General features: G+C 44.6%; 1 protein-coding gene across 1 annotated transcript; it reads left to right on the forward strand.

The window, feature by feature from the left end:
• Positions 1–19,081: 19,081 nt before the first annotated feature.
• Positions 19,082–44,060, forward strand: LOC146166665 (uncharacterized). The gene is made up of 6 exons (XM_083383320.1): positions 19,082–19,745; positions 32,097–32,367; positions 35,719–35,865; positions 40,740–40,816; positions 40,956–41,053; positions 41,597–44,060. The coding sequence occupies exons 1-6, from the start codon at positions 19,366–19,368 to the stop codon at positions 42,832–42,834; spliced, it is 2,211 nt and encodes a 736-aa protein (XP_083239446.1). The 5' UTR covers positions 19,082–19,365; the 3' UTR covers positions 42,835–44,060.
• The last annotated feature ends 16,888 nt before the right edge of the window (positions 44,061–60,948 follow it).

Consider the following 60,948-nt stretch of genomic DNA (forward strand, 5'->3'; position numbering starts at 1 on the left):
GCCACCGTGTTGCTGTGACGCGCCGCTTTGATTGACACTGAACGATCCGACCTCGAGGTTTTTTGTTTTTCTTGTGCGAGATGTATAGGTCGGCGCCTGGTGTTCTTGTTTGAGTTGCTTTTGGGCGGAAGTTCGATCAGTCTCGCGAAGTTTGAAAAGTTTAAAGTCATCGCGGCTTAAAGTCACTTCCGAAGGGAACGTACAGCATACCTACACAAGGCAACAATATCTCAAGCACAAAAACTATAATACCATAGTATGAACATTAACAACGACAAAATAAAGTCAAATACGCAGTAATATCTACGACGGAATAAGAAACTAAATCGTCCGAATAGGACATAAATCTGTAGGAATATAGGTCCGAAATGGACGAAAATAATGCCTGGAAGTGTGAGCTGCATTGGCATCAGACTCCCCCCTGTTTGGGGTTATTGTGGGGGGACGTAATAATAGGGGTTAGAAATTAGGTTGGGGGTTAGAATTTGGGTTAAATTATGAAGGGAATTAGTGATGTATTTAGGAGTGGGGTTTTGGGTAATGTAAAAGATGTATAGACCTGATTATGACCATTACACACGGATATTGATGCACTTTTTACTGTATTTGATAATCTAGCATTTAGCGAAACACATGTGATAATAATAATCTACAAAGAAAATGAAACATTTCAAATCTAACAATGTGATCTGTCCCGAAAGCCCAGCAGTTATTTAATTGCAAGTGTTCGGCACTGGCCATGATAAACATCCACCCTTAGCTGGGATTCGAACTCGCGACCTCAGACCTTCCAAAACACGAGGCAGCAACGACCGATCCGCGACCTTCAAGTATCGCGACGACACACGACTTCGCTCGTAAGCATCGCGATTGCGACTTGTGTAAGCAAGTGTCTTCCAGAAAACTAGGGTTCGCTCACCTCGCTTAGCCCTTGTAGAACTGGGGCGAAACATTGGCGCACGCCAAGCCGCTTATCACTATGTTTGCAGGGACACCTCTTTGCACAACTAAAGCATGCTAGATGCTGCTTGGGGTCACACGCGAGGCCGCTCTGCAATGGAGTTTACCAGCTTGTTTACGCCAACGAGGTGACGAAGTAGGAAAGTTCATTGACCTCGCGTTTGTGTTGGTTTCGACCGGCTTTGGGCCAAAGGCGTTAAGGCTCGTGATTTTTACCACATTTTCCCGCGTGGTTCTAAAACGGGAATCCGAGCAAGTTGTTATTTGACACATTCGCCCAGCTTATGCACATACCCACTATTATTGATTGTATAATTGAGATAGGATTGTTCGCCCAACGTTCATATAGTTGTAAATATATTGCATCAATTTTAAGTTAGGATGGGGTTTGCGTTTGAATTCGGGTGGTGTCAGGCTTAATATTAATTAATAAAATTTTCCGTAAAATAACCATAAAATTCGCCATTCGCCGCTATTTTCATGATTATCCCCTAATATTTTTAACTTGCTTTGTTAGTATATACTGGGGTACACATATACCCATTTTTGAGGCAGAAAATGAAAAAAAAAACAGAAGGACCTTTTGTTAGTGAATTTATAACGTTTCGCGATAGACTTCTTTTGCAGCTGTTGAAATGCAGTCGACTCCAATTTTTCACCCATTTATGGCCACCACTCTGACTTTCCCAGCGGTAAACAAGCAGGCTATATAATCATGTAAACCCATGTATGTAAAAAAACGTAAAAATTGAAGCATGTATCGCCTTTAAAATATGAAAAAAACCTACACATAGTCTGCTTTGTAATTTCTAAAGCAACTAATATACCAACTACCCAATGCCACTTAAACTACCTATGTCTTTTATCTTTTTGCTCGTTTTTGTACAATTAACATTGCTTTTAAAGCGGCGGCGTAAACTCACAAGCGGTTTGGAGAAAAGCACAAATGCATGGCCTCAAAAGCGAGGCTGGCTCTGCTTAAAGCAATCACAGCCTCGCGAGTCACCGCAGTACGACCCCTAACTTACATGCTTATACACGTGTACGGTGTCTTGTAGCAGGAGGGTGAACGTCCTCTAGGTGTTTCCTATAGCTGGCAACCCGACGGCTTGCATGCTGTACACGATAGGGCTCGAGGCACGGCGAGGACTGTAACCTTTCCGGCCTATAAGCTAAATACGGTTGTCACTGTCTGGGGGCGTGCGCGACTTGTTAAATTTGTTGTCGACGATGTTCTACGGAAAGAGATAGTACACACATATATCGCCCTTCGGACGCCCGATGACTGGCTAGCTTTGATTCGGCCCCGGTTTGGGCCACAACCTTACTATATACACAAGCGGGCGGCGCGTTAAACGGTTTGGACTTCCGATGACCCTCTGACCTTTTAACGAAACTTTCGACCAGTCACAATTCACAAGTAAAACATGTGGAAATTGCCTACCCAATTTACAGTCCGTAATATAATTGTTATGATCTTTTTTCTGAAAGCTGGATGCGGAGTTGTGGCTCAGGTTATCTTGTGGTTTGAGTGTGTTTATAGTTTTCAAACTTACTTTCTCTCTCACTTAACTTTGTCGGCTCTTTATTTCGGCACCTAACCTTGCACCTTTTATAAGGCGTCTTATCACATTTTCAGTTAACACCTTATTATTAGTTTCGACACTGGCATTATTTTCCCCTCGTTTTGGTTGTGGGTAGCAAAAATTTCGAAAAAAATAACAGTCAGGGTTTGGGATGCTGAGCAAACACTTCAAACTATTGAAACCTTGCGTTCTTATCCAATTTTAGACTTTGTACCTTTATTTTACGCCTTTCGTCGTTTTATTTCCGTAAACGCCTTAGACGCATCACAATTGTAGGATACTTTTCGCAAAGCTTGGCGTCAGACACGCCGTTAAGTATAGGGATCAGGTATTTTGGTGCAACAATAGCACAAACACGATCACTTTGTCGAACATCACCTTGTGGAAAATATATTTCAAAAATCAATTTACCATTAATAGTCTCAAAAGGAAATCATACATCTAAATAATACCTGTATTTTGTTTTATCTTGGGTAGAATAAATCCCGCTAAGGGCCGTCAGTTATTTCAGTTCACAACAAGAGGGACGTTATCCTCAAGTGATTTTGTTATTACAAAACCGCCCATAAAATTACAATGATACTAATTAATACAAACGCGATGAAATAAAAATTAACTTTACAACGCGACTAAGGGTTAACGAGCAATCACAGGTTTGAGGGCAAAAACTGCATTGGTCCGAGTAAATGACTCCATTAGTGTTCGCGTTCCTAAATTACGTCAAGTTTTGTTCGTCGTGACGCGATCGACAATGTAATGACCCAAACGCGAAACGCGTTTATGACGTAATAAATCAAAGGGTTAAACTGAGCCAATCGTAAATCGATATCGCGCTGGTCAGTGTCGCGCGGCGCTATCGGGATCAAAGCGGCGCGCGACAAGCGACGAGCGACAAACATGTCTAACAATGCATTGGTGTCGCGTGACTGTTTGTCGCACGACGTTATCAAACGGTCGCTTTGCGCCCAAAAATTGAAATTACTGGAGCGAAAATTGAGGGTTGTAAATCAAGCAACGAAATGCGGCGCTTAATGAGCGGGACTTGCTGGCGTGCTGTGGTCGATTTCGGTAAAAAACAAACATCAGGTGTCCTTCGCGCGATCGTTTTTAGTTCAAGGCAGTGTTTATTAATATTTTTTGCCTCACGGCGTTCCTGAAGACCTCCAATACACTTCATTTTATCGGTACATAATTGCTGTATCTTGAAATAACCATGGGACGAATAAGCTGAGCAGATAAAAAAGATAATTTTTTACATTTTAGACCATTTTTTTTAATTGCCTAGCAAATCATTTCTGGTAAACCAAAAATTAACGTAATAAATGTTGATTTGTAAGTGGTTGCATTTCGTCTACAGTCTATATGAAGATATATTTATATTTTAGTTTATTTTTTCACTTTCCATGGCGCATCGGTTAAGAAGCACTGGTTTGAAGAATTTACAAAATTGTTTTGTTTGTGCAAATATGCAAAACGCGTACCAGTTTGCAAAAAAATACATATTCGATTGTAAAAAGCAAAGACCCAACACTGAAATGGATTTTGACTTTAAACTTGCAAATCACTCACGCCTTGTAATGGAAGAGATAACCAATTTGACTCTGTCCTATAGAAACGATGTATTGGTTTTTGGTCATTTTGGTTAACATAATGTTATCAACGTAAATTAACCTAATGCAATATATAGGGTCCAATTTAACTAGGTTATTATAGTTGAGTGAGTCATATCGAATCACCTAGATTTTTTAATTTTAAAGGGGGAAATTTACGTTTATACGAAAACAATAGGCCTCTACTAGTAAAACGCCGAAAGGTCATTTTCACTTGCACGGTAAAAATGTGGTTAAACACAGGGCCGGAATAAGGGTACGGTAGGCCTAAGGTTGTTTACTAGAGAAGGGCCTAACTTTGCAAACCAAGCTACAAAAAGTAATAAAAATACTACATGAAAAACTAAAATTATTTAGCCTACTGCAGGGCCGAATGTTTCCAGGGCGTAAGGCTACGGCGTCTTCCCAGACTCGGATTTTTTGGGAATGCAGCCCAAAGCGGGTGGTAAACTCCATCTAAGGCTAAATACGGCCACGAGACCGATAGCGAACAAGTACCGTGAGGAAAAGTTGAAAAGCACTTTGAAGAGAGCTCGATAGAAAAGCACGTTAAAAACGTGTAAATATAGCCTATATATGTGCCTTAGTCGCCTAACGGTTAATCCGGCACTGATTAAATTTCGCGAATGACTTTTCCATGTTCGAGGATTGGTAAAAGCTATATGGACACGCGGGCCGCGGCCTGTAGGTCATAAAGTTGAACTGGCCACCCAATGTTGGCTGAGGACTCGTAAAGCGCCGAGCATTGTGCTATAAATAGCACCGCCAAGTCATAAACCGCAAAAGCGACGATGCGTTCCTATTCGCTCATACGCCTTATTGATTTAATCGCTGCGCGCTTTTTGTTTCATTTACCAAGGGCTTTTATTGCCCGGATTGAAGGTATTCGATGCGCGCGCAATACGCTTTTCACGATGGGCCGCGGCAACCTTTTCAGTAAATTGTTTTTATTGCAATCAATTAGTTTTTCACCGGACGGGTCTGAAACTTTGGGATGCTTCCAAATTTTTCACCTGGTAGTTTGAAACAGCAATGTGCATATTACGAGTTTTAACTACTGACTACATTTTTAATAAACACCACTATACCAAAAATACCAAAAATGTATTATAAATAAACTGTTAAGTTATACATTTTATACACTGTTGTTGTTCAACTTTGCATAAGCAATTGTTTCGTTTATTCATTATTATTAGGCAGAAGGTCACCTTTACAACACACGTTAACAAATGAGAGAGATTTCCACTGCCATAATATAAAGATGTATACCTTTACCTCAGTGATACAGTTGTGGATGTAAGAACAACCTCTTATAATTAAAAAATAGTAAAAAGCCAGAAAAAAGAATAGTGCTTCATATAACAATTTTTATGACTTTGTGATTTTGCATATAGCACCCCAAAACTGGCTAAAATAGACACAAAAGCGTACTTCCACAGACTACCTGCTAATGAAGTGTAAATCCGAGAAAAATTAGTAATTATGTTAATGAGAAAACACAATCAAAACAAGCAATACCGAAACCGCACATGTGTATGCTACGCTGGTTATCGTTACACGAGGCTTACATATAGTTAGCGACCTCTATGTTAGGAGAAATACATCGCGACATTAGTTAGTACCCCGTTTGCCGAGCGCATAGGTTTATTGGAATCGTATATTACATGTCGTCGGCACCGCTGCTCTGATCTCCGGGCTATAAGTTAAACAGGAGTGTTAAAAGGAACAAGTGGTTGGACACCGGTAAGATACGCCCACAGAAACAACAGAAAGTCGTGTACGGCGTAAAACACTTCCCGAAACAGCCGCTAATGCCGAATGGTAACCAACGCAGTCATTTGCTGAAGGCTGGTGTTTTATAGTTTGTTGTACAACGGGGTCGGTCAAGTTCTTGGGTGCGATGGCACTTTTATGGTAACCAAATATTAAAAGCCGCAAAGTTAATTACGAAAGTATTGCAACGTGTGAAGCGATGTAGTTTCATCGCACCTTGTCATGTTAAATTTGCTCATCTGTTTGTGGAGGTATTTTGATTTTAATTCTCGGATTGTGATTAAAGTCACGTTTCTAGCTATAGCGCGAAAATAAGCCAACACTAGTTTTTTCTTTCAATTTATTCTTTTCAATTTACTGTTTGTTTTTAACTATCGAAGCCTGAAATGCGTTGCCGCACAACTTCGTCTAGTTCAGCAAACATGTCGGAAAGGAAGTAAGTTTTTATATAAGGTTTGCTGCTTTTAAGGCCTAAATATATAGTGTCATTTGACAAAGGCATTTCTTGTAAAACTTAACAACGTAGAGAAGTAATACACTTTCCAACCACTCTTTTTGTTGCTGCGAAGTTATTCATTTTACACCTTAACTGATAAAACAAATAGTGAGAAATGCCAAACTTTTTAAACTTATATAACATTTGATTCTACGCTTGTAAAATTTAAGTGATCTAAATGTGAGGTAGGATTTTTGGTTTGCAAATTCACAGCGGACGCAGTTATCATAAAACGAAAAACGTTAATAATTTTTATTAAGTTGAAAACCAGCCTTATCTTGACTTAAGTCAATAACAAACATTTAATCAACATAAATCACCTACAGTGACTAAAGTACTTTTGAGACAGAGAATGAATGAGGTTATTGGATAAATAACTTGTCTTAAACTTCGAAATGACTTAACTTTTAAAATCAACCGAAGCTCTGTTAAATTATTAAGTTGACACGTATTTTCTATGCTGATAAGAGCAGTTATCTGTTTAGGTGTTTTGCATTGGCAAAATAATTTTAAACTTTAAGGCATACAACTTTTAAAATTTAAATAAATTTACTGTCAAGCGTTTGACATCTCTTTAATAAGATTATTTGTGGCAAATTTTGAACGACCTTAAAATAGGGCGCCGCGCTATTCTTTAGGATATTTTCCGCAAAGGAGCTAAATGGATAAAAACGTGTAAATCGAACACAAAATATGAGAACACAAAAAAGTAACCTACCAATCAGTTCAACCCGCTTTTGTTGATGACCCTAACATGATTTGTGGACACGAGTGAAATATTTGGCTGGTGTTACGACGCGGCCCGTGCAAACACGATTTCTGCTTGCGGCCAACGGCTATTTTATCACATCGAATGGCTTTAATGTCGCCAGAAAGAATTCGCGCGCTCGTAAATCCCCAGAAAGAGGGTGAAAGGGAGATGCGCGTCGTTACAGGCCGGGCCAACAACACACAAACTGAAAACGCGGCCTGTAGCTGCTAAATAAAACCCGCGGCGCTTGGAAATGGCAAGTTTCACTGCCGCGGTTGCTATTTGCGAAACGCGATCGAAGCCCGTTAAAATAACAGAAAAGAAGGGGAAACGAAGTGAAAATCTTTTGGTCCACTGTCGACCACGGTCATAAACGCCCGGCCAGCTGCCACATCAAACACAAAAACCGGGAGTAAAAAGACTACAGCATGTTGCCTCTCTCTTTCTATATAGCAGGACATTGTTGCAGTGCCCAGTTAAGAAAACGTGATATGTCCGGTCTTAAAACCAAGCATTCCGTCTTTCGTTGGGTAACGGCAATATGAGCTTGGACATTTTTTACAAGCCCAAACAGCAAGTGCACTGTAGCAACGTTAACTCCAAGTAAAAAAACAATAGAAAATTAAAATTGAAACAGTTATTTTCACCTATGATATTTATAAATAATAATCTAGACGTCAAAAATGTGCTTCTTAAATGTCAAATCCAACATTTTTTCGTTTAGATCACAAACGGATTAAACAATGAGCAACTTGCTGTCAAAATAAGCCTTTTTGACACTGTATTACATAAGATTGGCGAAAGCATGGCATACCATTTTTTTTCGCGTGTCTTTAAGTCCGATATGAGGCTACTGTATAACTTCATTCATGATGCATATTCCGGAATAAATTGTTCGTGTTTTGCAATAATGCAGAAATTAAGGAGTCACTCATTTAGTTTGAAACAATTCAATATTTAAGTTTAAAATTTCATCTAAATTTTTGCCACACATGAAAGTGCGTATAGTGGATAAACATACATTAAAGGCACCAAAAAAAAGTCATACATTAAAGGCACCAAAATCATTAAGTTGCATTTCCCGTGGCTTTACGTCGCACCTCACTAAAGCATTGAGTTAAGGATAAACAATATTAGGATTATTTTACAATGTTAAACATAATACAAAATTGAAAAAAAAACAATGAATCAAATCCCGAATTTATGTAAGATGATGACTTAACTCTCAATTTCTAATCCAACATTAACCAAACAGTGGTACAACAGGGTTAAGTTCCTGGAATATTTGACCAAAAAACAGCGCTACTGTTGTTTGTTCAGGGTGCGACATGATCGGAAACAAACACAGTCGTGCCACCTCGCCTGAATGAAAAACAAATTACAAAAAACGAGGGTGGCGGGCACGGTCAAAAATGACGTGCTAGAACCGCGACAGACCGCAGCAATGGTCGTAAAACTCTTGGGAGGCTTTACGAGCGCGGCGTTACGTTAAACACATCGGGAAAAGCGCAAGGTTCATGGGTGCTGGTTGTGGGGTTAACGCGGGTTCCAATTTACACGCATGACACATAGGTAAGACCGCAGTGCGAACGGCCTCTTTACGAACGCACCGCAAACAAGACGCTTATATCGTGCGGGCGTGAAAGTGAGTTTCGACAATGGTCGCGTCATTTTATGTCCCCCGTCCCTCCAAACGGTTTAATGTTTAATCCTACCGAGCGTTGCGTTAACGGCCTTGATTCCACCACTGAGACGCATGTTTGCGTTCGGGCCCGGTTGCAAATTGCCAACTGGTTTACAGACAACATTAGAGAAAATATAGGAGATTTTTCTTAGACATTTTAAAACCAAGTGTTACATACAGAATATTTTATTTGTTTTGTATATGTGTTGTTTCCACCATTGCGTAACGTTAGAGCTCTCTTTGTGTCGATGGCCGCATATCATTTTACGTCATTATGAATTTATATGCATGCTAACTGTGTTTATTACAAATAGTAGATTTGTATTGAAAATCCGCCGGGCCGTTAAGTATAGGGATCCTGCAGTTTGGAATAACAAAGTGTTTTTTAGTTACAGCATAAATATCTTAAAGCTGAGCTCACAATCTTTATAAATAAGGATACAATTTTACAAAAATAGGACAATACCCATATTAAATAACATAACTTCTTGGTTCTGTGCTTTCTAATGTCTTTATGCACTTTGTCCGGTTTATTGATTTTTGGATTAATAAATAAATTGTGCGAGAAATTTAACTGCGAAAATAGTCATTTGATGTACATTTAAATATAGTTATGCTTCTTTCGTGAAACAATGTATACGCACCAATGCTTTATTTAATAACTGAGTTTTTTGGCCTGAAAAATTAACAACAGCACACAAGTTTATCGTTTGCGGCTGTAGTGTCGTTTTCGCGCAGGGCTTCGACCTTGACGTTCACAAGGGAAAAGGTGTTTTGAAACCACGCGTTTTTCGTCACCGGATAACCGTTCGCAACCGCAATGACTCAGCTCTTGTCGGGAGTAAGTTTTTACTCCTTAACATCCGCAGTATCCCGTGTTTTATACGTCCGTCCAAACTATCTGTTGTGTGCACTTCCACCTTCCCTATAGCTGTTGGAAAATGCTGCGCCGACTTCCGATCGCAACTATAGGCCTACGTTATGCATGTAATTTTTTCGAGCCTGTGCATTTCTCTTTTGTCACTGCCAATCAGAACAGATTCAGATTCAATTTATTTTTTTGCATGTTTGCAAACATCAAAAAACAAAATAACATACAGTATAACACAAGGACAGCGAAAGGACCATTCGGTCATCGAGTCGAGCTGCCCATCGAAAATAAATAAATTTGGTGGCAATATTGAAAGTTACAATAACTGGAAACAAAAAGTGCGTAGATAAAAAATATGTAGATTTCAACGGTTTTAAATAAATTTTAGAAAAAAGAAAGAAGAACACTTTTAGTAATTAAAGTATGCGTTACCACTCGCATTTTTCTTCATTGCTTAAACTCATAGGTTGTCTTGGTTTTTTGACCTAAAAGTGTCGCAAAGGAAAATGATCTAAAAAACGGAATTTTATTTGCTGCGGAATGTTATTTTAAGTCTAAAATCCTGAGCCTTTTTTATTCGCCATTGTAGAGATCTATATTGTTGAAATCCACACTTTTGAGTCCGTTGTTAAACGCTGGCCGCCTATAATTTTACTCCTTCTATTGCTTTTGGTTTACATTGGCTCTTATATATTTTTAAGGGGTCGTTTTAATTATTGAGACATCTGACGTTTTATGAAACAGGAACCTTAATATTGGGCGTAATATGTGCACATCATATAATAATCCATGATTTAATGGAAAACTCTAACGTTTAACGTTTGGACACCTCATGAATTTCATTATAGCTGTTTTTGTTAATTGAGTACACATGTACGGATCTGTAATGTAGCTTTATAATGAAATGCAAAGGCGAAAAAGTCGAGTAGATCGACATCATCTTGATTAAGACGTTTCGATACGAACTTGCATCATCTTCAGTTAATGTGACTGATATGTAAATCAAATACAATTGAGTCCCTCCTTTTTTATAAGTGATGCTTTGATTTAATTCTCAGTCACATCAGCTGAATTTGGATTTATTACCATTTACAAAAAAAAATTGCTTTCAGTTCCCAACGTTTAGGACTGCTTTCAATAAATGAAACCGAAGGTGAAAGGCGGCACAGCAAACAAGGTTCGGCACCCGCGGGTGTCAATTCACTGCCGCCTTTATTACGCTGTGAAAGCTCGCTCAAGGCCGCAAAGGTTTGCCCAGGTTTGTTTGAGTAATCGCGGGTTGCAGAGACATAAATCTGGGGTCGCAGTGGAATTCGGGTTTGAATTACTGTGCCCTTTTGTATTGCTTAATACGCCTTGAGCTTGGCGTTGTGAGGTGCGATGCTAAATAAGTCAACAAACGTGTTACATAAGATTCTCGTTAAGGCTATATATACAGCAATTTCGTAAACCACTAGAAAACGCATCAACCTGTCAAAACAATGACACTTGGAAAATCAAATCCCCTAAACTATATTTGATACATATCGGACGATCAAGTTCAGCCATAAAATAACAAAGCGCCCAAAGAAAAAACCTCACATTTAAGAGATCCAAAGTAGGTATAAAGAGGACATTTAATAAAAATATAAGTTACAACTTTGAATCGCAGACTCAATTGATCTAACATTTCTAGGGAACTGAAACAAAACCTTCACCGCTAAATCAACCGAATTTCCAACGGTTTAAAAACGAAAGGCTACCCTTTTATTTTTTATAGCATAATGACGGGGGTTGCGGTTTGACGTAAAATGAACATTTAAAACCCGTACAGAAAACATTTCCAAACGTTCATAAGTTACCTATAGTTCTGAATGGGCTTTGAAATTCATTCTACGTCATTAGGAATTGTTCCATAAAAACCTGCGGGTCAAACGACAAATTTTTCCAATGGCCTGTGTACGAACCTTGGCGAGCGGGCGTATAAAACGGCGAAATTTATCGCTCTGCCATCGGCCGGCTCACAATGGAAGGGAGTGTGCGATCGCGGCAATAAAGGCAGAAGGCAGTAAAAGCTGGGCCGTGCGACGACATTCAATTTAGCGCCAAACGGCGACCTTACCCGATTCGATCGTCCTCGTTTAACGAGCCAAGCGACGCAAGTAAAACTCTTCGCGCAAAAAATCACGAACAAAAGCGCTCCCCCCAATTCCCAACGTTTCGGCTAATACCTGTTTTGCCTGATGAAGGTTTTCGGAATAGTCAGATAAAACGTTGAATAAACAAATATATACCACCAGAAGAACTTATATTTTCGCATGTATGGTCGTAATGATTGTCAACTGGGGTATTTTGTGATAGGACAAGACAAAAAGCGCGAAGATTAAAATTGCCGGTCAATTCTTCAAAGGAGATTATTAGTATTAAAAAAAATTAAATTCAATTTGCTGTGTGTGCTTTTTGTACGTGTTTTTTGCTTGTCGAGTTTTACTTGCGCCGCTTGGCTCGTTAAACAAGGACGATCGAATTGGTAACGCTCCCTCCAATTCCCAACCTCGCGCTATACGCTCTCTTAATTGAACGGCGGCTGATTTACGCCGCTTGTTCCGTCCGCCAACTTCGGCCAATAAAAGGCCTTTGAAGTGAGCTGGTCAGTCGCGGTCTTCCGCGGTTTAAGCTCGGCCCAGGCCCGACGCGAGTTTTTTTTACGAGCGCCGAGCCGCGAGAAGGCGAATTTACTTACTGGGCGTTGCAATCGCGAGCGGCGCCGGCCAACGCGGCCCCGGGGAGCCGTTTGCGCCCGGCGCCAATCGAACCTCGCACCAGTCGCTTGTACGTCAGCGATTTCGGCCTAAGAATGGACTCCAGCCGTATGATTGAAATAAGAACAACGTCAATGTCGGAATAAATCACAGTTCGCAATAAGACCAAAAAGACTAATACCTTATAGTCATTATACTTAAATCGGAATAAGTTTTTTTTTAATAATTTTGAAGATTGAATTCTAGAAAACTCGTAACTCATAAAGTTAAGTGGGTATTAAGCCCATCCTGTGGCATTTTTATGGCTGTTCTTTTTTAGTCCCCTCGGTCGTTTTCTATATTTTGTTATTTTCAGCGTAATAATATTTTTTTGGAAAATCCAGGATCTCTGCGTAGTGACTCTGACAAAAATAGATGTTGACTGCCCTCACATTGGTTCACAAAGTTTACTTTTTTTAATAATTTTCATGAACGATTTAATAGCTTCTAACAGATACAATATATGATTTAAATGTTGTAAAATAAAAAAAAAACATAAAGATTACACTAACAAAATGCAGAAATCAAATTTGATTACTTTGGATTTTTCGATTTCGCATACCAGGTTAGAAATATTATTTTGAACAGAATTAACGGCCCTACCATACGTGCGGCCTTTTCGAAAATATAGTTTTGTCGAAAACATAAACATTGACAATAGGTATGTAACAAGAAAAGGCCTTAGCTTTTTTGTAGCTGGATTCCCAACGCAGACACTAAAAAACTTGTAACTTTCGTCAAGCATTTCGAGCCTTGTTGGTAAATAGACAAAAAAAAATTCAAACAAATTTAAAAATTATTGCAACATATTTCATTTTTCGTATTACATGATTCTCAAATTCGCCAACAAAAAGTTCGATAGGCGGCAATCTAAGTCGAGTATGAGATTCTGCAGGTCATAACGTCGAATATAGATGCTCTAGTTCCCAGAGCCAACAGGGTTGGTATATTTGCATCCCGATCGAACGTCGTATATACTTACGTCCACGGAACAGCGGACCAACTGAAACCGACAGTAATGAAGGCTTGTATCGATTCGTCTTTTGGCGGCAAGATTGTAGCGGATGGCGCGTATGCGGTAATCTGCAAAGGGCCTAATTGCCAAAACGCCGATTGGCTTTTCGGCGGGCCGGCAGATGATTTGCGCGGCGGCAGATTGGCAGATTATCGTCCCTAATCGCTGCCCGTGGATGCCTGATGGACGTATTAGCCACGACGCGAGCGCTACGTCGTCTAAAAGCAATCACGGCAAACGTCTTAGGCATTGAATGCCAACATCTCTATCTTACCGATAAATTGAATGCGGCGTCGTTTGCAAATACAAACAAGGGGCGGGTTTTAATCTTGTAGGCGGAGCAGCATGAAGAGGCTTAATCCTTGGCATTACCGCCCCACCGATGAGGGCGTAATAGTGACTAGGATGCCACGTTTCCGGCCCTACCACGCGCCACCGACACGGATTAAACCCGAAAAGTGCCTAGGTGCACATTCGAGTGCCATTGGCGCAGGTTTTTTGTTCGGTCGTAAGAAGCTAATCCGGTGAAATTGCGTTGCGCGTTTGCCCACTTTATTACGATCTTTGAGCAGATTTGATTTCAATACGAACAATGGACTTACAGATCTTGGACGCAACCTTGATTTGGCTTATTTTTTATCCAGTCAAGTGGTGTGCTTAAGTCAATCTTTAATGATAAGTGGCATTTAAAATTTCTAAACAATGCGTTAAAAACTAGAAGCACAAACGGGCAAAATGCAGCTTGGATGCCAAAACAAACAAAAATGGCCGTATATTACATTATGTTACACATTATAAGGTAAATCAAAGAAATTGTATAGCGGTAATATTTAAATATCCTTTTCAGGTTTAAAAAATGCGACACTAAAAAATCTCAATTTTGCACAAGTTCACACATTCGTACTACAACACTCTTATTTAAACTAACATCTAGTTATCCAAGTAGTGATATAAACAGTGCCAAACGGTAAAGTAAAAACAATTCTGTTTCGTAGAAATCGCAAATACCCCACAAACTTTAGGTGGCAGCACAACAGGAAACAAGCCAAAAAGCTAAGATGCAAATTAATCCACGTGGCGTTTCTAACAGCGGGTTGCATGTTGCATTCTAACAAACTCGATATGACGTCGTGCACATTATCACGAACGTCATCACCCTAACCATCGGTGTCGTGTCGACAATCCATCCAAGCAGCGTCATACACATCCTGCTTTGGACAGGGATCGAAATGCATGGTGCTAATTACGTACAGCAAAACATAACAAGGTTTTTCTGCATGGGTGTTGGTTTTGAACAGTTAAAATGGTATTTAAAATATTTGTTTTACGATAGATCGATTTGGCAGTGAGCCTATTTAACATCAGGACACTTTTTGATATTTTTATGTGTGTATACACTGAGGTGTAAATAAAATATAGCAACACCCTATTTGGCAAAGCAAAGAAATGTATAACCCGAATAGGGCAACGAAAATCCCACATTCACTGTCATGTAACAACTATATATTAATATTTAATATTATTCCAGTTTCTCGGGACGAGTATACCAGGAATACTGTTCATTTGCCGCCTTACATTTAAAGTAGCGGAAGAATGGACGAAAATGCATAACATGGAAATAGAGTCAATTAATCCTATAATATTTTCCGGGATTGTTTCGAAAATTTATTTCTCAATATTCAAGTTAAAGTAGTGAAAGTAAAAATGTATAACATGATAGAGTCAGTTAACGCTAATATTTCCTGGTGTTGTTTCGGAAATCTGGTTTACTTTGTCAAATCTGCCAAGTCAAAATCACTTTCAGGCTGTTATAGTTGTGTTAGAATAAGCTCTTTTAGCCAAATCGCATTCAACATTCAGCCAAAATCCCCAGCGATGTGGACCTTGTAAAATAACCATCTTCATTGCGACAACTGCGCCGGCCAGAGTGTCGCAAGTCGTGTAAAGCGGGGATTGGGAAAGGGGATGCTTCCGGATCAGCAAGTGTGTATTTCCATGTCTCTGTCGTCCTTGTGTACGCGCTCGCTCGGCAATTAGGTCGGAAGGCTCACGCGCATTACAGGAGAGCCCATAGCACCGCCGGGACGTTCTAAAATCTAATCAAAGGGTGGATCGCACACGTCAGCACATAGACGCAAGTGGAAGGCACCATAGGTCGGCCTATACAGGGGCGACTATTAAGTGCTTCAACCTCCCCTTAGCCGAACCCTAATTAACCGATGGCTGGAGTACCAATGCTGTCATTTGCACAGTCGACGCGCACGCCAGCACACAATTCCAAGGCTGCTCGCGTGTCTTCCTGCTTTGCTTGCAATTTCAGAGTAGTGAGGTCTTTAGAAATCCCTTTGTCGCTTGAATTGGAGCTTCTCTTCTCGGCGATGACCAATCTGCATTCTGTGGCAGGTGCACACCACATATTTACACACAAAATTGTGTTGCACCATATTTTATTCTCTGCTTGACGGAATGATGAAATGTTTCCTTCAACTTTCATTTACATTTAACCTTATAAGCGCAAAAACGGAGCAAGATCTTTTAAAACAATCTAAAAACACTCACGAAGCGTTACAAGCGGTAAATGGAACAGATCAATTGAAAAGAGTCGGTTACTATCTTTTGCTAGGTAGGTGTAAAATATAACGACAACAAAAGTAACAATTAAAGCATAGCAATGAACATTAAGGCAAACATAGTAAATAAAATCAACCTGGCCCTTGTTACAAAGTGATCCTAACGGGTTCACTGCAGTTTCGGTAAACTCCATTGGACTTTATGCACTTTTCCACTAAAGGCGCTAGAGCGCTGGTAACTCGTGGCGAAAGGAAAGAACGACTTTTTACATTCCGAACAAACACATTGCGACTGGCTGTTGAAATGTTGTGCGACGCACGTCAATATTTTCCTATTTAAAACACCGAAATACCTAATATATCGGAGGTGAAATCAGGACGCTTTCGCCGCGAAATAGCCCGGCGACTTGGAGCATGATTAAAGCCTTATAGTAGCAATTTAAGGAACCAATAGATACAAACACGGCATACACGTATACAGATACAGATTAAAAGGCCAAACAACAAACAGAGAGGTAGAGCTGCAAGGCTGTACTATTTTGCCCGAGTCAGGATGAAAGAACGAAGCCGTAATGACGTATCTAGGCGTCGCCCAATCTAAACCACGCAAACCGCGATCGCCAAAAGATCGCCGACGCTGTTGCTGATGATGATGTTTGCGAAAGAATGTAACACCTCGGGGACGAGATGGCGTCGTCGACGGCTCGGCCTGTACGCCTAAAACGCCACAAGCGCAGGTCTGCCAAGGATCTCTGAGACACACAGGCTGCTGCTTTTGCTGCTGATATTGCAGGGCTAGCGAAAACAAGCGGCTCTGACAAGGCGACAAAAGGGAGGGACGGAGATCACTGCGGCGCCGATCAGACTAGATCAAACGCGCGCGGGCGGCTATTCGCCGATCGGCCAGATCCGACATAAATCGCTTTTCGTCGCCCCAGCGCCGAGCTTGACTTTAACGCGGCCCAACGAGCGACGCCCGAAGGCGGCAAAGGCCTAGCAGCCGCCCGCGCCGCAAAATAGGCCGTTTGCAAGGCTTTTCGTTTTGTATTTTTCTGCTGTTTTTTGCCGCCGATTGGAATGGAGCACTGACTTGTGTTTTTCGCCGAGTTTTTACACCATTGGAATGGAGTACTGGCTCTGGCCACCCTTGGCCTACAGTTGATATATTTTTCGCTCTGTTTCGTCTTTAGGATTCACATGGGGTGACTAAACTGTTATTGTACCGATTTCGGGCGTTATTGTTACGTTTAAATGACCAGACAGTGGTCAATTTGCGGTAAATTTCATCACGTTTTCTTTCAGTTTACAATCGAAATCCTGGCCTCCTGGCAGCTAGTGTAAGTGGAGTGCTATGACAATAATAAAGGTTTTACTGTGGCCGTATCGCTTACGTTACACAGTGGCCCGGTTAAATTAACGCCAAACGGTGCCTTCCCGTGAAATACCAATGGGAAATATATAAATAAAGATACGTTTTACTGTTAAAAAACACTTCCACATTACCACAGGCCACCTGATAAATGACATGGTTACCCTTGGACAAATCTAAGCCCAAATATGTTTGTAGTTGTTGAATAGAAGCAACCCTCCTATTGTGGGTTTAGAAACTTTAAATCCGGCCCACTAAAAAAATATATAGCGGCTATTTTCAAGTATTGTAAACAAATGAAAGCTAAGTTAGTGCAGCATTGCTGAACATGCTAAAATATTCCATGAAATATGGCGTCGCTTTAACATTAGAAAAAAACAAAGGAAATACTTAAATCAATCGATGCTTCTAAATCAAATCCGCCTTACCTTTAAGTCACCTTATTTATTAGGCTGTGTAGCAATAAAATCGTCTTCGAACATCAAAGTATTCAGCTCAATGTAACTGAAAAGAGTCGAATAAAATTAGATTGAACGAGGATTAAAGTGTACGCCAATGTGTGAGGGCTCTCAGCAACATAAACAACAAGCTAAAGCATTTGCAAGATAAACTTCTACCAACGCCACAACCACTGGCGGGAAAAAGGTCGCAGCGCACAATGGAAAAATGGCACCGGGCGTAGAGACCTCTGGCAAAGGCCGAAGTTCCCTTATCGGTGCGCGCGAGATTTGCTGATGTTTTTGTTGTTGTTTCTGTTGTCCTGTCGATTGTTTGAACTTGCGAAGGCGCCGCTCATAGCTGTGTGCGAGGCAGAGAGAGTGGCGAGCAAAAAGGCAGCGGCCGAACCTCTGGCCGGCGGGGTCCGTGCCTTCAGCGTGGAAACGAACGAAGAAGGGCGGCTGCAGAAAATGGCGCGTGCGCGGCCTGGGGGAAAAAAGAGAAAGTGGGATCAATCGGTCGTTTGTAGCTGTTTGCTGCTGCTGGTCGCTGTAAGTTGGGAAAAAAAGAATTTGAGAGCGAGAGCGCGCTTGAAGCGGGAGACGATGACCAGTGACCTATGGCAAGTGGCGGATTACGGTTTTAGACGATTCGTACCGGTGGTCGCAGCAGGCAGCACACGACCGGGAGCTTATAGTGTTTTCAGCTGTTGTTCTTGGTGACAAGTTATTTGTGTTTTGTCAGGGCCCATAGTCGAAAAAAGGAGCGCGAAAGAAAGCGGGTTGTTTCACTTTTGTTTTGGCCAGTGTTTGCACAAGTTTGTAGCCGAGGCAAAAACTATTTCGCCGCAAACAATTCGGTGAAAAAATGTGTCGAAAATTTGGGGGATAACATTCTTTGGGCACCTACCATCGGAAAATGAAGCAGTAGCAAGCGGCGCAGAAGTTCGGTTCAATATTAAACCGCAGTTCAATAGCGGCAAGATGGAAACGAAAGTGCGTTTTAAGTGGACGCGGCGCCTCGAAAAGGCCAGTCGCTCTCCAACTGCGCTAGAGTCCACACCTTTGCCACTTGCCCTACACGCAATGCTAGGGCGCCTTGTAATTACTCGAGTGTCGCGCTTAAAATAAATTGTTTGTTTTTCAGGTGCTTTTCATAGGCGTTAGAAAAGAGGAAAAAACTTTGATGCTTTTGAAATTTCGACCTTCTGCCACAAACTGCCGAAGAACAGCAAAAATACAGAGAAAAATCAACCAGAAAAGACAGTAAACGTGAATTAAGTAGTCAGTCGCTCAATAGCATTGGAACAAAAACAAAACCCCTTGCGCAGGTTGGAAATGAGATCAATTTGATCAGGATAATCAACGCTAACGAGAAGCAGTTTTGCTCCAAGGAGAGATTTTTATTCTGAAAGTGAGCTCTTTCGACCGCTAAAAAACTGGACGACAAGGAAAAGAGCGGAATGATCCAAGACTCGATGAAAGCAGGGCCCGTATCCCCACTTCAGGCAGTAATGTCCGTCTACAGTCACAACGCACTTCTGCACCCCCGAAACGGGGGAGACCTACCATTCTTTCCGCCCACCTTCCCACACAACGCGCTCTCAATGGCGCACTGCCCTTCGTCGCTCATGTTCGGCAAAGCCGCCTTATCGCCAGCCTGTCTGGGATCGGCCTTCGAACGCAGCCACTGCGGGAATCAGGCGAACGAATTGCCGCAGGGGAAGATGATGGACCCCGAAGACAACGAGCCCGATGACCCGCAGGTCGACCTCGACAACATGGAGCTTTGGTCGCAGTTCCACAAGCGCGGCACCGAAATGGTCATCACGAAAACCGGCAGGTCAGTAAATTGCATGTGTAAGCGTTTGGTATTCGAGATTTTTACTATGGACAAGGCCGCTATTAATTGCGACCTGCAGTAAAAGGAGGTAAATTAACTTTAGCGCTCTCCACTTTATTTTTCGTTTCGCGATCACCTGGCCAATATGAATTCATGATATCATCTTAACCGGGCGGCGACCAGCACCTAGGTACACTTTGCGGCTGCCGCTGGTCACGTTGGGCACACACACACCAGCGAGCGGCGGCGCATCCGCGCGATTCCGGGCGGAAACGTCTCAGGCCGGGCCTGGAGTGGTCTAAGGTGGGTCAACACGGCCGGGAATAGGCCGAGGTGGCAAAATCGTGCCTCGCGGCGTCCGCTTCGCACGAATGGGCCGCGCAACCGCCACCTGTAGTCTAATATTCGTCGTGATACAGCTTTAGAGCTCTGGTGTTTGTGCTTAGCGTGGATCCAGCTGGCGACCGTAGTTTTGATTGCTTACATTAGACTCCCCGCATAGCCGTACACTTGATTCGCGCCCGCGTATTTTTGGCCTCTCTCATGTTTGATCAGTTATTAGCGGCCCTGGATACGAAGCGAAATTACGCCAGGCTTACAGGGGCCGCGGTCACCACCGTAATGCAATTCTGACAGGGAGAACGGCCTTGAATTCTTAATGTATATCACTTGTATTCGTGTGTTCTCCGCCTTTGTATTCGTAACACTATTTCACTAATGAACTTGGCGATACCGAAAAAAAAGCGCCCGGGCTCCATTTTGTAAAATTCATCAGGACTGACTGAATGCGTCGGCCGCAAATCGAGGCCAGCGTCGGGGCGGAATCCATTAGTTGCCTATGATCAAAGAGTACTCGGATTAATTGCGCGACCATCATTTATGCCCAAGTAATGATTGTCCACGAATTAAGAGCGACAAAATTAGGTGTGTCAAGTTGGACTTCATTGCATTCACAAACCGCTGGGTACGATTTCGTTTTTTTTTTCGCTCCTACCCCAAACGCAAAGTCGTGACAATTAGCAACAGAAATGAGATACATTTGCCGGTTGAAAGTGACGTGTTTGCCCGACTAACTGCAGCGAAAATTGCCGAATACTGAGAATTCGTTCGATTATCACGGCGAAATTACACCCAACGAGGCTATTATTTTAACACCCAACAAACGATTTCAATTTCGAATGGAATTAACTCTCAGTGGCCCAGTCTAGTCGGCGCCTGTTTTAATCCTATTACCGATTAGCGAAGTTGCTCGTTTTGTTATGTAATTATTTTGTGGATTAAAAAACAAAAACACTGACTGGTTAAGCTTGTATAAAAACAAGGCGTTGTTATTCTAAGTATAAGTACGAGAAAAAAAAAATTAAAACAAGAAGATGAATTAAAAATAGTTAAAAATTAAAACAAGTTTTTAAAATGGTTGGTTATTGCTAAAACCGAAATTAAATTTCTTTTAATGTTTCGTCCAAAATTCACAAAATTAAAACTTCTGATATTTGCAAGTAGTCAAATTTTTGGAAAAAAAATCGGAAAGAAGTTAAAAAAATCGAAATATCGAGCGCTTTCAAATCGGACAGCGCCAAAACGTCACTCAAATTGTCGAGTCTGCCCAAAAACGGAGCGAAGCAACGCGTCCAAGATGATTGGGCGCTTTACGACATGGCGATGATATGGCGAGCTCTCAGGACAAACCAACTTTTAATCACACGCTTCCTAACAATTAGCAGGCCGCGACACCTACGTGGGTCGGAGAGCTAATGGCCGCCCGGCCTGCAGAAAAACCGCGGCGCCGAGATATTGCGACTTAACAATGGGCCATTACAAGCCTATAGCGATCGAAATTGCGCGCCGCTCTTCTGTCTGTTGGTCCTGAGGCCGCCGACCCAAACAAACGTCCACTTGCGCGAACGGCGCCGGCACTTAAAGTAAATATTCGCCCGCTGCCACTAATTACGGATGAGGCAACTTAGCCGGGGCGACGTCAGTGACGATCAGGTTCTCTGTGTTGGGTCGGGACTTGCGTGCTTCCGTGTGGCTTTTGTCTCGCGCGTAGAACTCCGCAAAGTTTTTAGCGCGCTGCTATACACGAGGCCACACATTATACGACAGCCTTAAACAAGTTAACTATTTTCCTCGCTTTTGGGACATCGTTTACCACACTATGCTAATCGATTTGCGCAACATAAAATACATTTTAAGCGCCTTTTTAAGTTTGCTGCCATTTGACAGGCGTATCTTTATATGCACCTTGTGCTCACATTTATATGGCGCTTTTCAACCGAGCAATAGAGTGGCTGTATAGTAGTTAACGTATATTGGCTGTAAGAAGTTTATTTGTTTGAAGTCTTATATTTTGTTAGTTCACGCGGCCGCATTAAAATCCTAATTTTCCGCTCTTTTGTTTTTGCGCCATTTTGAAACTCTTTCACGGCTTGCGCGACCGTTTCAAAATTACCAGGCCGTTTTTTGGTTCGCCCCAGCTTTGCTAAGAAACGACACAGAAAGCAGGGCTGGAAGTAATAGGGAGCCGGCCACCTCATAAAGAACCGGCCTGTCGAGCGGCAATCTGCAGCGGCGCGAAATGTGAAGTGCCGGAGAAATCGTCACCCAATCTTGAGTTTTCGCACCCGTCCGTTGATTGTGCGCAAGGCGCTTTTATCTGGGCGAGCGCGAGTTTGCATTCGCGGTCGGGGGACTGCTGCGAGATTAAACATCACCGGGGCGCGAAATTCCGCCTTGAATCTAGCCAGGGCGATGAAAAAATATCGCACGGAAAAAGAGTTTGTCTTTAGATTGCATTTTGCAATGCAGAGTTCGCTTTTGTGAAACACTTTATCGCTTAAATTTTATCGTTAGACATAGCTTTCAAAGTTTGCCCAAGAATCCGATTTGATCGCCTGACATATATATTGGTGGCTTTGGATGTTAAATTGTTATTTTAAATTCGCTTCAATTTTATTATTTTTAGTCCACAACCGTTTGTGTTCCCAATATATTGCCCATTTGTCAATAGAATTCGCCTATACTAATGACCACCTTGCAAGTGTTTATTTAAATTCGTTTGCGTCTGGTAGAGAAAAGAGAGCGCTTTTTTTTAAATGGGCGCAAAACGCATTGGAATGCCAATGGATCGATAGAAAAACAGCAGCAGAATCAGCAGTAGGGTTGAACGACCTTCGGCGTAGCTGGGCAAGGAAAGAAAGCGCAACAGTTTACGTTCCACGTCACGACTCACGATGACGGCAGGGCGATTGTTTGGCAATCGTCGGGCCCGGTGCGCGGCGCGAAACAAAACCGCGATTAAAAGTGCGAAATCGCCGCGCGGTGTTTGATTTGACACTCGCGTCCATTGTGCAACGCGGCCCGACTGGCGCCACTCGGCCTGGCGGGCCGCGCAAACGGGCGGACGCTCTGGGCCGGCGACCGAACGGCGACGGTCTGATTCGCGCCCCGGCCGTAATCGTCGTCACCTCTTTGCAAGATACACCCCCATCAGTGCTTTTGCACATCGCACCTTTCTTTATCGATTTCAAACGCGCCCTGCAAGCGTGTTTACAATACGCGCCCATACAGGCTTCAAACGGCGGCCGCCGCGACAGAACATGGACGACTTGTTTCAATATTTGCGTTGCCGGACATAGTGTGAGAAGCCGCGATTGTTCTATCGCTCTCTCTATACCCTTTTGTTAAGACTTTGTTGTAAAGAAACCAACGCACCTGGGCTAGACGCTGAACTGGATACCAAATACATTTCGGGCGCGTTTGGGGCTTTTCGGGGTCCTAGGACCGGGGTCACGGTGGTGAAAAGGCGACGGCGGGCCGGTGTCATAATTTAACGCTTCCCCGTAAACATGTCATTCAGCGAGCCGCCGAACGCAAATCGTTACACTTTTTTCGCCAGGTTGCCGGTTATATTATGCCTAAAAGGCGGACAATCGTATATCGCGGTTAAGTGGGAAATCGTTAATAAAATGGAAATGTGGCGTCTTCGGTTAAATTAACCTGGCCAGGAAGCGAGAGATTGATAGGTCGCGACAAAACGGGTTATTTTGTAGCGAGCATTTTAACAACTTCTCGATGTGCGCTGGTAAAACCGTCATTGTCTGGTTAGCGGGGGCGGGCTAGGGAACGTTTTTCGTGCGTGACGATTTTGGGCAACCTTGGACTGACCTTGGCAGGCACGCGACGCTCTGACAAGCTTTAATCGCCAGTGCACACCTATTTGTTTTGTGTTTTGCTGGGCCGCTTTAGAGCGCGCGCGCGGCAGTTCATTAAGCGGTCCTGAGCGCAAAAGGCAAAAGTCTCGAAAGCGGCCTTTGCCCGAAAAAGTCCCGCGTTGCGGCGGTAGCGGCGTTTACGCCTTGAAAAGCGGCTTAGCAACTTTGCGACACTTTTCTTTTCACACTTGTTTCCATTGGCTTATTTGCTCAAGGCGCTGATGCTGCTGCCGCCTTGTCGACCGCCCGCCGTTGATCTGCCTTGATGGATCAGCCGCTATCAATAAATGCTCGCCCGCCATCCATCACGTGTGCTGACACCGCGAGTCATAAACTATTTGTCGGCAGGCGCGCGCGTTTTTGCGCCTGTTGAGCATTTATTTTGGGCCTACCAACACAACACTCGGAGCCCGCCCGGGCCGCTGCTGTTTGAAGATGTCGAGTAGTAATTGCGGTCCTGGGCGTTTGTTTTGGCCTTTTGCGATGCTCTCAGCCGATCGCTAGTTTTGCCAAATTCGGTTCGCGACTCTGCGAGTGTTTACAATCAGGCGCATCGACTCTAATTCAAGAAGTTGCGGCCCTGTGTCGAGTTCAGGTGAACTACAGTTGGTTTGGTATTGGTAAAGGAAGCCCAGTTGTCGTGACGCAACCAAACATCAGTTTCGCCTAATATCGATTGCGTCCCTCTTTTCTGGAAGGATTTTACTGTTATTTTTGCCAATAGACCACCAACAAGCCAGGCATCAGCGGCTCCTCAAAAGCACGAAGCCTCGTTTTCTTCACTCTATTTTGGTGCCATTATCGCACCGCTAATGCTAATCGCTTAAAAACAACATCAACACACAACACTTTGGAAAAAGGGCGCCCAGTAGCGATTTTTTGACGCAGCAAACTGGCCTATATTTAGGTACAAATAGATAGAAACCGAAAGGCGGCGATTTGTCTTGTTTCTATCGTTTACGAGCGAGGCAGATAATCCAGGCCGACGCCAGCAGGGCGGGGCGAAATGCAGGCCAAACGAGCCTGTTTGTAAACCGGGGTTTCGCCCCTCTCTCTTGTGTGCGAACGACCGCGGCTTAGCCGATTAAAAGGCCCTTGCGATACTCGACAAGCTGCCTAGTATAAACACGGCCGGGACTCCAAGCAACAGCAACTGCAACAACAGGCGAGGGATTACACCCGCTGCAATGCATGCTGATAACTGCTAGTAGTCGCGTTTTAAAAGCAGCACAGAGCCGTTGGATAAAATGAGACTATATTGGGTTTATATATATATGTTTTTTTTTTGCGATTTACACCGTTTTTACAACAATTTTAAAACTTCATTTTTGTTTGAATAACGGAACGGTGATTATTAGTCTGTGAAGGCCAGACCGCTGCGTTTAAACTGTTACAGAAGTCCCAAGTCTTGCGGTATAAGCGTCATTCGCTGTTCGCGGTACTAATCGATTGCTCGTTTGCGGTTTGTAGCGAAATAAATCGACCGATCCGCCCCCGCGCGCTTGCCGTTCGAGCGTTTCCAATTTCGCCGGCGCCTAATTGTTGCAATTGTAAAACGGCGCAAAAACACGTAAAGCCGTAAAAGATGGCGAGGAAAAACTCAAGCCAAGGCGCGGTTACTCGGGCTAATTTATCCACCAACACATACAAACACATGCGCTCTATCGGTGTGTTTACATTCTAGCGAAGGCGACTTGATATTTACAAGGCACTGGCGACTGGGAAAGGGGAAAGGCGGCGCTAAAAGCCACCGCGCCGCTGTTTACGGCTTTTCTTGTGAGAACTGTCGCGTCCACATGTTGTGTAATTACAAGTGGCGAGGGCTTTCTTCTGAAGTTCCCAGCGCCGCGCAAGGCCCTTTTCGCCGTACAGTGTCGAACGTGGCGCAATGGACCCGAACTCACGACATCGGCCGCGCGATTTCGTGTGCTTAACAACAACCTGCCGCTGCCATATTGACGAGGTCGCGTCGTCACAGCAGCTAACCGTACATAGGCGCCGCGGCCGTGTGAGAAAGTGGCGATCCCGCTTCGCGCCGGTCTAAATGCCGCCCTTATTCGGTTTAAAAGCGCGCCCGCTACAAGATTGAGGGATTATTGCGTATACAAGGTGGTGAGAAGCGACCCCGACACCCCTCACACCGGATGCGACGACATTTCCCCCTTGTTAAACCCTAGAAACGGCCTTCGCCATTTCTTATTTATCAGCGACAAGTGAACCTGGCCGCATGGAAATTCACTCCGCGTTTTGTCAACAAGTGTCGCTTTTCACCTGAACAACCGATCGCCAACAAGGCCGTAGTTCGCGCTCACACGTCACATGCGCGATGGCGAAACAATTCGCGATCTATTACGCGATTAAGGGCTTGTCCAGGAAACGAACGAGTGCCTATATTAGGTGGAAAGACCCCAGCTTTCTTTCTGTTCGCTAGAAGCGCCGACGACTGCCATTAGGGCGAAATAAACTTGGTTATAGAGACTCTCGTTTGGTAATTGGCAATTAGCAACTGTCCCGATGGCGCTAATGACACCTTTGCTAATGTAAAGTGCCGATCACTTACAAGGAAAAATGACGTATGATATAGAACGTCAACAAATCAAGAAGGACGATTAGCGCTAATGTGGGCGCCGAGGAAACGTAAACATCTTCCTGCGGCAAATGTACAACATGCTGTAAAAGTGGGCGGTGAAAGAGCAGGCCGTTGCGCTCCTTCCCAAGTGGAATCGTTCGCGACGCTAATAACTCACGTGGGCGCGCGGGCAAATTGCGCGACGCCGGATAGCGACACATTACAATAAGCGACACGTCAAGTTGCCAAGGAAAATCGTTTTTAATCGGCAACAACGCGCCATTTGCGGCCGGCCACTTATTGCGCGGCGGCCCTGGTGGGACCCGGCGCCAATCAATCGAAAATGGGTCGCGTCGTATATATGGAAATCTGCCGCGCGGCCCTTTGGCCAAGTCCCACAAGAGGATGAGATCTGCGGCTGCGTGAAAAGGCACAGCCGCGCTGCGTCCATTGCAAAGGAAGCGATCAGCGTGTAAACCCGCGCGTAAGCTTCAAACAATTGGGGTTATAGCGACGCCGAAACCCCCAAGGCCCTATCTATGGCCCCGGCCAGTCTGCACGGAAGCAGGGGCGCTGGATATCCTGACCGGACGGGATGCAGCTTAAGGACCGGGGTAAACAAACCTCCCTGATTGTGCAAAATCGATCCCTTAAGTGACCGCTCAGTTGTCGGACACATCCGCTTTAATACTCCCGACAGGACTGTTAACAAACAAAGTGACTATAAGCAAAATGTAAGACAGGGTCAATATATTTGCTACTTAAATCAGGGCACAAATATACAACTATGAAAAATAATATCGGCATGCTTTTTGATGTGGCTTGTTAACTTTGTTTTGCCACAGACTCGTTTAAATATATATTAATTTATTTAGTCCAAACTCTTATCACGGTTGTAACATTGTTTTCTATAGTCCCATAGCGTCATAATAGATAACATTACCGGTGTGGTATGCGAATTCCGATGTAATTTCATGCCAAAGCCGTATCTCGACGCCATATTGTAAAGGTTACGAAAACTCCCTTTATAGTCTTCATCGCAGGCCGCCGCGGCATTTCGGGATATCGCCCAACGGCAAAAAAGTGGTTCTTTGTTAAAGGCGTTTATGGCCAAATCGGGAAGTGCGAACGTATCGTCCTGCTCCAAGCTTCCGTCTTCCGTTTCAAAGGTTGTCGCTCGCGATACGATCGTCTATCGCCTGATCCCCATATCATTTTTAATCCGCGGGGCCGTGCACCCCTCTCCATTGCTCGACAACCGACCCATACACATCCATCGGAGCGGGTGCGTTTTGTGCGAGAGGCAGCAACAATAAATACCTCGCTAGAGATAATAGCGTTCGACTTGCCAAGTGTAAGACGGTGTCGAAAGGCCACGGCGTAAGCGTACACCCTTCCGTCGAGGGACTTACACTCGCGGGTCGCGTGTTTTCGCAACACTTTTACAAGCGCGCGAACCGCTGTAACGCACATCTGCCCTAACCGTTTGACACGGCCACTTCAAAACGAGTCGCCGCCCTTTTGCCGAGCAACGCAATTTCAGTGACGCCGCCGTCCGCTTTGGGGACATGTAAACTGGCAAAAAACAGGGTCAAAAAGATAAGAAAGACGGCCATCGTGAGGCTACACGTTCTCTTCGTGATATTTCGCTTCGAGCGTAGATCTAGCATCGCTAAATATCAACCTGTTTTGACTCGTTAAAGAGTTCTTTTTTGATTGGCGAGCGTACAGAAAAAAGCTAAAACTGAGCGGCGAACGGCGGCATCGCTCAATATCCGCTTGGTCTGACTCGTCAAAGAGTTCTTTTTTTGATTGGCGTGCGTACAGAAAAAAAAACTAAAGACGAAGGCAGAACGGGATTTACCTGTGGCGTTTGTGGCCTGGTAAAGGTCATGTGTTGCCCGGTCCGATAAGGAGCGACTTTTTCACGCCAATTCGCGCAGGCGTCGAGATGACATCGATAAGGGGCGTACGACGAGCTCGAGTTTCAAAACTTACACCAAGCGAGGCGGCGCCAGCGTCACGGCGACGGGGTCTGTCAAGGCCATGGTCTGGAACTTGTGTACGGTTTGCATACAATCGCACCTACACCAATAAATCGCGGAGTTTAGCGATTTTACAGCCATTTTCGCCCCGATTGCGTCACTACGGGCGTTGGAAGCGCGTTTAGGCATCGAATCACCGTCCATATTTACCACAAATTATAAATAGCGTCTTCTGGTCATCCAAGCACGTCAAAGGGTGTCGGTTTATACTGGGCGCGGGTAAAAATATTTAATCAATACCCGAGGCTTACTCCAAGTTTCGTTAAACCCTATTACAGTTGGCGCCTGTGCGCGGCTTTCTTTTTTGAGCCAAGGGGCCCCAGTCCCCCATTACATCGTTATATGGACGCGTTCTGAACGCTAACCAATATCGACCGATATCCGTCAATTAGCGTTTGTGTTCTTGGTACTTAAGGTCGGGTTATTAGGCGCGCGCTCGTCGCCGCGCCAAAGGTAACAATTACAAGCGCGTCGGTGATGTAATGGGGTCGTGATACGTCGCTGTGCACATTACATGTGTTTAAAAGAGCGACTGGTGCTGTAGCAGCAGCAGCGATCATATCCAAACATCCGAGCGCTTACTTTGAACCTGCTCGAAAATTGCCAATTTTCGAACAACAGCGACACTTTAGGGGGCCGCACAATGGTCCCGGGGGCTGGGCTCGAGTGTTAATGGCGCCTTGCCACCCACACCAGCCTCCCCCTAGTTCCTTTGTGCGCGCATAAGTGCGGTTTCGGGGCAACCAAAACAAGCAGCTTTGATACCTGGCTCCAAAACTTGACCGCCCGGCTTGGAACAACGGCGACGTGACCGCATGCCCGGATGGAAAGGTTACCCCGGGTCAAGCGGCAAATTAGCAAGCTAGGGAGGTTGACAGTTGTAGTAAAGCCCCCTAGTTCCTGATGGCGGGATGGCCATAAGCCCACAGCCCTAAGCGACGCGGTCATCCTCTGTTGGAAACGCGAAACAAGAAACGGAAACCTAGATATGTCGAGCTCGCCGTTTCCACGCCGGCTTCCATAACCGAAACGACGGTGGCGGCGGCCGTGGCGAAAAACATAACGCATTTATCAGCCGTTGATTTGGCGTCGAGCGCCCCCTATCGCGACGGGGATCGCGCGCTTTGTCGCCCCGAGCCAGGAAATACCCACTTGGCCCCACTTGCCCGCATTTCCATAGAACCCAGTCTGCTACCCGTCAAAATTTTTGCCGAGTGTTTTCGCCAGAGTTATGTATTTGCGCCAACTCCGTTGTGCGAAGTTAAGGCGTTGGTCTAGAATCCTACCACAACGAACTCTATTTGGGTTAGCGTATGGGTTTGGGTAGGTTAAGCAATATTATTGAATAATATTGCTTGACCAACCCTCATCCAAACACTAACCGACACCCTGACCAAAATCTTGTGCGTTGCTTTAATAAATGTTTCAACGCTGTGGTAGGATTCTAAACCAGCGCCGAACTTGGCCCTTGCCGGTGCTCCGGCTCGAAATTGTAATTTACCAAAGTATGCCTGGAAGGTTGGCGGCGCCCAGACCGTTTAGTTTTCATTTCCCAAGCGATGCGGCGCATATGTGCAATCCGACATGGGAACTTCATGCTTTTGTCTGACACCGAACACGAATGATTGCAGTTTTGCCGAAACAAAGCGTCCCACTGATTATGGCGACTACTGGGTATACAGCGATAGGGTACTACAAGTAAGCAAAACAGTTCGGGCGCGTTAATCTCCAAGGGCTTTGCGTGCTGCGAGTTATTAGCTCCCGCCACCAAAGTCGCCTATAAATCGCACAAATAAACAAACAAGCCGCGTAAAGCAGCTCGCAATTGTGCGCGAACGAGCCCGAGCCTCGCAGCGCAATTAACTTTCTAGGCGGGAGACGCGCGTAAAAAGCTCAAACTTGTTTTCCAGCGCGCGCGGGATTACACAAGTCCGTCACAGCAGCAGCGACATAATTAAGGGCGGCCGTTGCTCTTTATTTGGCGAGCCAGGGGCCCGTCGCGATTTCGGTTTATTGTTCTACTGAAAAGACGAGCGGTTGCAATAACACGGCCGGTTTATTTATTTGTTTGTGCGCCTTGCGGCTCGCGCCTGTGCTTTAGCATGTGTATCCAGACGAATTGCTGGCGCCACTGGCCTGTGCAGCAATTTGCCGGCGACAATTTGCTCCGGCCTTAACGGGACCACCTCACCCGCAAACCTTTCATTCAAATTTCGATTCGTATCGACTTGAACATGAGCTCTGTAAACACACGACGTAATTTCAACTGTGTGTTTGTCGTTTTAAACGATCGGTTGCGTACAGTTGCACACTATAGGAAGCGAGGGATCATCAATCGATTGTCGTTATTTGCTTTACAAATCTTACCCAGGCGTCGCTTCGAATCAGCCGTCAAGGGTCAGTGACGCTTGACGTCATGCGTTGACGTCACGGGGAGAAACAGGCGAGCCCAAGGTGGCCGGGCGGATATTTACATTAATTATTGGTTTTTAGGGGGGCTGTCGTTATTTTAGTCAATGGCGCTTCTGCTGTCAAAGTTGCTTCAACATTGAGCGACGCTACAAAACGAAAAGGGCTTCGACTGTCGGCTCGCGAAAAGCCGGTGGGAATTATCGCGACGTCGCCGACGGCCGCAAATGTGACGGGGCATTAAATCGGCTCTTCGCAGCGCCAGATATCGACTTAGCACGGGTTAAATGAACATGTTCGGGCTGGCTGCGGATCGATGCAGGCAACGCGATTACCACGCGGTTCGCAAACGAAACGACTGGGCACCCCTCCCCATCTCCCCATGCCCCCTTGCCAGCAACGGCCTGTTTGTTTTACAGTGGCAAACTACTGTTCCCTGGCAGCGAAAGGCGCAAATCGCTTTGTCACGCCGCCATCTTGAAAAGCCGATAATCGTTTCGACTGGCGATCCTCGTGGCTGCTGGAGTAAGTCGACAGATTAATCGCTGGGCTTAGCCACCCCGAACATCGCGCCCGCGTATTCTAATCACGTTTACGCGACGGGGCGGCGCCACAACGCTGCATTTCCCAAGTTTTGAAGCCGAATTTTTCTGACCCTGACCCTTGATCTGTAAGCCCCGTGTGGCGAATCGATGGGTGTTTCTTGCACCCGACAAGGCGATGTAAATCGTTACAAATAGCGTAAACGATTTTTTGGTTATCTTGAGAGTCCGAAATGGAATATATATTGGTCGTTCTGAGCGTGTAAGTCAAATAATCTCTATCGTTGTACTAACGTTTTTAATCCAACAGAGGGCACCACCAACAATCTGAAGAAAATATATTTTTTGACACTTGTAATCACACATAGTATAAGTAAATATTTAATATAGGCTTTAATGTTAAACGTTCAGTTGACCAATAAGTCCTATTTTTGTCATGCGACGAAAAGTCAGTTTACCACAGAGTCCTATTTTCGTCATCCGGCAAAACAGTCAGTTTACCAATGAGTCCTCTTTTTGTCATGCGGCAAAATAGTCAGCTTACTTATGAGTCCTCTTTTTGTTATGCGCAGGCGAATGTTCCCATCGTTCAAAGTGCGTGTACGTGGTCTGAGCAAGAACGCCAAGTACATCATGCTGATGGACATCGTGGCCGCCGACGACTGCCGCTACAAGTTCCACAACTCGCGATGGATGGTGGCCGGCAAGGCGGACCCCGAGCTTCCCAAGAGAATGTACATCCACCCGGACTCCCCCGCATCCGGAGAACAGTGGATGAACCGGCCCGGCGTGTCCTTTCACAAGCTCAAGCTGACTAACAACATCGCGGACCCCCACGGACATGTAAGTCGTGGAGAGACTTTATATTCTTTGGCTTTATTGTTTTCTTGTTTTGGCGGACGATGGCGAATCAACAGATAACACAATCGGCTTGCCATATCTGATTTTGGTATAATTAGTAAAATAGAGTCTAAATACGTTCAGTGCTAAAGCATCTTATTTTTAATTGAACTCTTTTTTTAAATTGATTGCTTCTTAAATAATTCACTAATATTTCAATTAGGCCCTCACTGACCCCCTAAAACGATAGTTCACGGACTTCCAAGGGCTTCATGAACCCCAGTTTAAGTACCCTCGTCTTAGTTGATGAACAGAGAGGAGTTAACAGCAAACATACACACCAATTTTGTAGGTCTATGTTACTGGGTACATCTGTCATAAGGTAATGACAGCAATAGCATGTGACGCACTGAATTTTTTTTTACTCCACTGGCCACTAAGATATTTGGGTATATTTGATCTAGTAAATAGACTTGAAAGGAAAGAGATTATTTTGGGATTTTAAGTTTAACTTTCTTTAAAAATAAATGACGGGTTTGGTAATGAATTGCAAAGCCAAAAAAATCATCTTGATTAAAACATTTCAAAACGATGTTGTATCATCTTTAGCTCGTATCGAAACGTCTTTATCAAGATGATGTCGATCTACTCGACCTTTTTGGCTTTGCAATTCATTATCAAGCTATATTACAGATCCGTGCATAGTGTACCCAAATGACGGGTTGTCTAACATTTCGATCTTGAACTTGAATCTATCGATACGGTCGCCATTTTGTTTTGCCTTTTTCGTCGAGGTTTTGGGCGGCTGACGTTTTCTCGGTTCGTCACCACTAATCGATTTCTTCGTGTTTGCTTCACCGTCTTGCCCGGCCTTAATTGCTCTTCTAATAGTCGCCAATTAGTGCATCTCTCGCGACAGGATGCCACATGGTGATGTCGCGATTAATCGAGCGTCATTCGAAAACGGGCGGCTTGCTTTAAGTTCTTTTAGGACAGGGGTTCTCAAACTGGGGTCTATGAATTCCTTGGGGTCCGTGAACTAGTCTTAGGGCTACATGAAGGCTTAATTGAAATATTAGTGTATATTTGAGAAGCAATCAATTTAAAAAAAAAACAGTTTAATTAAAAATAAAACGGATTTGCACTGACTGTGTCTAGACTCTATTTCACTTTCACATTTTTGGACCGAAATCAACAGATTTTTGAAGTCCACTTGTATTGTGATCAATTCAATTATGCCGTCCTTTTTTGAAATTTTCTTCCTATTTGTCCACGCGAAGCAAAAACAAATTTTACGGGTCCATGATAAAATAAAGTTTATGAACCCCTGGTTTAGAAAAACAACAAAAATGAACAGGCACGCCAGAAGTCAAGTTGTGCCTTTTTTTCGATCAAATTATAGAGGTTTACGCGTCGCTTTACGAGGCGTCTCTTCGACTCCAGCGTTTGACAAAGATTTTAAAGTTGCTTGAGTCCCAGACTAACTCATTTCCTGAGCTAGCGCCGAATATATGTCGTTTTGGTGAGAAATGCGCTTAAGGGAGTGCATTTTAAAAGAATCGTACGATTTTACTATGAGCATTTCAATTAAAATGGGAACATTCGCAAAGAGCAAATGGATTTGGTCAAACGTCAGGGAGTTAAAGGTACAAAGCCGGTGACTATTTTCTCTTGCATGTAATGCCACCTAGCAAGTGTAATAAATAGAAGTAATTCCTCCATGAAAATCTATAGTTCGTAGCCCACAGCAGGCTCATGTCTTTGTCGTTTAATTTATAATTGTAGTTAAACCATTGAAGATCTGATTTTCGCTTGACTTATATAAAGCTCTCGGTGGGCGGTTGATGCTGTCATTGGCCGGTGGCCATATATAGAACTTCCCATTGTACAAAAAATAGAACTTCTAGGCTTGATCCAGCCAGTCCATTACACCAGCTTCCGCTGGAGACTGTTGCTTCTTGCCTGGCCGTGACCCGCTGCCCACTGGGCGACCCACAAATGTTCGTCGCTAATTTACAAGGTTCCGCGGCCCGGCGGGGTCTCCAGGCACCAGCGGCACCTAATTGCCTCAGGCCAGCGCGCCCATTCATGTTCAAAAGGACACTTCAAACGCAAAAGCGGCCCGCTCCTGTTAACGTTTCGAAGAAGCTCCCTTTATAAGGGGCCTGGAAAAAAGGGCCGGCTACTTTTTTGCGTGTTTAAATAAAAAAAAAAACAGTGGCGTATTAATTAATCATTTAGTCTTATTACAAGTACGGACAGTCGGACATTCTAGCTATTTAAATTCCAAAGGTTGACTTTAGACCAATTTCCAACTTCAGTTCGCCTTGTTTTTTTACATTTTAGCGAAAAACGGAAATCGCTATAAATTGATCTCGGATGCAGGATTCAAAAACAGCAGTCGGTTGCATTTAAGACGGGCCACGAAAATAGGCACAACCATGGCCCATTTGTGTTACTAAAAAACACACAAACGGGCCTAAAAAAGAAGGCTTGCCAATAAAAATGCCATATCGAACTATACGTCGCAAGGCTGTCGGAAAGACACGCTTGTCGAGAAAGCTGGCGGCGGCGGCGGCCTCGGCTAATCTTCGCCTTCAAAATGCTGTCAGGTTGACCGGCGCCAGGTTAAGGTCGCCCACTACAGGGGGTCCCAGGGGTCCGCGACGCCGAATTAAGGAACGTGCGCGCAAGATTCAGAAGGCTTGTTATTCGTGTGTTGGTCGGTCGCCTTTCGTCGCTCGCCAGGCCTCTTGCGATGCTTTTGGAGCTGTGCCAACTATAACTTGTACCACTCGTTCGTTTCCTTTCCCCGCTGACCCGCGCTCGCCTAAAGAGCGCAAGGAACTTGAAAAGCGCTCGTTTCTTCCCTGACCCCTGGTAACCTTTTAGTTTTTTGGGGGGAGGGGAAGGGGGACCACTGTTGTGCGGTGATAATTAAAGGAGAGCTGGCAATGCTGTGGGTGAGAGTTTTGGGCTCTGCTAAGCCCATCTTGTGTTGTAAACAAGTGCGTATAGTTTCTATTTTTTTAATATATGGTAGTTGCAAAGTGCTGGCCCAACAATTTAAGTAGTGTACAAATACAATTTAAAAAGCCACAGTTATACACCATCCCAATGCCAGTAGACACAGAATCTTTACAAAACACCCTGCCCTAAGTTTAACCCTATTTAGCATTTCTTAATTAATTTACACGACAAACAGCTATTTAGGCGTTGCCTCCACGATTTCCATTGGTAGAGGCCAAAGTCCCAGTCAGGTTTCCCTGGCGTGCATGTCCTATCAGTAAACGAGTGTTTTATCTTTGCGACACTCTTCGCCTGTTAACGCTCCCCCCTGTTGCTCGCTTACAGACCATCCTCAACTCAATGCACAAGTACCAGCCTCGCTTTCATGTGGTGCGATGTGGAGACATCTCGAAGCTGCCCTACTGCGCCTTCCGGACCTACGTCTTCAAGGAGATGCAGTTTATCGCGGTCACAGCCTACCAAAACGAGAAGGTAAGCCCTCTCCTGCTGCTGCTATCTTGACAGCGCGACTAAACCGGACAAGAGCGAAAGCACCGGCCGGGTAGATTACATGCCAAGCAGTAGGGTTATTAAGAGTGTCGCTTCGGCATTGGGGAAGTTTTTACGCTTTAGGAAAATGGCGATTCGCCTGGAATAATACTTGGTATTGATGTTCCAATACCCGGTATTTTTGGTAAAATAGGTGCCGACCGATCTGAAACAAAATTGCAGTATTGTTACAATCAAATAAGCGCAATTGTACAAATTTAAAGTTATATGCCAATGTTTTTAAATGCATTGACCTATATAGTACATGCTTTTTCGTTAGGAAACTGTTTTATGTTTAAATTTAGTAAAACATAAGTCATTTTGTCTGCAAGGTAGAAAAAACGCAAAACGAGGCTGAAAAGCACAAATGATTTGGTTTCGGATCAGCATTCCTATATATACCACTTCAATATGGCACAAGTACCGGTCCGCCATTACTACGTGTTATCGGGCATCGACTTCGATGCCTATGATGAACACACATAGTTAAGGTACCTCATCTACGCGAGATAATAACGAGCCATTAGATTTTCACTGGATTTCAAACGTGGCTTTCGAGTACAACAGTGGCGAAATTTTAGCGGCGTAGTTATTCGGGGCGGTATACCGAAATCATGCCGCCACCTTTAGGGCCATTAGGCGTCGTCCCGGCTTGATGCCAACCACTTACGCAGGCGCCTGTCCGGATCATCCACCTGGATCAGAAATGCGACGCATTTGAAAGGATTTGTTTTATCTCGCCCCATCCCTTCGACCCCTTACATGGCGTGGCCTCGAATACAGGACACATCTTCCTAGAGCGCTCAATTCGGGCGTAATACTGCAATGAAGAGTCTTTAAGGAGAGCTAGTGCAATGATTTTAAACTTAACATGCTCCATATAGGCCATAGGGTAATCAGGTGGCACTATTTCGCACAACCGTGCTTCATCAGGTATAAGTATAAACGAAAACAATAAAAATCAAAAGTATAGAAGCACATGCATATAGTGCCACCTTATTACCTTATTATAGAATTAGACAAATGCGGGCGTTTACAAAGATTTCTATATTTCCAAAAGCTCGCTGTTTCTGCACGTTTGAAAGCGCGAAAACGCATAACCTATGTAGGCTTTGCGCATCACAAACAACCTGTAGTTTACAAGTGGCTCAAACCACACATGCCAGTGGTATGCCCTGGGCTCCATAAACAAGACAGCGAAATCCTTAGCGTTCGTCACCCCAGGCCCCGTCAATGTGTCGCGATGGCGGCGCTGGACAAAGGAATGTTTTCAATGAAGGGATTAGCGTCCGGCAGCTTATCACGACGCCTCCGTGGCCCGCGTGTGCCCAAATTCCGCGCCTCCACTTAGGCGGACCCCCCTCGACAGGGCTTTGATGTCCATTCGGCGTGAGTAGGGGGTGTTGGGGTGGGGGGAATAAGGGCGTCGCGCCAAGGCGGAAAGATTATGTCACCTCTGGCGCGCTCGAAAAAAACGCGACCCTCTTGAGCCCCAAATTGCGATATTAGAGAAATTGTTAGCGCTCGCCCGACACCAGCTATAGATGCGAATGAAAGGCGAGCGGCTTTGCCGGTTTCGCTCGTGATAATAGCGACGCCTTTGCTACACCGAGCATTGTTATCCCTATATCCCGTAAACTGCACATAATGGGACCGCTCAACTAAAAATAGCATTCGTCGCCTTGGATGTTGGCCACCAGCGTCCCATTAAAAGTTACCTTTGATAGGGGCAAAACACCAAGGTATGTTCAAGTTAAGCTGGAACCCAATCTGGCACCTTACATACAGCGCTATACGATGGACCAATGTCTTTAAACTTCTCCTGGCGAATTAAAATCGCTGTAATGCATTTAAGTTACGCCAAGATAAAATTTTATAGCCTCGAATATGGCAATAAAGAGATTTCAGCTAAGTTACAATAAATTATGGTAAAAGCACGCCTGGCCATAATAAATCCTCCTATTTGAACATTAATTTGACAAGGTAAAATCACGCTCATACGTTCGGCTAAAAAACAATTCCCTTGAATATGCGCTGCTGGCACGAAACAAAAAATAAAAAACATCCGTTCGAGGCAGTTCAGACATACAGATGTTCCGATGTAAATTACTAAACGCTGTGCTAGAAGCACGCCCGGCAACAATAGATCACGGTAAAGGAGGCGTATTGGGGCGGCGTCATCGGTGGTATGCAGACCGGCGTGGCCGCGACCCGGGCCCAAGGTTGAGAGGGCCGACGCGGTGCTTTGACTTTGTAGCGTGAAAACAGGGCTTCGAGCTTCGAAGGGAGGAAAGGCGCGACACCCCGAATCAAAACACACGCGGAACACGGGCGCGAAACGCCGCAACGACAACAACAACAACAACTTGAAACGAAACCGAATCCTTGATGTCGGCGGTTTGTTGCAATTTGGCGCGTTGGTTGCTATTCTCGGTTTCTGATCGGAGAACGGCCTCTAAAAGCTTTCGAGGGTGGGTGAGGGTGGGTTGGGGCTGGAATTCCGGGGTCACGCTTCCCCGCGCCGCGCGCTATCGCCTACATCTGGCTCTGACAAGCGGCCAATTAGCGGCCGCTCAAGGCCAAAACAGAGAAACATCTATCAACCAATTTAGCCGCAAAGCGCCGATGAAAGAACGAGCAGCGCCGTGGTAATTTACATTCTCAGAGCTTAGACTTTCTCCCTAAGAATTGTTAGGGTTCCAAGCGAGACAATCAGCAGCTCATTGCTTAAGGTCGAACCATAACGAGTCGTGCCGATCAGGTGTCCCCCTTTCGCTCTAAATCGCCTATAACATATCACTTAAGTCACTTGCTATTTCTAGAAGGACCCCGGTGGCGGGCGGGTTGGGGCTCCTTGGGCCCGAAAACGATCCGCCCCTTTTGACCCAGGGAGACCCCGACAAGTCTTATCACACGAAAGCGGGGGCGAAAGTTATTTTTGCGGCTCATAGCTCGTTGGAAGACAAAACAAACCGGCACTGTGCTGGACTGGTTCACACCACAGCCACTTTAATGTAGCCGGTTGCCTTTGTGCGCCTAATATCGCACAACTGAGATCAAATAAAGAGGAAAACCGAAACGACTGGTTAGGAAACAATTCAAAACGGACAGAAAATAAGGTTTAAAACAGAGATTTAACATTACGAATGACACAGTTAAATTGGCTACAAAAAGACTTTGTTTAAACCAAATGAGGGTAAAAGACGGATCAATACTTACTATGGTGGCCTTAAAGCAAGGCAAGCAATGTTTAACAATGCACAGATATATACATTTTAAAATGGCCAGTGTTACAATGACGCATGCTTTCCCTTTAGCAGACAGCTATGCGTAATACTCCTCGCGGGACAATAAATAGTTTAGTTTCGTGAAAACAAGATTTCGAATGGTTTCTCGCATTACAGCGTTAAATTCTAGACCAAATCAATCGCCGGGGCACTAAGCCGAACTCTCGCAATGGATCGACATGATAAGCTTTAAACAAGGCGCGTTTAAACTCGCCAAAAGCGACGAGGGCATTTTCCGTCCTTTGCTGATGACAGCACACGCAGATGCGAGACGTTCACAAGTCGGTGGTGGCCTTTCGGTCGTACCCCAGCAGTCGTAGGGTTTTCGGGAACACGTCTTTGGATTAGCGGCGCCCGCCAGTCGCTCGCCATTTTGTCGCCCACGTGGCAGAAAAACGCGACTTCGCAGCGCGAAAGTGTTGCGCGGGCAGGTTTAGAGACGCGGGCATTAGCGGCTTCGGCAGCCGCCGCCATCATCTATTCGCCGCCGCCTGGCAATCTCTTAATCTTTTCGCTTGGCCGAGTCCGGCAAGGCGAGTCGGCGACAAGCAGGCGCCCGCAGCTTCGCACCCCGACGCGTTAAGACCAGCGGGCCGACGATTTGCTCGATTGAAGCCTGTTTGGGTGAAAGTGTTACGGTAAAAGCTGCCAGCGGCCCGGCCCGGCCCTGCTTTTCTTGGCCACTCAAAATCGGCCAGCGCTCTTTTTCGGACCGTTTTAAAGCCAAAGTGGCACCACAGAAGTGGAATACTGAGCAATCCGTGAAACCGGCCCAGCTTTTTTCTTGGCCACTCGAAATCGGCCAGCGCTGTTTTTCGGACCGTTTTCGAGCCACTATCGCACCACAGAAAGCCAATCACTGCAAAAAGGGCGTTGCTTTACCAAACTGGCCTACAGAAAGTTGTACAATATGATGTTCGCTGAGAAAGCCCAACTCACGCCAGGCATTTTCCGAGGCAATCTGAGAGAGAAAACTTGGCGTGTCTTGCCTGTAGCGAATTCGCGCTTTACATGGCACCCGAAAGCGCCCGCCACATAATGCCAGAAGGCAGCGATGCCCTTTCCATTTTCCGCCACTGAGCTTGCTGCCAGAGATACGGCTACCTGCTGCCGCTATCTGGGTCACCTTTCGCGCCGAGAACAGGGCGCCCTTGACCCCGTAGCAGTTCCCACACGATTTAGGCATTTCGCTTGGCAAGCGATCCGAGCAATACGCAAGCGACGTCGAAATATGTCAGTGCCTTTGCGCGCCGCTCGCTATATCGGTTCGGTATTGCGGTGGCGTCGGCCGCGGAAAACTTCCGTCCCACGCAGCGCTGTCTTGCACCTACCCTTTGCAGGCGTTTCAAGTCACGTAGGCAACTTCGCTGCTTGTTGTGCTTGATTGCTAAGCCTTCCTACGCATAACCGCGTTATTTTTGACGCGCACTTCCGCCGTTCAAAGTCGCTTTGGCAACTGTTACGATTTAGTGTTAAAAATAAACCAGCAGCGTGTAAGCCCAGCTCTTATGTGTTTGTTTTTTGCTTCAGATCACGCAGCTAAAGATCGACCACAACCCGTTTGCAAAGGGCTTCAGAGATTCCGGAAGCGGAAAACGTGAAAAAAGGTGAGCAGTTAGAATCCGCATAGTGCTAAACATTATTCTCACAGGAGGTATTTGTTTTAAATAATCGATTAGGCTTAGTACACTCACTAGATAAAAATGTATACTTACGAAATCACTAACAATCTGTATTTTGTCACAGGCGCCAACATTTTCACCTGCAACAGCAGCTTCTTGGAAGTCAGAAAAACGATTCGAACAGTTCGACCAAGGATTCGCAAAACTACAGCGACAGATCAGGTAAAAACGAATACTCAAGCCCTAAACTACCTATTGGTCCAAGCAACAAAAACTCATGGGTACGCTGAACATTGCACGGCAGTAGTCTATAAAATACCAGGCAATGTAATCAGGATAAATATTTAATTCTGCAAAAAATACACATCTGGCATAGATGTGCCTTTATGAATTTTACGAGTGCAGGAACATTCTTCAAACGTCCAATATGTGGTTTTGACAAAACAAAAATTTTTTCATTGACTTTGAAGGGTTTGGGTTTTTTATTTAACTGATACAACTTTCTCTAAACAATATTACAGTGTGATGTTTTAAAAGCTTGGATGGTGATTTTATCTAGCGAGACAATATTTGCCAAAATGCATCTAAGGAGTTATTTATTTTCACACAGCATCTAATCCAGTAATTGTCGAACTTTTTGAACAAGGACCCAATTTTGTTTCAAAAAGAAATGCCGGGCACCACTAGAAATACTAAGTGTCCTAAAATATGTGATTGTTCTGCGAACAACCAACATTTTAACAACGAACGCATATTTTCTTGCAGACTACACCGGCTCGACCGACGAGGAAATGCGCTCCACGCACAACAACCATAACAACAGCAGCAGCATGGGCGAGATGACGTCATCGTCTCTGACGTCACCGCAGTGCGGCGACAAGCGCAAGGCGGAGTGCGACGACAACGATAGCGATGACGACAGCCGTTGCTACGACGACGCCAAGGCGACGCGAAGCTGTGACGTGTCACCGGCGCGTAAAAGCTCACCGGAAGCGCAGTCGCCTCGACCCAAGCCCTTCGCGACCACGCCCCCTTCCAAGGCAAGCCACGCCCCCAAAGAAGTCCCCTCGTCTTCTGGCACCCTGACCTCACCAATCCCGGTCCACCCTGGTCTATCCGCGTTCGGATCGTATCCCAACGCTTTTCTTCCACATATGAGCGCAGCCTACCCTTTCCTGCAGCCCAATCAGATGAGCGCGCTCTCGGCCGCCATGAATCCCTACTCGCCCTTTGGCACACAAATCAACCCGGCGCTACTGCAAGCCATGGCCAACGCCGGCACCAACCTGTCACAGTCGCGCGGCGGAACCAGTGGCCCTGCGGCGCCAGGGACCCCTACGTCACCTTTCCTGCCCAACGGCGGTGCCCACTCCCTCTCATCGCTCTTCAGCAACCCGCAGTCGCTGTCAGCCTTCAGTCCTTACGCCAACCTCTTTCCGTACGGAGCTGCGGCCGCCGCAGCCGCAATGGCCGGCTACCCTGGCTCGACCGGTTCCCGAATGGACACAAGCCCAGGAAGACCGCTGTCGCCCCTATCCCTTGCCAGTCGCTTGTACGGACACTCACCCGCCGCCAGCGCCTTCGGAAAGCGCATGGGGCTTGCGTCTTCGCCCACAGACGCCCCTTCGGTCCCTGTCTCCTCACCAGGCTTCGGATCAAAGCGCTTCTCACCCTACGGTATGCCGCCGTTTAACCTCCCCTTCCGATCGCCGCTCGACAGCAGCAACAGCAGCGAAAGCGGAAGGTTTGACTTTTCGCGTCCGGCGGCGGCCCATCACGGGCACCGCGGCGCCGAAAGGTCCCGGAACCGATCGGGAAGCGGTTCACCATCAGGGGCGTCGCGGATGCGCACCGGATCCGAGTCTTCCGAAGGAGCAGAGCGGAAGAGCAGCGATGGAGGATTCCACTCTGCAGTCCAGGAGTTGCGCAACATGGAGAGCATGGTTAGCGGACTGGAACGCTCGCGCAAACAGTCGAGCGAGATTAAGGTGGAAAAGGTCTGACCTTTTTCTCCGCTCAAACACGAAAATAAACGGGTGTGCGGCGCGCGATCGAACGTGCATAACAAACACACACACACACACACACACACAAACACACGACAAGGTGGAGGATTTCCACGACACATGCGGTGGTAGTAGATACGTCGCTGTAACGGTGCTCTCTGCATTCCTCTTCCATAAAAGGTGGCCACTGAGAAAGCGTCGCGGCCCGTAATGATCGCACCGCGGCGTTTATCCTGCTACGATGCACTGTCCTTCAATCGCAGTCACGATTATGATTATTACATTGTTCTGTTGTCGTTCTTCTTGTTTTCGTTTTGATTTGCGACGCGCCGTTCTTGTCACTGTTTCGTTTCTCGCTCGGTTTCAAAGCGCTTCTGTGTGCGTATGCGTGTGTGCGCCTGTGCGCGTGTACGCACCTGTGCACGTGCGTGTGCGCGCGACAACCGACCAGTACATACCTCAAGCCTACGTTGATTGTGCTCGCTACTTGTGGCGAACCGGTGATTCGACGCCACTACAGTAGCAGCAGCACAAGTAGTAGGCTAAAACGTACAGGCCACGACTTCCAAGTGTTTCGCCATTGTAAGCCCGCTCATACTTGTTGTTATGTCGTCCCTTAAACCGAGATCGGGTGGTAGCAATGGAGATAAAAAAAAAATGGCGCGTCCGCGGCCACGCGTGCGTGATTGATGCCGCTAAAAATACCTCGACTCCAATTTTCGCGAACTGCGTACTCTTTTTCGAAACACCCTGATTACCGTCGAGCACCGAAAACACAGCGCCATTGAGCCCAAGTCAATTGACCGCCGAAATCTTCTTTCTAAAGCGGCACAGCGTATATACACTCGCAACTAAAACCATGTTCCCTGGTGACTTCAAGTCACAATATTTGTTTCTTCGCCCGTTTTAGCCGCGGCGACCAGACGCCGGCCTCTCTGTGTTATTGTTATTAATATTTCATTATATTTTTTTTATTAAAGTATTACCAGGTTCGCAATAGTCAGTTAATCTAATCTTTGCTGACTCTTGTCATCCCTACCAGTCACAACTTGCTAACTGAATCTATTTTGTGCTGCTGTTTTTTTAATTTTTAAGGGGGAGTCCCTCGTACTCCCCTGTGCCCACCACCGATGTTTCATTGCGGTCATGTCGGACGCAAGTATTGATATTATCTTATTATTATTATTTTTTTGTTTTCTTTCACTTATTTTCTCCCCCCTTTTATTTCCGTATGTGCAGTATATAAACACTGATTTGCGTCGAGCAATAAATATCTCTATAACGTGACAGCAACAACTGGTTATATTTACTTGGTAAGAATTTTATTGGAAACAAAATCTTCAGAAATATTTTCACCTAACTCTTTTTAGCAATATACCTTAGGGTTTTGTTTAAAAAACCACCAGTGATAAAAAGAATATACAATAGTCAGTAGCTGCCGAATTCTTTAAGCGCAATCTTTTACATAACTAGTTTAAATAATATTGACTCCAGTTTTTTGTTTCAAAAACTACCAGTCACAAAAATATATATACTATAAATGAAGTCAGCCAGCAGTTATTAAATACTTATAGCGTAGCAGTTGACATCATACTGCATAAGCATACTTAAAACATATTTACAATAATAACAAGAACGTGTAAAGATATCTCAATCCAAAACATTTCATTCATTTTGCAAACAAACCACTTTGTTTCAGTTAAAGTTAAGACCTCCAAAACTAGAATCTATGTGAAAGTTCGCGAGGTAATAAATGGAATGTTGAAACTTCCCAGATGGCTATTCAGAGCTAGGTTGCAATTTGTTTAACAGCTGCTTCAACATCAAAAGAGGACAGAAAAGGCCAGGAACTGTTTGAGGTGACAAGTTTCAGGTGAACGTTTGACGAACCAACATGTCATTTTGGGATCAGTCATAACCGATTATTTGCTTTTCCGGATTTGAACTGGAAAGAAACTAGAAAGCACAGGATGACCTGGCAAGATTTTTGGACTGTTATTAAAATGCGAAAGATGTTTACCCAAACTGTCATCTATTTGGATTTAATATCTCCTACATTACGAAAAGAATATCAAAGAAACCCAAGAATAGTTACATGTAAAAGTACCAGGCCTCATGTAATCATGCGATTGATTCAATCGTCAGAACACAAAAAAAGATATTTATTTTGGAGAAGCTATTCGTTACTGCATATTGATCCTATGCTGCATACGCTCGCGGTAGACTCAACGACGGGCGCATGCCTGCACTGGTAAATCCTAAATAGGGCGTCTAATCTCATGGGATATTGTCAAAATGGCGGCAAAAGACACAATTCAAAGCGCTGAAATATTCGCGGACAAACGTTAACATCAACATAACTCCAGTTATGTTAGGTTAGCCTATAAAAACATGTTTAGGCTAGATATAGGTAAACGAAGTGTTTGTTCAACGTTGCAACATCCAGCTTTAACAGCACTAAAATGGTTATCACTGTCAACGAAGTTAGAAGATATAACACATATAATTTTAAATAAAGCAAGAAAAAATTACAATGGCTGCTGTAGATTGATATATAAAACAAGAAATAAAAACGACAAATTCGTCTGTCTTCGTTGATTTCAGTTTAAGTAACATTGATTGAAATCATTGTGCTTTTGATATGTTTAAAGCCATCATATTGGTAAAAAATACTGTTCCAATAAAAAAAAATGTTTTCATTAAATGGCATTGATAACTTGTCTTAGGGTAACATACTGGCATATAGCTCTGCTAAATTTGAACTTTTCGCGTTTAGAGGTGATGGGCCTCTTAAGTTTGAATCAAGCACCGTGCATTATTTAAACCATGTCGAAAGTTAAAAACCGAAACCATTTAAAAAGTAGGATTTGGGTAAATCGGGGGAGAGAAATAAAGATGGCAGAAAAAGTCGATGAAATATAACCCATTTTAGTGTGACACTGGAAATAAATGCAGGTAAAAGTGAATTGTTTTTTCAGTGTTTGACCCATTTTGCTCTGAATTTATTACTATTTCGTAAAACTTCATTTTGATCGTACTAACTTAAAGCAAATTAACAACCAGTGGAAATAACATTCCACAAAACTACTCGCAGTTCAGTGAAGAGTTTCATTCATAAATCGAAATACAACGAATAACGGAACGTGTGATATGAGCAAATACTTTCCATTTCTACGTCAGACATTTAAACAGCAAAAAATCCTCAATAAAAAAGCGAGACATTTTGTTTTCTTTGGAGCATAATGGTTGTAGGTTGTAGTAAGACGCAATAAAATATCAAAGCCCATAGAGAAGTAGGTAGCATTTTGAACGTTTCGAATAACTCTTTATTCATTAACAACATCATTTTGTTTTCAATTTGTGTAAAATGTTTCAAGGTACTCTTACAACCAAACTATTTCGAAATGTTGTGCATCACAGCCGGTTGAGTTAAACTCGCGTGCCAGTATAGGATCTCGTGGTTGCATCCTTATATGCAGCGGGTCTAAAATTGACTCTGCATACTCGTCCACGGAATCTCATTACGCAATCCACGCGCCAAAAGAGGCAGAACACATAGCAGTACACAGATATCTGTGACAGCGAACACGGAAGATGAAACGGACCGCGACTGACGCGCGCATAAGTCGCCATGTGGATAAACTGATTCGCGCCGCCGCCGTCGGTCGTTTCTGGGCAACATTAGGCGCTAACTTTGGACTTGATTGAATTACATCAGCAACTAATGCAAACCGCGGTAATAAATAAGCTGCAGCTTGACGAGGCTTGCGGGTCGGCGCGGGAAGACTGCTTGATGGAGAAGGGGTCGGGCGCCGCGTCGATTTTCGCATTTGCGGCTCGAGTTTTGATGTAATTAGACGCCTTCGTCCCTTGGCAGCGACTGCATACGCCCGAACAAGAACGGACTCGTTCGGTTCCAACCGCAAGGGAGCGTGTTTAGCTCTCCGCATGCCTTAGCATATTTTAGTACACACGGTTCGAGAACGGTGCGTGATGCAACTTGTTTTTGACAGATCTGACATTCCTCTTGTATATAGCGTTAGAAAGATTTAGTTATCTAGTCGCTCTAGGGTTCCGAAAGGTATCTGGGAATCTCCAAAGAATCTGATATTTTCCCAATTAGCAAAATTGTTCAACTCTTTATGTGAGATAATATAAAGTAGCCTACAAGAAATTAATTGTTATTTTTCTACATGTGCGGAGTTGATTATACCGTTCTGGATTTATTCAAAGTGACATTGCAGTAAACTACCTGTAGCGTTAGAAATCCAACCAAACGTTAGCATTTCAGCGCTGCAAACTGCATGCGACCATTACACGACCTGAGTGGTGGGATTGCACCCTCAGTTAATAAAGCACAGTAATGGTTTGTTCTTCGCCTGAGGTGGGAAACAACCGGGTCGAATGATGTAAGGTCCCAACCTATCTTGACCAATGGGTGGAAATGGTTTTAAATAAATCTGGATTATATAGGCCACATGTGACCAAAATTATTAGTTAAGTCTGCTTGGTACATCCAACCAGAATTAAGGCATCGTCTATGAAACGCCAGTAGCGCATATGTTACGGAAGTCATGTGATTTGTGTTGCAGAGATCACTTCTACGCGAATTTTATAGTCCACGGGACCCCAACTAGGATGCCGCGGCACCTTGGTGTGCTATTGTTATTCCTCAATGGTTCCGAAAGGGGGTAATATTCCAGAATCCGATATTTGCTCAATTGGTAGGATTCGTGATACAACTCTTTTGTGTGAGATTATATAGAGTACAAGAAATTCAAATGATGTGGAGTTGATTATGGTGTTTTGGATTTTAATAAATTGACATTGCAGTAAACTAGCTTAATCAATTTCTAGTAAGTGGCCGCAAACTATTTATAATTTTCTAGGAGGGCCCGAAAGCTACAAAAGGTTGGGAGCCACTGCTCTAGTCCTTTGACAGGGACTGCAAACACGGACGCGTTCGGATCGAAACGCAGCCAAACGTGCTCAGCTCTCAATACCTCAGGATCCTTAGCATATTAGTGAATACGTGATTTAAGAACGGTGCGTAAGGCAACTTGTTTTTGACGTATATGACATTCCTGTTGTATCGTTAAAAGATTTAGTCCAATCAAACTTTGGCATTCCAGGGCTAAAAACCGCTGCGATAATTACATGATCCGAGTGTTGCTCGCGCCCTCAGACAATACAGTTTGTTTCTTCGTCTGTAGGGTTGAAAACAACGGGCGACAGTTGAAAGAGCGCCACCCAAACTGAGAAATGGTGGAATTGATAAAATAGGTGTGACTTAGAAGGTTATGGAAATTATACTGGGTTATACAGGTCACTAGTTGAAATGATTAGATATGAGTGCCTGAACATCAAACCAGGAGTAATAAAATCGCCGGCCAATAGCCTAAATTTTGCGTAAGGCATATTTGTGTTGTAGAAAAAGACCTCCCACGCGTACGCTTTAGGCTAAAATCGCCCCATTTTACTCTTAAGGAACAAGTAAAAAAATACGATCGACCGACCAACCAGAATTAGTTACGTCGTTGCGCAAGGGCGCGGGACTCGGCAGCGATTTTTGCCGACGCGTCTAATCGGCGATTAGGAGCATTACGCGGCGCGAGCGCGAAATTCCGGCGCTTCCCTAAGCCGGCAATCGAAACCGGGAACGGTAAACAATCAGCGGACAAGGGCGGCCACGATTGGCTTCGAGGTCGAGGGCCTACTCGGGAGCCGGTTTGTGCTCTTGCGGCGCTGAGGCCCTACGACCCTCGAGCCCTAGGTAAGGACCGGCGAGTGGCCTCTCGGGCAGTTTAACGGCGGGCTAAGCACAGACTGCTGGCGCCAAAGGTGTCAGTCGTAACACAGTCGTGAGCGGGCGCAACATAAATAAAGCGGCAAGCAGACGGGCAAACAGGCAAGCGGGTCGCCCTATATGGGACTATAGCGGCAACCCGAGGGTCTCTGAGCCCTCCAAAAAAAGACAATAGCGGCAACGGCACGTCCATGTTGGCAGGTCTGCACTGCTGCTTCGAAAGCAGTCGGCTTACTGCTATTTCAACCTTAAACATATTAAAGTTTCACGCCAAAGTATGTAAATTGGGGATTGGGTTACATGTGTTGCCGAGTAATCCATTTGCGCTGTTCAAATTCAAAGTGTAACAACCCAACTTTAACTGGGTTCAAAAGGGGTCGTGGAAAGTTGAAATAAAAAATATAACAGGATTAAAAATGCATTGGTGTTCTATAGGGGCCTTGTTCACATCCTAAAGGTCAGGAAAAAGCAAAACTGACAACATACGAATCCAGACGTTGATAAAGAGGGCGAGAACAGGTGAAAATGTAGAATAGCTTAAGTGACCTAAAAGGCGAAAATTTACAACTTGAAATCTAAAAACGGTGGCGCTTGGATCTACGTCAAGCGGTGCATCAGAATAGGGTAAAAAAACAGCGGTAAACAAGCGACCTTGGCGCTTTTCGAAAAGGTCACGTCAACTGGCCGCCAACCGCCTGTCGTCATTGCCTTGACCGTTATGTGTGATTGCCGGGGCCCTTGTCAGGGCGTCAAATTAATTCGGCAGAAGGCGGCGCTGCGGACTTCGACCAAACAAGCAGCAATCGTTGGTGCGATTGCGACGTGTATTGCCCGGGAGCTTGGCGTTTAAGATGGTGAAGCTGAGACACGGTCGATGGTGAGTGTGTGATCGCTTTCGGTGTACTCCAGATACGGAAGCCGCAATCGTTGGCCAAAACGCAAATTCAGAAAGTCTACATCACAGTTGTTGCTCACACATGTGTGTGTACCTTTTGCTCTGTAGGGTATATAGACTGTGATATTTAGAAGAAGGTTGTTTTACTTGAGAAAGACGTAAATTGCGTTTTTCTCGTCATAATACACGAATTTTTGTCAAGCTCAACTTTTTTTTAGGAGTCAAACTCAACCTTTTAGAAGTCAAGCTCAAGTTTACACGCAAAGCAAGGAAGTTTATATTGGCTTCAATTTCGACGTGTTTAATAGCTAAACATGCTCGCGTGCGTTTGTATGTATTATGTACCTGTATGTACGTATTTATGCGCGTTTGTGTGTGCCTTAAGCCGCCACCGCCCTTCTGCTACCAAATCGCGCGGGCAAACAAGGAATGCGCCTCTGATTGACGCGATTTATCGGTCCGCGACTAAAAATAGCCGCCCCTAATGTGCTTGTCTACTGCTCGTCGATGGTTCCTCGGAAAATCGCGCAAAAGCGGTCCAGAAGGTCGCGATAACGAGCGCGATATCGTTTCGCAATCGGTTGTCGTTTGTTTGATCGCAAAACACAATAATCGCGACACGGCCAACACCGGGCAGCAATTTGGTACGGGTCCGCAAACAACGCTGAAGGACGCTCGTCGGGGAAAGTGACCGTAATCAATTGTTTTGGTTGCGCGCGACGCGAAACAAGCCAACACGGGAATCCTGCAAATATTTGCCGTCGCCTCCGAAAGCGTTGAAAGCGCCGCGGGCGTTGCGAGCGACGGCGGCGGTGGCGAAATCGCTTGGAATGGCAAAGAAGCGCTCAGCAGCGGCGGTAGCAGTTTGCGGCGACGCAATCGAATTGTCTGACGGGCCCCGACTCCGTGGCGCCATGAGGCCACTCCAGGGACAGAGCTCGGAGGAGTGAGAGCAAAGAGGAGAGAGGGAGCAACTTTGCTCCGGGAACGCTTCTTCTCGCCGCTCGCCGTTTTACACAGGGGTGATTAGGAGCAAGAGTCTCCGGTAAATGAGGCTATCCACCCGGTAATAATGTTTACATGCCCAATGTGTTAGATCCTATCGCGCGGCTCGCCGGCCAATCCCTTCACGCCCCGCAACCTGTAACGGCCCATGTGCAGTATTACACGGCCGCTTCGCAAAAACAGCAGGCTTCTTTTTATGGGCCTGATTTCTGACCATTTTTACGCAACTTATATTGAGTGAGAAAACTTGACAAATAAAAAACGGCCTGGAGGTTTGAGTATTATTTCTGGGTGGTGCCGGAGGCCATGGAAGTTTGGTAATCACTTTGTTAAAGGGACAAAAGTAGTACTTTTAACTTTTTTATGGGAAACAATGTATTTAAAGCAAAAAAAGGCACAAAAACATATATAAAGGTGATCTAAGGTGCTTAACGAAAACAAACTAAAGGTGAAATTAAAATATAAGTAGATTGAAAAAAAGGATTTACCTGGTATCACGCGTAAAGTAAACTGACCATGAGTCACGAAATAGTTTAAAAAAATGGAAGCCACCAGTCGTTCAAGTCGCATAATTTAAAGACAATGGTAATGTAAATAACCTGTTCGCCAATCTTAAGCAGGTTCGGGCAGAAACTGGTACAGATCGGATCAATCGCGCAATTACGTTGAACTATGTGTGACGCCACCCTAACAAAATAAAAAATACACATATAAAAAAATTGGTGACACTGCCTTTGAAGCTGTTACGGAAACAGAATAGAAACGGCACTGAAGTGCCTGACCGCATTCCATAATATGTGGCAGCCAAATATATGTGGTTAGCTTCAAAATAGGACGATATATACACCGAAAACGACCTTTTTGTTTCATTAAACTTATTACGCCGGCGATATTGTACACCAAATGACGTCATTAGCGTGATTTTGAGCAAGCATTCCACGCCAAGGATCTCTGGCGGGAAGGCACTAGAATGCAATCTGGCTGAAGTGTGCTTTGAATTAGAATCCCGACGCTTTCCGCAGGAGATCTTGTAAACCTGCTCGATATAGGCGGATTTTTTGCGCGATTAGGACGCCCAAATGGCGTGGCCGGGTCACTGGGAGGTTTGCAGCAACCTGTCGAGCACCGCAACACGAATTTCGGGCAATCAAACTTATGTTCGCCACACAATCCGGTGCGAATAATCGCGAAAATCCCGAATTAGCGCGCGAAAGAGCCGCGAAGCCGCCAATACAGGTCGCTTCCAGCGTCGCTCTGGCTGGCCTGTTGTTTTGAGGTGAAAAATCACGACCAACGGGTTATACAACAAGCGTGGCGTTGTTGTAACTTAATCGACATCACATAATAGGATTTTCACTGCCTATAGCTGCTGCATAATTTCATATGCAAAGAACTATTTGAGTTCTCAACTAAGAAACAAACCAGTTTTATGAACAATTAAAAGGTAATCTTTATTTCCTTGTGCTTCGATCAGTGGTTGTCAACCTTTTTTGCAACATTACACACTTTTACGGGTTATATATGCAACAAGTATGGCGTTATTGAAACTGAATCGACATCTCATAATAGGATTTTTATTGCCTATAGCTGCTGCATAATTTGATAAGCAAACAAATGTTTGAGTTCTTAATCAAGAAACAAGCCATTTTTATAAACAGTTGAACAGTAATCTCTATTTACTTGTGCTTTAGAAAGTTTAAATCTGGGTTAACTTGTGTCATACGGTGCACTCCATGCAACCATATGCAGTAAACGTTCAGGGCCGTGCGTAACTTCGTTCAGGGCCGTGCGTAACTTGCGTAATTGCGTGGCAACGCTGCGCCGGGTCAAGGGTTAAAACTTTAACGACACGCCGGGATTGATCTTTGCGAGCGACCTCACTCCTCGGCGGTTCAAAGGTCAAACCATGAACAGAAGCAGGGGTCAGTGGCCAGCAAATCGCAGGCGCTTGTATTAGCGCGAAACGCTTTTAAGCGTATAATGCCGTCAGTGCTGTATTCGTCGCCAATTCGATTTATACCAACGGCTATATGTGTTAGTGCACAGCTGCGTATACGCGGGATGCGCGATATTGCCCCTCTGGACAGCGCACATCAATAACCAGTGGAAACATTAGCCTAGGTTAATAACGCCTTGATGACAGGCAATAATGGATCAGTGCCGGGATGGCGTACACGCATGCGGTTAACCCCGTGTCAATTTGGTGACATGAACGCCGTTCAAAGGCTGTGAACTGCAGATCTTAATTTGTTATTTTACCGAATCTTTAGTGCCAATAGAAATCGCTATTCTGGTCTAAACGAAGCCATAAACCGACGTTTCGGCAGCAGAGATTCTTCATGAAATCCAACTTATCCAAGACAATGTCTGATTCTGTTTTCTTTGGGCTTCTTACGATTTGTCAAAAAGTTGTAAATTAAATCGTTTTTAATTTAGCGAACCCCCGGTTAAGCTACACTTCCCAAACCGGCTCGGCTTGGATCGACAATAGTCAAGACTGTAGCAAGGCCACTTCCAAAAAGAAAAATTGACAATAGGTGAAGGCGGTTTATTCAATTTTTTAGTTCGTATGGATCCCCGGGTTAACGACAGGAAGTGAATATCTTATATAAATTTATCCAATTTACAATGAAAATTCGAGGTCAGCCAAAGTTCGCCCCGAGGCCACCTAATCAACAAAAAGCAAGATCAGGACGGCGATGAAGCGCCCAAAAATTGAAATTTCGACTTGTCGTAAAGCATCTAGCTCCGCCTACTCGTAATCGCATTAAAACTCCTCGAAAAATAAGCGCACGCGAACGAGAGTGTGAAATCGCGTCATCGACGACGGAAAGCGCGCGCGACGGTTCGACCGGCTGTGTTTCGCTGGACGGATAGGGTATGTAAGGGGAGGAACATCAACGATCGACGCTGAGCTGAACAGTACTCGAGTTGATTAAAAGCGGCGGTGGGAGGCTCGCCATGGCGCCTGTCTGACGCCTGCCCGGACCACTTAAGGGCCGAGGTGTAAAGGAGTGCTCTCACACGCGGACGCGCCGGGCCCGTCGCTCTGCTCCGCTGTTTATATGCTCATCTATTGCGTTTGTTGGCATTGTTGTTGTATTTGTTGTTGTGGTGAATCTTCTTCCCCCCTCAATTTTTTCCTGGGCGACAACGGGTTTTATTGGGGGGCAGTGAAATACTAATTTTTTTTACTAAAACTATAAAAATCAGACCATATAGACCCTTCCAATATTGACCCACTCGCATATTTTACTTCGCCATTCAAAATAAAAATACCAATAAACGGGGCAATGATAAGCCCAAACCAAAGGTTGATTAGCAAGTTGCTAACCACACCAACCCTGAGGTACTTGAGACCTTAAAAGAAAAATACTTATATTATCATTTACATTTATATTAACACTTACACCATAAACAAAAAGGTCAAGGTGTTAACCTTCTGCCGATGCGCAGTTTAATTCTGGCCATATACCTCCAAATGGTGGCACCGCCTCCTTATGGGAGATCAGTCGTCCTGAGGACGATCTGAACAATTTCTGACGTTTCAGGCATTACCGACCTACTTTTTCGCAATGGGAAGACAAAGCCACAACACACTCACCACTTACTTTACATTACTTTCTCTTAGTTAGTAAAAATAATCATTCCCCCTTGTGCGCCTCCGCGGGTTTTTCCACACGATTCAAGTGCTTCTGGATGCTGCTGTTTATATGATTTCCAAGTGTCCGTCGCATTTTAAACATTACTACGATAAGCTACTTTGAATTGTGTTTTGGCTGCCCCCTTTGACATTTTGAACGGTCGCCAGGATAGTGAACGTTTGCCTTTTTACATGGGTACGTTGGAGCAGAATTGTATCCGGAAATGTTCCCTCTGTGCTTTGGTAAAAGATAGGAAAATCTAAAGCGTTCTTTAAAACTCGCAGAAGTGTCAAAGTAGTACTAAGATGGAAGCTCCTAATTGCAGAGCAATAATAGCGTAAAAGCACGGCCCGCAACAAAATCGTTATTTCTGGATAAAAAACCTTAAACTCGTTATTTCTGGATAAAAAACGGCCACGAAAACTGACCATGTCTTGCTAAACAGAACCCCGCATACAGCGTATATACAGGTCTCCACCGATCACTGGTGGCTAATAACAAAACGCCAGCGGTGACTCTACTGCACGCGGCACAGGAATGCGTTTACCGCGTGGGATCAAAATGCGGCAGCGGCGGCGCGGTTTCGTAATTGAATTGCCGATATTTCGGCGCTGTATTTTTTTCGCGCGCGCTCATGAATTTTTCACACCTCCTAATCCCTTAAACTGGCGACGGCACCCGGATGACGCGAGGTGGGAGACGGCGTTCGACGAAATGCTGCAAATTTCCAGCGCCGCAGAGAAGCACGCGAGCCGTTAGTTCGCCCTGCCCTCGCCTTTAAGCCGAGGCTTGTAAGCCCTACAAGCCAATGTTTTGTTAGGTTAAGCCCGCTACGGTGCCCCTGTGACCTGCAAAGCAATAACGCCGTGGGCTTTCAGGGCTCTGCAGACCGCCTATCGTTTGCGCGCGCTTGATATTGAGCGTTTGCCAATTTATGGGATGATGGTGCATATTGGCGGGGTAGGTTGCAGACCTGAAGTAATCGATCTGCCAATAATTTTGAATTCAAATACGCAAATGGTGAACAACGTTAAAGAGACAGTTTATGGTCACAGTACCTTCGTCACCACAATTTGAGAAAATGTACCGATAAACAATTTATGCGGTGAAAACTATAAGCTTTTTCTACGGGGCATAGTATACCGAAAAGAAGCTCTTCCAGAACTTTTTTATTTTCTCCAATGTTTTGGCGACCTATACACACTATGCCTTCATCGGAAATGCAACAACATCATGCTCTCAACACTTAATGAAAACGAAAAAAAAAGTCATTTGTCCAACTGATTCGAAAACAAATACTTAAGTGCACTTAAGTCACGTCATTCACTTAAGTCAATACAACTCTGGAATGTATCGATGAACCTGAAGGTATAACGCGCCATGTACATATCCACCAAACGCAATGATTATATATACGGTAAACCCAGAAACACAATGAACACAGCAGCAGTGTTGTTGCCACCCCTAGAACCCGCCCCTGGCCCCACGAAACAGAAACCTAGAAATCTTACTTAAAGAGTGGCACCGACTAGAACCAGCGATCGCAACACTCAATCTTGTGTCAACAGCTCGCTTTGCTAATACGTTGAGCAAACGTCGACGAACACGACACTAGTGCAGCACAGGGGCGATTTGGGGGTGATCTTGGGTGACCTGGGGCACTGGTGCTCAAAAATATTTTGGTACCCCGAAGTTAAGGACCAAGGATGCCGCGTCACCGATTCAACGCGGATTAATGAACCAAATTCAAGTCGGAGTTTCAAGAATACGTCTCAAGATAAAAAAAAATAAGAAATTAAAAACGTTAGATCTTTTTTTGAAATTCATGTATAAATTGAAATAAAAAAATAAATATAGTTTTCGGAACAGAACATTGGATTAAGTCTGACAAAACACAAAATTGATGAAAAATACGTTAAAAAAGTTTTAAAAAAAACAATTAATTCGGAATTAAAAATGGATTTTTCCAAAAAAAAACTAAACTAAATAAAATTGTTAGAAGACTTATTTTTGAAAAGTACAATGGACCAGCTTGATAATGAATTGCAAAGCTAAAAAGGTCGAGTAGATGGATATCATCTTGATTAAGACGTTTCGATACGAACTTACATCATCTTCAGTTAATGTGACTGAGAAGTAAATCAAAGCATCACTTATAAAATGTGTTGGGACGCAATTTTTTAAATTGTAAATTCGCAATAGTGGTTTGGACCACATGACGTCATTGGAATGCAATGGTGGTTAACAGGATCACGTTTGTCGCTTGACGGGCGTTTAGCTGCGAGGTGGCAAGGCCATCCGCGCTAGATTCGACTATATGGCTGAAGCGCGCCTCGCTAACAGGGCGGCACCCGGGTAAGTGCGTTATGTAAGTATGATGAATCGGACAGTCGGATTGATGCGCCGTTTTGTTGTTGTTGTACCGGCCTCTCGCCTGCTGCGGACGGCGGCGAAACAGAGCACTATGTCTGTCTCCGAATAGCCCAGTGGTTCTCAACCGGGGTGCTACTGCTCTCTAGGGTGCCATTTCTAATGCTCGAGGGTGTCGAGAGATATTTGAGAATCTGATATTTGCTCAACTCTTACAATTTTTTGTAAAGATTAAAGTGGAATAAACCCAATTATAACTCCATACGTTGTGTAGAGTTGATGTGTGTGGTTTCCAGTTATGAATTTGTGACATTCTAGTAAATTTCCTACGGAAAAATTCTGTAGGGGTGCCGCAATCTATTTGTTAATTCTGAGAGGAACCGCTAGCCATAAAAGGTTGAGAAACACTGTATAGCCGATGCCGCGAAACTGATGATAGGTTTAATGACGTCGAAACGACAGGACAATTTGCCCTCGTCTCAGACTCATGATTATCGTTTTGTCTTTGGGCTCTCCGGTATGATGGATGCTCTCCTACTAATCCGCGCCACTACAACAGGGCAAGACAAAAACATGTCGGTGGTACATTCGCGCTTGTAGTTGACACGAATTTCTAAGGGTGAAACAAGCTGCCAGCCCGTCCGACTGGCTGCGCGCATTTCAAACCGTCGTTTTGTGGTGGGAATTCATGCTTTTTTCAAGTGGATGTTTGGCCGGTAAACGTATACACGCCAACAGTGAGAAGCTTTCTCAAACATATTGCAAACCACCGACACGAAAACAGTTACCATGATATCACAATTGGCGTGTTTACAGGGCGAAGCTTTTTTACAAGCTTTTGTTTGTAATTTTTAGCATCGCTGAGTAGCCTATATAGCTTACTGTTTGTGATACAATAGTGTAAACCTACAAAAGTATAATTTCTGAATGCTTGTCTGTGATGAAAACCAAACAAACGTGAAATGAAGTACCTCCCCTAAAAAATTGCAATATACTATTTTCAATTCCTCGAACAAAATTATAAAGCGTGATTTCGTATTACTAAAAAATACAGACCGATGTGAGTTCGAACTGTTCTATTTACCGCGATGTAAATTAACCGGCTTGCGCGCTCCCCCGTGCGGATTTTTGCAGGGATTAAGATGACGGAAAACCTACAACTGCTGGTTACCTTTTAAGCGCGCATTTTTGGCCCCAACTGGCCGCGTGTTGGAAAGATCTGGCGGACGTGTTTAGGTATGGCAAGCCTTCGTTTGTCTGGCAAGTGCAAATTGCCGGCTGGCGGGTAACAGTTAAACGTCGGTGTTTATACAACTTCAAGCGTCGCTTTCCCACTATTGCCGGGAAAGACGGGCAATTAACGAGGCGGCCGCGACAAACCGGAGAGTCGCACCTTCGCCCAGCGCCAAGTAGGGAATTTATCAAGGCCCGATAATTGGCGCCGGTGGTATTTTCGTCACTTGGCCCCGCCCACGAGTTTTTGTGACGTCAGCCAAATCGGCCCGATCCTAGAAGCGATCGCTTAAAAAGGCGTCGAAACGCGACGCCTCAAATCGTTTCGATCCGACGGTTTCATTGCAAGTGAAGTGGCAAAAAATGAGACACTTGTTAAGCCGAAATCACACTAAGTCGTATTATGCCGTGACAAAAAAATTGGGAATGATAAGATAAAAGCGAAAGTAACACGATGGTTATCACGAGATGCAACGAGCAGTTTTAAAAATTGTCTAAAGATTTCACGTAGGTCTGACATCCATTATAGAAAGTTTCACGATTGCGCTGTCGCGATGAAAATTGACTACTTTTCATACACAAGACACCTTTTGAAGACAATATTTCTGTTTTCTTTTGAATGGAAATCTTACTTTTTTAACCCCTTTTTTGTTAATCATTCAACGGGTTACTTCAAAGGTTTTTTTTTATACTAACAGAAAGTAAAGTAATTGAGTGTAAAATAAGTGGTAAACGTGTAGTGTCTGATTATTTCCATTGGCCAAAAAGGAGGTTGGAAATGCCTGAAATTCAGTAATGTTCGGACCCAGTCCTCAAGACAACCATTCTCCAATAGGGAGACTGTGCCGCCACTTGGAGGTAGGGCCAGATTTAATTTAAGGCGAATATATTGCTTTTTCTATGCGATCTATTTTTCAGAGGAGAGGGGATTAGCCGCAAACCGGAAGGTAGTTTGCAGTGCGGTGGGAAATATCGCGTTGTAATCAGCGCCGCGCCATCGTCTGGAGTCGCAAGAACAACAAGGATGGCAAGGATCCGTGGTCTCAGTGTATGTTCCTGTCGGCGACGCGGCCCAACACAAAAATAAACAGCGGAAACGCAGGCATTGTGAAAACACGCGCCTGGCCAAGAACATGGGGTGCTTTTTGGCAAATGTGGGTTGCAAAGGTCGCGGATTTTCACCGGCGCCTTGACGCTCGCCAGATTACACAACTAATTGGAAACCAGCAGTCGGCCAGGACAGGTTTTGTGTAGTAGATTTTTTCATGCAATATTCACATTAGCAGTTAACAAAGGCAACCGGGATGTCAATAACGCTGCTATGGGATTACTGTCCTGCGGCTCTGTATCTGTTTTGATGATATAGCGTAGCTCTGTTGGCGTATAACCTCGTTTAAAACTGCTATGTATAGCTGAGCAATGGAACCTGAGAGACGAAAATAAGCGCGATGGTGCATGTGTACACAACATAAATCAAGTAAAAACGGAGACGCTCGCATTTTACGTAAACGCGGCTATCGTTCTGTAGCTCTGATGACTTTGTCAGCGTAGCCTGTGTTTCTACGATAACTTATATATATCGAAAATAAAATTACGCTTGATAATTTACAAGCTAAAGTAAAAACGTTTAATAAATAGCTATAGCATATGAGGTGATCAATTCTTCGTCCCAAATATAAAAACAACCCGGTGAAAAAAGGATGATTTTTTTGCGGAAAGTGGCATATTGCTTTGTTTTTCTTTTATTTTGTTTATAATTCAAAATTACTTAATAGATTGCACTAAACACATATCGGTTTAAAGCTTTATGTTTTTTAATTAAGGTTTCCGTAACTAACTGGTAACTTTGTGCCCATGAGGGAATTTCTACTGTATAGATGGAAAACTTGAATCAGATGTTTTGGGTTTATAAAATAAGGCAAAATACATGTAACAAGTGCATTGTTAAAGTCTCTCCATGTGTCTATTCAACCTGTCAACGAGCAGCGCATTATAGGCGCCAAATCAGCGCCAAAATGCTAAAAAACGGGCTACGAAAATAAGGGAGCCGGCCGCAAGAACAGCTCGAGTCACAATCGCTCTGGCGCCAGGCAAAAGCACATAATCGCAGTTTTCGGCTTGCAGACGGGCCGCAATTGGCCTTAATCGCCCAACGCATTGTCACAGCTCGCGCACTTTTCGCGCTCAAGGTGGGAATGGTTATATAGGGAAGGGAAGGGCGAGATAAAGGGGATTTCTTGCGTTCCAGAGAAACGGTTTGGCCGCTTTAAATTGAGTCCATCGCCATCGGACCCGTCAAACTGCTTGCTGGCTGTCGTTGAACAACATTACACTTTGTCTAGTTTTATCAATTAGCTGCGGTATTGTTTTAACAAGTGACGCAGCACTGGAAGTTTAACTCGAGCGGTGCCCCTTTCTTTATCGGCGCTCCCGGTCGACTCACTTCCTTTCGCCCAACTTTTCTTCGCAAAAGCGATTTGCGGAGGGAAAGGCTTGGAAAGGAATGTCTTCCCTGATTTGTTGCGCGTCAACGGCTAAGAGGCCCCGGTGTGAATATGACGATTTGTTATCTTTGAAGATCAAAGTGACTTTCTACTCAACTTATAAATTCCAATCTCATACAACTCTGAACCAGTTTTGTTCTTTATCTGTACTTGTTAGCCAAACTTGTGGTAATCAGACATCGTTTTGCATTGGCTTCAAGATCTACAACCCATAGTCACAGTACAAAGTTTTGAAAAAAGAAATGCCATTCACACAACTGCTTTGCAAACACAATAAATCACAAAATTTGTAAGGATTGCGTTGTAGTTTTTTCTGCAGGTTACTTGACATACTGTACCTTGTGGTTTCGCAGTTTTTCAAATACCAATCCAAAAACAACGAAAAACAAAATCTAAAAACACCGCTTTTCCCATAATTCGCAATGATGGAGAAAGATCATCATTATATAACGGCAAGTAAGCAAAATAAAAATAAAACTGCGTCCAAGTGAAATAGAATTGTCAGCAATTTGTCATGTGGAGATGTAACAGTTTCGGGAACGTGCTGCAATAATCCGCGATTCTGTGGGGCGTTTGGTACAGCAAACAACTAAAATATCGGATTGGAGTGTGGTATCTTTTGCGTCATCGCAAGCATAAACAACGTACGTCGAG

This window comes from Ascidiella aspersa, chromosome 1, assembly GCF_963924565.1.
Source record: "Ascidiella aspersa chromosome 1, kaAscAspe10.2, whole genome shotgun sequence".
NCBI classification, from domain to species: domain Eukaryota; kingdom Metazoa; phylum Chordata; class Ascidiacea; order Phlebobranchia; family Ascidiidae; genus Ascidiella; species Ascidiella aspersa.

Excerpts from the sequence above, each read along its gene's own strand:
- LOC146166665 (XM_083383320.1), top strand. The coding sequence starts at position 19,366 with ATGATCCAAGACTCGATGAAAGCAGGGCCCGTATCCCCACTTCAGGCA. Across the intron at positions 35,866-40,739 it reads CAGCCTACCAAAACGAGAAG|ATCACGCAGCTAAAGATCGA; the intron begins GTAAGCCCTCTC and ends TTTTTGCTTCAG. Across the intron at positions 41,054-41,596 it reads AAACTACAGCGACAGATCAG|ACTACACCGGCTCGACCGAC; the intron begins GTAAAAACGAAT and ends ATTTTCTTGCAG.